Source organism: Microtus oregoni, unplaced genomic scaffold (genome assembly GCF_018167655.1).
Source record: "Microtus oregoni isolate MIOR12 unplaced genomic scaffold, Mior012 000054F_ref0000373, whole genome shotgun sequence".
In the NCBI taxonomy this organism is placed as follows: domain Eukaryota; kingdom Metazoa; phylum Chordata; class Mammalia; order Rodentia; family Cricetidae; genus Microtus; species Microtus oregoni.
In genome coordinates, this window is record NW_024543830.1 from 9910553 (window position 1) to 9982295 (window position 71743).

Here is a 71743-nt window from a genome sequence, read left to right on the forward strand (position 1 = left end):
TCTCTCAGAGTAAGTTACATGCTAAGAAGTGGACTGTGACATTTTCTCACATAGCCACCAAAAATTCAAGATGGAACTGGAGAGGATGCATGTCAACAGACCGTTCTGCAGCTGCTAAGAATGCAGAACCTACTGCGTTCAGGCATGCACTTACTGCATGCAGGAGTGCTGCTGGGATCATGGCTAGCATGCATAGGGAAGCTTTCTGGGGTTTGGAAAGAGAGAAAGAACAGAGGAAAGCACAGAGGACTTTATAATAGAGTCTGGAACACTGTGGAGGTCCCGTTGAAGGAATGTGCTCTAAGTTAGAGGACCCCTAACTTAGACCAAGGCAATTGGGCTACTTCTGGAGGTTGTGTCTGTCTAGGGGTGAGGGAGAGCTGAAGGAGGACCAGAAAATGGTGAGTGACCCAGGAATAGGGGGAGAACATGTACAGAGGCACAGGAGAGGCGGGGAGGGAGGGAGGGCTGGAGAGCAATTTTCAAATGTATACAGATTAATTTTAGCGTTCTATCCCTTAACTCTGAGATGCCCAAATAACTCCACTCAATTCACATCTTATGTCTCCCACCTTTCAAAGTTAGTTCTGACCCCACCCCGCCCTCTCACATTTCCCCTAAACTACGATGGCCCTGAAAAACCAACGGACAACCCAAGACGGTTTTCTGAGAGCAGCATCAGTTGCAACTCTGTGGTGCAGCATGGCTGAGTTTCCCTGGACCAAGGCAGCATCTGCCAGACTCAGAATCCGTCAGAAGGTGACGTTTTGTTTGAACCAGGGCTCCCGGTACCTGTAGGGATGCCAGGTGTTTGCCATCTGCAGTGCAGCAGGTAACCTGGCAGCTCTGCACCAAGGACACACACTGCCATGCCTTAGAGGAGCCCCCGAATGCCACAGGTCCCTTCCACAGTGCTGCATACTGAGAAGGGAGACAGCCTGGGCTAAGTGGAACTGACGGGCAAAACCTGATTTGAGACACCTGACCCTTGCGTGGTTCTGTAGGAATTTCCTCCACATTTTAGTAAGGGATAGTTATTGTCAAGAGTGAAATATGAGCTGTGGAGAACAATAGAATGGCCCTTGATGGCTGGCTGATGAGTTTTAAGCCACTTGGTCAATCCTGTGAGTATCGTTCATTCTTTCATAGACCGAGCACTTGCTGAAGATGTAGAGTATGCCGGTGTTATGAGGACTATAGGGGTCTGAAGTTCTTATGGGTTTTAGAGTTAGAGGAGAAAGTTCTCTGCTGCAGAGCATGGTGATTTGCCCTTGTGATCTCAGCACTCGGGAGGCTTAGGAAAGAGGACTGTTTGAGTTCAAAGCCACCCTGGGCTACAGTGGGAAAGCATGGCTCAAAAAGAAAAGGAGAGGGAGAGAGATTGAGATGAGAAAGGAGAAGGACAAGCGAGAAAGAAGAAAAGAATGAGAGGACAGAGAGAGACAGGGAGACAGAGAGAGAGATTCAGTCTGTTGCCTACTGTGTGCACATAGTGAGATGTATGTATACCTTCTTTTACTTTCCCTAGCGTGTGATCTGCCGTCTTTCTTCCAGAAACATGTGGTTTTCATAGACTGCTTTTAGGATTGCTACAGTTGGAACACAGAAAGAGCCAATATTCATCTTTCCACATCAAGAATAGAATTTCTGAGTCCGCAGCAAGACAATGCTTTTGAAAGCCAAGCATTCAGAAGCAAAAAGAAAAATGAGTTTTCTGAATTCCTTTAGCTCCCGTAAAGTATTAAGACTGAAGCTCGATGCCTGGTGGTGGCGCACGCCTTTAATCCCAAATCTCAGGAGGCAGAGGCAGGATGATCTCTGTGAGTTTGAGGCCAGCCTGCTCTACAGTGTGAGTTCCAGGACAGTCAGGCCTACATAGAGAAACCCTGTCTTGAAAAACCAAAAAAACAAAAACCAAAACCAAAAATCCAAACAAACAAAACCAAAAACAGCAACAACAAAAATGAAGCTTGGAGGATTTGATCATAGAGTCTTACCATAAACTTGGGGTAGAGAGAGCTCAAGATATGACTTAGGAGGGCTCTGGTTTACAGACCAGGAGAAAGAACTTCCTGTGAGCCCGGAGAGGAGTGTAAAATTGGAAGGGTGGGACAGGTGAGATGCTCACCTGTCAGAGTCCTAATTTTCCCTGTCTTTGGCATACACCCCTGCATCAGGTTGAGCATTACAGGAAAAACAGGTAGGAGGGAAGCAGAGAACACTCGAGCAAGTGATCTGTTTCCCCGAGCTCTGACCTCTGACCTCTGGGAGATGCCCCATAGTTGGTTTGGCATTAAAATGGTACGGGAGGGACAGTGTAGCTTTGTTGGGAGGTGAACCTTCAACGTAGATTTGGAGACAATGTTGGGGCTGTTTACTTCAGCCTGTGTGTGGTATTGAGAGGGTGCTAGCCTTGCCATTGCTCATAAATCTCCCACTTCTGTCCTACCCACACATTTAATGTCACAGATGCCACACAAAGCCCTAAAGACCTTTGATCCACAGACCACCACCACATGACCTCCCTTTGATGCCGCTTATCCATGGTTGGTACTGCCATCTACCTTGCCAGACAAACTAGGAATACAGGGGTATCCATGAGACCCTATCTTCTCGCTCACTGCCCCATAACCCTGCCATTTCCTATTGTGAAAACCAGTTTACACCTAAATGTATTTTGAATGAGTGACGGAGTGATCCTAGTGCCTGTTGATCTGAACCGTCACTACTGGACCCAGGTGGTTTGCCCATATGTGGTTTTATCACCACTTCCCAGGCCTCCCCAGACCTTACACTAGCACTCCAGATTCACCTGTAGCTACCTCATGCCCCATCAGTTCTAGGCTGGTTCTTACCCCCTTCTTCTTCCAAGACATTCTTTCTGTCTCACGTGGCGCCCTTCCCAGAATTCTTTTTGTTCTTACTCATGTATCCAAGCACAGACAGTATCTCATCTGCAAACATCTATTAAGTGTGTTCCCTTAGTCATACAGACTATTAGAGAGTCACCTAGAAAGGGTGTCAGTCTTGACTTGGGGGGATCAGAGAAACTTTACAATCGGAAATGTGAATGAAGGGTCTAAGAAATGCATCTCAGAAGAGGAGGAATGGGCTAGAAGAAGAGGCATCAGGGGAATGGTGTTTGAAGCCTTGTGAACATATTTAGATGTCAGAGGTAGTACCCTTACTTGTAAAATGAACTGGAAAAGAAAACTCCCAAGGCCAGAGTTAGAGCAAAGCAAGAAGCAAACAGGGGGATGGGGAAACAAACAGGTGATGCCGAGCCCCAGAATCTCTTTAAAGAATGTGGGATTTAGGTTAAGGACAACTAGGACAATAATGAAGGCTCACTGAAGTTCGAAGTTGGTCAAATTCTGTATCCTGAAAGAGTGCACATCTTTCCCTATTGTTTCCCATTCATTTATGGGTCTGTTTTGGCCCTGCACACTGTGTGCTTACATGGCAAGAACATTCCTTCCTGACCTCTGCTTCCTATTATCTAAGTCCTGCCCCAGAAAAAAAGACTTTGTGAAGTATATTGAGGTGGATTTCTAAGGCTGTAGATTAGGTTCTGTCCTAATGCACCTCTTAGGTGGTCCCACAGGACTTTCCCCACTCAGGACCTGCATAGAGGCATACTTATATGGTCCACAGGCTCCTAGGAGACACTGAGGACCCCCTAGAGATGCAGACACCTCTGAAGACAGTCCCAGGACACCTGATCTGGGTGGCTCTTGTGGTAGCCAGGAGTTACTAGGGATCTTCAAGGGAGCAGAGTCAATCAAGACCGAGAAAGGGGAAGCTCACAGTGCTCGCGGACAGGATTTGATCCCCAGAGACATAGATGGCTCTCCTTGTGCCTAAGGAGACTTTTGGGGGTCTGTGTAACCTGTCTCTCCATCTTCTCTTTGCAACTTTCTTCTCTGGCCAAATCTTCAGTGCCCAGAATGGGACTGGGCAGAACAGGTTCTCAAAAACTACTGATTTAATAATTTAATCAACATAATTATAATTTGATAGTGGTTATTAATCATTGCAAGCAGTGGTTTTCGACCAGTGAGTCGAGACCTCCACAGGGATCGCATATCAGATATTTACATTACAATGCATAACAGTAGCAAAATTACAGTTATGAAGTAGCAAAGAAATAATTTTATAGTTGAGGGTCACTACAGCATGAGGAACTGTATTAAAGGGTCGCAGCATTAGATAGGTTGAGAATGAACCATTGGATTATAACTATTATGGCCCTAACAAGTTAGATCTTTCTCCCAAGGTCACATCAATGAGTCAAAACTTAACTAGTCTAAAGGTGATGGTTTTCTGAGCCACAGTGCCCCTATAGGACAAAAGCGGAACTGCCCTATCTCCAGCCCAGGAGCATCTCATAATGAGACCCTGAAGGAATGCAGGACAAGAGACGCAGAGTGCTTGCCTAGCATGTATGAGGTCCTGGGTTTGGTCTCCAGCATTGCGAAAGTTAGGTGTGTGTGTGGGGGGGGGGACACACCTATAAGCCTAGCACCAGGGAAGATGGAGGCAGGAGAATAAGAAATTTAAAGTCATTCTCAGCTATCAGTGAATGGGCGACCAGCCTGGGTGACTTAAGACCCTAGCTTAAAAAAACAAAACAACAACAACAACAAAAACAGAAGAATGAAAGAAAATAACAAGAAGGACGGTGGATGGGGTTTGAGGGTCAGAGCTGAGATGAAAGTAGTCCTTGCCGGTGTCCCTGTGGGTGGCTAAGACAAAAAAAACTACTTAGCACTGTGCATATAGTAGACACTGGTGACGGAGAGAATGTGTCTGAGAGGGTGATGAAGCTATGACTGGGATCTAGAAATCAGGCTAGCACACTGGAAGAACAAGTGTGGTGTGGGGCAGAGGCAGAACAGGAGGTCTGGGCCGGGCTGTGCTGCTGTTGATGAGGCTCTCAATGGCTGCCGGCTTCTGCAGCCTCAGAAATAACAACAATTACTGTACACACCACAAGCTGTCCTCCAAGTCAGCAAATGCATCAGCTGCCGGTTATTTTGATACCCTGGATAAAAAGCTCTTTCGAGAAAAATCTAGTACATCAAAACATTCTTATTCTCTGCCTGTCGGCAACATGCCTTCTGGCCGCTGCCCTCTCGGCTGGTTTCCATTCCTATAAATGTAACTGGTTCAGACCTTAAGGTCCGCCTCTCGGTGACCCATGAGGAGACTTCTGTTGGAGTCCGTCAAAGTGGAAAAAGCAAAAAGAGAAGGCACCTGATGATGGTCGTTAGAATGAAGGCTGACCTATTATGAAAATTGCTGGCAACCAACACAGTGTGGTTGGATTTTCGACACCCACAAATGGATCTCAACATTTTTTTTTGATCCAACACACATAACAAGTCCCTATGCTGGGTCCTGGGGAGACTAACAGTGTGTTCAGGGTCTAATAATCAAGCCACCATGGGATCAACTGTGGCAGCAGGTGCCACAGCCATCTTCTGGTATGCAACACAGAGTAAGTCATTGCTTTTGTTGTTTACAGATTCTGGACCAAGACCCTTCAAATTCAGGGACACAAGCAGATCTAACCAGAGTTTGCCATGAGAATATATATGATCAACAATTTGAGGGCAGGACAGCTGGGCTTAGATTTTACTTTGTTTTAAAATTTCCCTCTTGAAAAAGAACAAGTACTTCAAATCCTTTTATGGTGTGTCAAGGGACACCACAAGGAAATATACAAAAGCCCCACATTTAATGACCAAACTGAGCAATTCTGTAATTTTTAATTTCACCCCTAAATTTCCAGGCAGTTGTTGTACGGAGCTGGTGCTTAAAAAGCAAAGTTATATGTGAAATGGTTGATGGATAAATGTATTGTATTGTTTGGAAGCTGTTGGTTGTTTGATCATCAATAGGAAGTTTCTAATAGACCACCATGACCACGACACCACTTCTGCTTTCTACCATTCTGGTGTCTCCTGGCTTCTCACCTTCACTCCTAAAATGTGCTGATCTCCTAGACCGTGTCTGGGCCACATAGAACATGCTTAGCAAAGTGAAAAAGCTCACTTCCAATGCCAGTCCTTTCTTCTTTCTTCATCTTTCCCAGAGTGTCTGCAAATGAAATGAAGGTGGATATGGGGACAAAGGCAAAGACAGAAAGGAGTCGAAATCCAGATGGTTGTAAATTCCTAGGCAGATCCTCTCCTCATCTAGGTATGCTCCAATGGGGATGAAGGAACCCTGTGCCTAACTACATCCCAGTTGCATGGAGCATGCTCCTTGCCTGGGCAGCACTGCCAAGGTGTCACCAGCAGTGGGGAGACTCAGTACTTCAGCCTCCCACTGTCATTCCCCTGCACCCATTCCCTCTTGTGGCATTCATGGAGCTGTAGGTGGGGTGGGGGCATGCAACATGCTTTTTTAAAGAAAGAAGAGCCTTTTCACAAGTTCAACCAGCAAAAGGTGTGTGTGTGTGTGTGTGTGTGTGTGTGTGTGTGTGTGTGTGTGTTAATTTCCAAAGACCTTTATTACAATTGCTCATGCGCATTTGGTGAAAAACCTGACTTTAGATATATTTCTGCCTTATTGATTTGGGGATGAGATGAGGTGGAAATATACCAGAAAAGGGGGAGGTTTAAGTCAGGCAGGACCCCCACCAGCTCTTGAATCTATCAGATCTAAGAAATTCTGGAGGGCCAGCTGGGAGACCCCCCCCCACCTTAAGTAAGTAGATAAAAGGGGTGAAAGGGAATTGGGTGGGGTCTGGGGTGGGACAGAGGGCTTGGTCTTCTCACTAACTCTTAAAATCTGATGAGAGCCACGAACCCCTGATCTAAATGAAATGTAGGCAGCACACACAGACACAATTCTCCCTACACTGTTGGAGGGCTTTGATCTTCCAGGAGGCTCCTGTAATCCCAGGTCTTAAGGCTGGCTGTGGAAGTGAGGTATCTAGACACCTAAGGCCCTCTTCACTTTGACCCCAGGCAGATACACCCCTGTCTGGGTATTCCAGTTAACTCTGCTTCTGCCTGGTTTCAGAGAACCCCCTCCCCATGCATTTGCCAACCCAGGGAACTTCCTGGGTGTTCCTTCAGCCCTCAAATTTGCAGGGAGAAGATTGCCTGGTCCTCTGGCCACCAAGGGAGGTCTTAAGTCAGCCCAGAAGGCTAGCAAGGCAGTGAGTGAGCCAGGGCAGAAGGTGAAGAGACTCTAAGTCGGTCAAGCAACTCATGCCCTGCTCAGCCTGCCTGCTCATTGGTGTGTGGGACCAACTACCCTGCCTGGTGCCCTAGAAACTCTCCCTCTGCCAAGGCGAACCCGATGTATTTTCATTTGACCTCAGAAGGTTTGAATCCTTCCCTGGCTGTCTTTTCTTGGCTAGGTCCCACCAGCCCTCCTGGAGCTATCCATCCCTTGTCACCAGGACCCCTGCAGTCTGGCACCTTGGGTACAGTCACAGCAGGTGCGGGGCTGGGGGTGGGGGTGGGGCCGGGAGGGAGGGGTGGGGTGGGTGGGGGGCAGGATTTGGAGAGGGTGTGACTCGAGCCAGGGAGGAGGGGCTAAATACATTCAAGAAGCCTGTTATAGCAGTTCTGTACTCCAGCACAGCAGAGAGCGCCGGGAGCCCGAGGGGAGCGCATCGGTGAGTCAGGCTGCACTGAGCCGAATCCAACAGGGGTGCAGCGCGGTGCGGCGGGCTGAGGTTGCTGGGCTCCTCGGGACGGTATGCGTGGATCTCTGTCTGGCGAGATCTTGTGGGTTGAAACGCAGCCCTGAAATAAGTGCCCGGAGTAGATGTAGGAACGCGAGTTCATGGGCAAGCAAGGGAGGCGAAGGGAGTGAGGGTCTTTCTAGTCGTGAAATTCGCTGTCCCAGGATATCTGGAAATCCCAAAGTCAACACTGGCGCCTGCAGAAATAGTACTGCCTTGCCTAAGCTCTCGGGCTAGAAGGGAACAGCGCTCAAGAGAGAGCCTGGAGAGAGGGATGCGCGTGCTGAGAGCGCGCTGGGGTGGCTGAGCAGTAGCCGGCGCAGCGGAGGGAGAGTGCTCAGCGCGCCGGCTGGGGAGTGCGCAGAGTCCCGAGAGTGCCACGCTGCCCCTGGGTAAGAGGACCTGCCGCCCAGGGCGCGCTAGACTCAATGCTTATCGCAGGGTTCAGAGTATAGGTTGTGGGTGCCAGGGGTTGATTCAGGGAGCTTGGGTTCCAAGTGCCGAGGTTCTGAGCACCAGAGCCCTCGGCGGGGCCTGCTGGGTATCTCAAGGCGTAGCCCCACTGCTTGGGTCACCCAGTACACTCAGCTGTCTGCTGCCAGGTGTGGCAGAGGCTGGCACCGGGCATGGGGAAGGGCAGCGGCCGCTCCTGGGTTCTGGCAGAGAAGCTGCAGCGGAGGGAGATAGAGGACTCTGGGGTCAGAGTGTTGCAACTTGAAGCCAACATAAACATGAGGTTTAGTTAGTTCGGTTGGATTACAATGTTCTTGTTTTCATAAAAACTTTCTGAGATTCTTAAGGAAGGTGTTTTTGGTTTGACCTTTTTCGTCAGGTTTACTTCAGAGATTTCAAGAAGCGCCTGCTTGCTAGGCTGGTTTTTCCAATTGTTCCAGGCTGAGAATTGTAGCAGTTTGAAGGATAATTTATGGGTGTTTCACGCATTCAAGTGTATTACAGCAAAGTCTTTTGGGTGCTGTGGGTATTAAGGGAAACTCAGTGCACGTTCTCAGCTGCAAACCAAGATACTGCTGTCCTGGGTGCTTCTGCCCCATCTGTCATGGGAGACCAGTGGAAACCTGGGGGGAGGGGGGGAGGCACTTGATGTATTGCCTGCTCTGCATCCATCCTCCTGACATACTCTCTCTGCCCATGCCAATTCACTGTCCCTGTAGTCGGGGCCAACTGAACCTTACCAGCTCATCTGGCATGGAGGGCCACGGTGAGCCCCCCCAACAACTTCTTCCCAGGGTCCCAAACTCCTGAAACTGTGTTATATCGGTCAGATAGGTCTGTACAGTTGGCCCCTGCCACCCTTCTGAAGTAACCGGTGTTACAGTCCCCAACCACATGAACCTTCTCTCTGCCGAGTCACGGGCCATATTAAGCCCAATGGGTTTCATCTGTTGATTAAGGCATGTGTCAGCCTGGTCATCTGAGTACTAATCATCATAGACAGTCTTCCCAGGGTTTGATAGGGGACAAGTATCTATAGGAGAGGATGGTCTGGGGGTTGAGGCCAGCACGGCTGGTACTGACATGCAGTAGACTTGAATGGCTCTTGTACTAGGCAGTTAAAGGAGGATGGTTTAATGATACATTCTCCTGTCCCTTCCCTATCATTTCCCCCAATATTTTAGGTAGGTGGAGAGAGAGAGGAGAGAGAGAGAGAGAGAGAGAGAGAGAGAAGCTTCCAAGGGAAGGTGATAAGAGGTAACACATATAGGAAGTCAGGGACTCTGGGGCATGGGGCACACGATTTGACAGAGCTATAGGAGTGACTCAGAGGGTTTTATAGCCAGCTGACATCACCATTATCCCTGGACAGCCATCCCAAGCAGCCCAGGCTCATCAGAAAGTCATTGGTTTAGGACAGTCACCCCTGCTGGTGACTCTCAATTGTTTACTTTGAACCTTTAGCAAGGAATGGGCTTTCACTTTCTCCTTTTATTCACCTCCCAACCCCCATGCCCTGAGGGCAGTGAGAGGAAGGGATGAGGCCTCATGCTCCATTCTCCTCCAGGGAGAACTCTGTGCCCAGACCAGAAAGGGGGCCCCAGCTGCCAACATCAGCAAGGAGACTAGGGCAGGGCAGGGCAGGGCTGGAGCCCCAGGGAAGTTTCTCATCGTTACTGAGATTCAGCTGATGAGAAAATCACACACTTCTAAAGGAGTACTGAGCCTGACAGCTGCTCACTTGTGGAGCACAGGGTCTCCGAGCTGCAGGGGAAACAGAGAATACAGCTACTGCTCTTCTTTGCTAGGAATGTAACCAAGCTGTGCCTAGACGCCACACAGCAGTAAGAGACTGAGCCAGAGTCCCGGCCATTTGCCTTCTCCTAATAAGAACACCCAGGCACCTCAGTATCCAGAGCAGGCCATCCACAGACAGGAAGTAGAAGGTTTGCTGAGAAGTCAGGTCATCTGAGAAGCATAAGACCCGTGTTTCCAGAAAGTGTCTCTTTTCTTTCTCTAACTGGCACTTTTCATATCTTATACACTGCTGCTCTCTCTAGTTCTCTCTCTCTCTCTCTCTCTCTCTCTCTCTCTCTCTCTCTCTCTCAAGCTTAGCCAGTTCTAAGATTAACCATGAGGGGCTTTGTGTTGTGTCATAGTGACGTCAGCCAGATAAATAAAGAGGAACCCAAACCCGTCCTAACCATTTCCTGCGATGTTTGCTTCTTGACAGTGGGGATATGGTTATGCTTATGATTCCTGATACCAAATTGTGAGATGTAGATAACTCTAAGACTAATGTTCAAAATAGAGAAATCGAGGCTTTGGAATCACTGGCCTTCCAACAGGGAGTGCATAACGTGGCAATGTTTCATTTTCAGCCAAGGGAATAGTCCTTCAGTCACAAGGTTTAGACAGTACTGGAAAAATGAGAATTCACTATAGAGGCTTGGGGCATAGTTGCTTGGGGCTATTGTGTTTTCTTTACTCTTCTGTGGACAATATAATGCTTTTTTGAGGAATTTATGTAGACTGTTGGCCTTAGACTGTAGGGAGAATCAAATTTAAAGATGGAGATCGGTTTCTTGGTTAATTTTTCCTGTATTTTGAGCAACCTTCCAATGGTAGTTTTTAAGTTGTAAGAAAGGGAAGGCAACAGTCTATGACTATGAGCAAGTCATTAACCTCATGAAATCTGAGTGATGTACTGCATGGTGCCACTTGTCAATGGAGCCATTGACACATCAGGGCCATTCTTGGTTAAGTGTAACCACTCTACACACACAGGAAGTTCAGTGTCCCTGCCTTACCTTCTAAATGTCAGAAGTCACGATGTCATCTGAGTTTGCCTCCATGTATAAATGGTGCTTACAGTTAAGAATGTAACTTGGGAATGGAAAAAAACCACGCCCTTCTGTTGAGGCTTCTATGATATCGTCATAGGATTGGGACTTCAGCAGCCCCAGTCATTGTCCTCTGAATAGCTGCGTATCAGACTTAGTGCCTCCATCAAAAGGAGCCTCAGTGTTATGACCCTGCCAGGTGTCACCCTCTGCTTTCTGTGACTGAAATTTCACTGAAAATGACCCAGAAGAAAAGCAGAAAGAGTGGAGGAAAGATAGGGATATCAGAACAGGGTATCTCCCCTGCCACCCATATGCTGTTGAAAGCACAGGCAGAGAGAGATCCCAACACTGAAGAAAATCTTTCCTTGTTAAAGAAGTTATACTTTGGCAGTAGGAGGTGCCCTTCCTAAAGCAGGAAGCCTTCTACTCTCAACCCTGACAACATGTAATTCAACGTGAGTACATGCTGATCACCTGCCCTGACAACTAGTAATACAATATGAGCACATGTTGATCGCCAATGAATAAAACTTGCCACGCTGTGAGGGCAAGGAGAATAAAAAATTGCCATCTGAAGAATAAGCTAGGGATGCTGCATGAAAGAGATGCTGCTAGAGGCACTGGTGACAATCTCAAATAGAACAGCTCACATTATCCTCACCTCTGCCCCAAGGTTTCAATTGGGGACAAAAACAAAGTAGAACCCCTTGTTTATTTATAGTTCAAATGGATAAGAAGAGCATTTCTGGGGGATATATTGGAACACAATTTTCCTACTTATCCAAAACTTAGTAGAAATAGAAGAGTAAATTAATGTGCTTAGATTTTTTAGTTGGTTCTTAATGAGATCAAATGGAAAAGAGAAGGACCGGTTGATGAAGCGCTTGCTGTGCGAGCATGAGGACCAAGCGTCAACTCTCCAGTGCCCATCTCAAAGCCAGGTGTGGTTACGTGAGCCTGAGTTCTAGCGCCACGGAGGCAGGACCAAGTGCATCCTTGGGACTTGCCGTGACTTAGTCTAGCCAGATGGGTGACCTCCAGGCTCGGTGAGACACCCTGTTTCAAAAAAGTAAGCTGTCCGTGAGGACTACCGAGAACTCAAGAACAACGGCAATAGGTTTTTCATCCTACTGCACGTACTGGCTTTGTGGGAGCCTAGGCAGTTTGGATGCTCACCTTACTAGACCTGGATGGAGGTGGGTGGTCCTTGGACTTCCCAGAGGGCAGGGAACCCTGATTGCTCTTTGGGCTGAGGAGGGAGCAGGACTTGATTGGGGGAGGGGGAGGGAAATGGGAAGCGGTGGCGGGGAAGAGACAGAAATCTTTAATAAATAAATAAATTTAAAAAAAAAGTAAGCTGAAGAGGGAAGAGGAAAACACTGCACATGCGTTTGCATGTGCGCGTGTGCTCACACGCTTGAACGCGCACACACACACACATACACACGGGGTGGTGGGGCATGGGCTATTTAAAGGACGACAAATGAGGCTAAGGCTAAGCTGATGATGACATCTGCCAGGTAGGACTAGCTACAATGCTTCCTGAGTTGCCCAAGAGTCTGGCAGACCTTTTGCACGTGCAGCAAGTCTTTTTATGGGTAGGGGTGTGAGTCAGAGGCAGACAGTCAGGACTTCCGTGAAAAGCGAGCAGCCTGAGAAGCTTTGGCACGGCCCGGGTGCCTTTTTGCAGGTGGAATCTGGATGAGTGGCTGAATCTGGCTATGAAGTCGACTGGAATGCTCAGCCCAGGTTTGGCTCCGAAGCTACCCCATGCTGGGCAGTTACAACCCACTGCTACTGGAATAGTTTCCCAGTAACCACAAGGTATTTTGCTATCTTGGAGGCTATTATAGAAGGCACATAGTCTCTGCTCACCCCTAAGCCGTCGAAAGGGGAGAGAGCATTCATGCAAGGCCACAGCCGAGTTTTCCTGTTTCCTTTGGCTGTTCCTTCAGTAGTGAGGGTTGTTGCTCTCCCGGCTGTTCCTAAGAAAGCTCAGAGACAACAGTCCCTCCTGGAAGAGGCGAGAACTCAGCCTGCCCATATTAGAGAAGGGGGAAGTGTCACATCAGACCTGTGGTTTACAGCCAACTCTGTGGCTTCAGCATCGTTACTCATGAAGTGACTTGCAGCTCTTTCCCTGCTCAGACTGGTGAAATGATACCCCATTTTTGGATCTGAGTCGACCTGGCTCAGACGCCAGCAGACGGAGGTACTGCCTCATCCTTATGAATAACCTTGAGTTAAATCCTCCATGGCACGTGGGAGATGCCAGGAAGGACAGGTTCCCTCTGCATTATGATCGTGAGTTTTAAAAAAATACAATTATACACACACACACACACACACACACACACACACACACACACTGAGAGAAGGAAGACATCATACTGTTTTCTCATTACCTGAAAGATGCTCAGCTAATTAATCAGAAAAGGAGGCATCCCTCTATGGAGAGCAGAGGACCAGTTTCCTCCCCTTCCTGTGTACAAAGTAGACATCACTGTGGTCTGGCTGCTATGCCCAGCTTGGTTTGTGTGGCTGGAACACCAAAGAGCCTGGCACAACAGGAGCTTCCCTGGCTAAAGCTCTTTCTCCACGTGGAGGGTGAGGAGAGTCTGGATTGTAGGGGCTAACCTCCCTCTGTGGTGCCTTCATCTGGAGTAGGTCAGCATCACGTGTGAGCTTCATGTGTCTCTGTCTATAGAACACTTTGCTGGGTTCGGGGACAAGAAATCGTTTGATGGCCTTGAAGTCTCCTCCAGGCATTTACTCGTTTGTGTGATTGGGTTTGAAAAGACCCGTGTGTAATTAACATTCTCACTTGGATGAGATTCCAGCCAAACATTTCATCTTCTGAGTTCTGTCTTCCTCATCGTATCTGAGCAAAAAGAGGCCAATAGATATTTGTCTGGAATTTTCTTTTGGAGCCAAACGCTCTTCAGACTTTACTGCCAGAAAACATTAGACTGTTCTCTTGAAATAAGGCCTCTCTTGAGAATCGCCATGTTTCCTGGTAGTTTTACGGGTGCTTTGGTTCCCTTCACTGCCTAACAACCCCTCTGCATGTCTAAGATTGTAAGTACCTCGTCACAGTTACAGGGAGAATAAGAAAAGATAAGGCATCTGAGTGCAAGCTCTCAGACGTAGGCAGCTGCTGCCTCCACGGTTAGCATTTGATTTCATTCTTTCAACTGGCCTTTTAAAAGACGATGCTCCTCTCAGTGGGGCACTGTGGGGGACATGTGACAAACACGTAATTGTGTAACACGGATCGAGTGAAAACTTGCTCCTGAGGCTCACCAGTTCATACACCAGCCCACAGTGGACTAGGAGCCACCGAAAACTAAAGCCGCACGCCCCATTGTGAGGGGATAGGCCTACTATCTTTCAGGATTGTAGGTCCAGTGCAGCCAAAATTTACAATTGTTTGAATAATCAAAACTAAGTTTGAATGTATCATTTTGTCAAAATGTCCCCATGAAGTGCCGTGCTCCTTACCTTTCTGTTGCTGTGATAGAACACCATCCAAGATAACGTAGAGAAGCGTTTGTGTGGTTTATGGTTCCAGGGGGTGGGAGTCTATTGCAATAGAGGCAGCAGGCGTGGCAGCTGCAGGTGAAAGCTTACAGCTCCACCAGCAAGCAGAAAACAGAGAGAACAAACCGGGATTGGCGTGTGGTTCTTAAACATCGAAACCCATCCCTAGTGACATATTCTTCCAGCAAGGCCAAATCTTCTAAACTGACCCAAACAGCATCATCACCAGGGGACCAAGTAAACAAACCTCTGAGCCTATGGGGACATTCTCCTTCAAGCTGCCACACTGGGCCTTCTGGCATAGGCCTGTCATTTCTGAACTACTAGAACCAAAGACTCAAGGCCTGCGTGGGTACAGAGTGAACTTAAGGCCAGCCTGGGCAACATAGTGAAACCTTTACTCAAAGTAAACTGTAAAGGCGGATCAGAGGTCAGCGGCAGGCCTGAGGCTCAGTCTCCAGTCCTAGGGGATAAAGTAAATCCTGGTGGCTCAAACAAAATCTGTGAGAAAGCTCTTAATCTTTTGTTCCAAACTCTCACTTTCGGAGTAGTTACCATCTCCCAAAGGAGTAAGAATTGAGTGGTCCTAAGCTCTAAATGGAGAGGAGGTAAAGGGCCAGGAGATCCTGGAAGTCTCGGGAAGGGGGGTTATGGGGTTTTATGGAAATCAAGAGTCAAAATCCATTAGAATGGGCTTTGTATTGTTCCAACTTCTCTGAGTTCTGCTCAGTGAGCCTCGGTTCTCTCATCTGTGAGAAGGGGGCAGAGTACTAGCTGCAGAGGGCAGACACCGGCTAGGAAGCCCTAGCAACAAAGCCTGTGACACCAACTCTTTCTGTTGATGCTTGTGTGGGGAAAGCTATTAGAAGCTGAGGTGGTAAGAAGGCAGGGCTGGATTGACTCCCATGGGTCCCTCTCAGAATCCAGCATTCAGCTAGCTGCTTTTCCGGGACCCAGGCTGCCCTACCTCGTCTGATCCCTAAAAGCACAAGAGCTAGGTATAGGCTCTCTGGTCCTTTCCTGCTTCTCTCTAGGGCCTGTGGCTGCTTGTCCAACACCCTCATCAGAATCCCACCCCTTAAAAGCCAAGCCATCGCAGGAAAAGAAAAATATATGTGTGTGTGTGTGTGTGTGTGTGTGTGTGTATGTGTGTAGTATACTAAGTTAAAAGTTGTGCCCAGGAGTCTGTACAGACATGCACAGAAAATATTCAAGGAATTCTTAGGAATAAAAAAAAATTCACAAATCTGGATTTTTGCATGAGGACATCACAGGAACATGTTTTCTCAATTACTGTGCACATTTCTTAGAGTGAAGTCACCAGTCCCCAGCTCATCGGGCTTGACTTGCGCACAGCCACACCTGACCTGGAGTTCACTTTCCATGACTTAATCTGATTTAGCCATCCCAGCCACTGCCCCTCAGCATCAGATAGAATCACCCCCAAATCCTAAAGCAGGGTGGCACACACCCCTAAAAACAACACAACGTCAGATGCTGAGAGTGGAGAGAGACGATTCTGCTCTTGCCATGAAAGGCCAGAGTCCCACAAGCCCTGTCCTTTTCTTGTCCCTTAGCATGTATTATTAGCTGGTGACTACACGTGGCCTCATGGAGCAGATGAATTCTTTAGTTTCTGAAAGCAGAGGAAATGGTCTCTTTTGTAGAAAAGCATGCATCAAACCGCCTAAAATATCACCCGCTGGAGCCTGCGATCAGCAATTGTGTCCTCTGGATGGTTTCCTGGGCTGACTCTTTGCCAACGCAGTGGCTTGGTCAGATAGTTCTAATTTCTGAGATAGCTTATCAATGATGTCCCCTTGGCAGAAGGATAATCAGAGTACACAATTAGGAGTGTGCTCAGTGCAAGACCCTGCTCGCGCCCACGGGGACCAGCAGAAGGCCGAGGAAGACTTCAGACCAGCTGTGTAGAGGAAGGAGAATGCTTTCCAAAATCCAGAGTGAGACCCGTTGGGAGACTTGGAGATGATTTTAATTGTACCATTCTCAGTAATGTGAAGGGAGATAGGGAGAGAAGAAAGGGGGAGAGGGAAAGAAAGGGAAAGAGAGAGAGAAGAAGGCAGGGAGGAAGGATGGATAGATAGATCTGGGTGAAAGATTTTAAAAGCAATACACATTGGGAGTAGCACTGAAATCTTGTTTGCAGTTGTCAGTTTCTGTACATGTGGAAGTGTTCCCATTGGCTAATAATGGGAAACGTTTTCTACTCAAACTATGAGCTATAGTTTTTTAAAAAAGAAAAGCATTGAAAGTCATTGGCACAGAAGACAGTGTTAGACTGTTATAGAAAAGAGAGGGGCGCTGAAGCAGACAGCTTTGGGGTTCAAATGGAGCTCATCGTGTGGTCTTGGGTAACCTTGCTTCTCTAAGTGCTGGTGTCTTCTGTAAGGTCGAATGATTGCGCTGTCACAGAGACGCTGCATAGGTTAGGACGAAAGCAAACGAAGCACTTGGTGCTGTGCTTGCCCCTGGCGAGGTGGGGGCTTCTGTGGCTCCGCTCTCATCTGCTTTCCCCTTCATCCTCTCCTTTGTCTCCTCTCCTCCTTCCCTCCATCTTCTTGCATCACCTCTTCTATCTTTTCCTTGGTCTTCTGCCTTGTGACCCCTCATCTTCATCAGAGCTGTGATGCCTTTCTACCTGAGGTTTGCATTTGCTCTGCAAACCCAGCAAAGAAGCAGCAAGGATGACCTCACTTCCTGCCCCGCTCCCCCATTTCACATGTGCAGAGCCATCTTACTTGGACGCTGTTCCCCTAAATGTGACCGTGATAGTGACCATGCGAGAGATGCCAGGCACCTGTCTCGGTCACTGGTAAGGGTCAGAGGGATGCTATGGCCTTTCCTAGTCCTGTCACTTTGGTCCTGGTGGGGGAGCAGTGACTTTGGAGAGAGCTTCTCTTCTTACAAAGATCATCCTTCACTTCAGTATATATATTTAAAAGATAACAGGGCTGAAACACCATTGCAATTTTGGCAGTTGTCAAATTTCTAAAGAAATCCCTGACTAGGCCAGAGGGCTGAAGATTTTCTCATGACTCTCTTGGAGCGTTTAAGTTTCTTTCCTAATAAAAGCAGCTGGAAGGTCAATGTGGACACTGGAGGTGACAGCTTCAGGTAAGACAAACCTAACTTTGCCCTCAGCACAACCAGCAGTTGATCCTTGACCCTGGCTGCTTGGGTCCTCAGCAGAGGGCACTGGAGAAAGTGACCCCAATGGTTATTGGACTCTTGAGCCAGGAAGGTGACTGTCCCAATTTCCTTGAGAGCCTGGTAGCTATGGCCCTGAGGGCAGATCAGTGATGACAGCCTGCCTGGCTCTTTGTTTGTTGAAGCCTTGCTCCCCTCATTTGGCTCCCTCTCTTTGCTCCCCCGGGGCTCATTCCAGCTCTTCTAGTGAAATGCTCTTCCTCTAGGCAGTTTTCACCACGAAGACTCAAGGGGAATTATTTGTGACATCTCCTCAAAGACAGCATTCCTGTCCAGACCAGACACCGACTCCTTCCAAACAGTTTGAGTTTGCAGGACAGTCAGGCAGGAAGGAAACTGATCTGGTCCTCAGGGTAATTTGGGGTTCCATCAGGGTACCCAACTCCTTTCTTCCCATCAGTCCCTGCAGAACTAATGACTCTAGCAGGTACATTTTCAGTGAGAGTCAGAGCGAAAGACAGACAGACACTTGTCCCATCAGACCCAGGCCCACCCCCAGCAGGTGGATAATACGGAGCTGAGCTTCCAGGAGTTGGAGTGGAGTGGGGCAGGCTGGAGAGAAGAGTTTCAACTCTTTGCTGCTACACAAGGGGAAGCAAATGCCAGCTGACTTCTGAGCCACAAGGAGGAAAGAAAAGGTGTCTAAAACTCGCCATGACAAATGGAATCACTTGTCCCAGAAATGATATGCAGCCGAGAATGAAACAAATTACCTTTCTTTTTGATCTGGATTCAAGGGTGTTGTTTCTGAGCCATCCACAGCAAAAGTGAAAACACTTGGCAACGCTTTCCATGGCCCCTTTGAAGACGTCAGATGCCAAAGCCCAACTCTGGATTTTATGCCCATGCGTCAGCATCCCTGGATCTTGGAAATGAAAGAAAAATATGCTAGGAGTGGGTTATTTTCTTTTCATTTTCACTTTTTTTAAATGTCCTTGATTTTGAATTTTTCCAAAAAAGAGCAAGATGTGTCAGGAAGCATGGATCCAACAAAGAAGCAAATATGTCTCAAAAATTTCTTTATCTAGTGTCTTTGTTATGGGGAAAAAAGTAATTTTAAGTCACCATGGTATACAGAATGCTCACTTACTGGTCCTTCCAACTCTGTTGATGATTTCCAATTGTAGAATTACGTACAATGGTAGAGTTTTGACCTGCATCGTGGGTGCTAGGGGAAAGTCAGCAAGCCTGCCCACAGCATCTTCTTTATGAGTTTGGAAAGATTTTACATGAGGAAGAAAATTTCCAATATAATTTGAGTTTGGTGACACATTTAAGAGATTAGAGGTTAACGCACATTCATTTTTGTAAACAATCTGTTCTTATAATATACCATCTAAACTGGGCAAACCTCTGAACTCTCTGAGCCTGTTTCTTAATCCATGGGATGAAGATAGTATTCACTAGCAGTCCCAGGGCTTATGGATTTACAAAACACCCAAGTTACAGCCACAGAGGCCAGAGGTGAAGGCCTGGATGGGGCAAGTGGGAATCCAGGGGACAATTGCCTCTGTTCGTGGTTGGGTGTCACTAACCACACATGAGCCACTGTCTACCTCAACAGCAGGAGCAGGTGCGGAAGCACCCCCAGAAACTTGGGAAGTAGTGGGGTGTTCTGGCAATGGTTGCGCTGGGAATTAAGCAGGCCCTGGGAAACAGTTCGAGAGCCCTAAGGAAAAGGCCAAAAGAAGGAACCAGAGTTTTCAGGTTCTAGTTCCAGGGGTGGGGCTTGACATGCCCGTGATGGACATACATGGCTGTAGCTGCCTGCTCGTCAGTGTTCCCACATATCAGTGAGGCTACTAGCACACCCTCCTTCATGTAAGGGTCAAGAGAGACAGCTGTCAGTCACCTGCTGTCCCGCAGCACGGGTCCTGTGCCTCCAGTGGTGTCACACGGATGCAGAACAAAGATGAGTCTGAGGAATTCCCTGAGGACCTGGTGGCCTGGCTGAGGACATCTTGAGGCAGATGTGACCATGGTTCCAGGATGACCTGGAGACACTGTTGTTCCTCATCCTTCATGGGTCTCCGCCTGTGTCTCCTTTCTGCCTTCTCTGTCTCTTTCTGACCTCTAAATGTAAGTCCCTGGAGCTTGCTTCAAAATCCTCTTTATTTTCCAGATCATTCTCTTCCAGGATGATGTCATTCCTGCCCATCATTAAACACGACCTAAGATCCTGGATGTCTGTTTCCGCTCTGGACCTCTCCCCTGGGCCCTAGGCTCTTCTACTCTACAGGCACAACCAGTTGGCTAGCCAATGGACATCTCAAACTTAACATTTTTGACTCCTCCCAAACCACTTCCCTAATCTTATTCTCTTCCCACAGAATAATGTAGAAATTGTCCCCAATTCTATTTTGTTCTTCGCTGCTGTTCCTATCCTAGTCTCGCTGGGTCACCCTCACGGTCCAGCCACTTCCTGCCACTGCTGCTGCCAATTTAGCCTGAGCCGCCACTGCCGCTCAGCCCCAGTAGCTCCCCTGTTGCTCTTGCTCCCCTGAATACAGCATTTTTACCCAGAAACAGCCAGCACAGCGCCTTGCAGGTGGAAATCCTGCTGCGGTCTTTTTTCAGCCTCCAATTGCTCTCCATATACACAGACTAAAATCCGCACGCTTGGTGCACACCTGCAATTCCCGAATTTGGGAGGTGAGGTGGAGGCAGGAGAGTCAGGGGTTCAAGGTCATCCTTGCACCTGGGCTACGTGACCTTGTCATCTTCGCCAGGAACTTATCACAGCGCTCCTTCTCCAGAGCTCATCTTCCTCCTGCGGGAACATTTGAGAATACTTGGAAACGGTCTGGGTTTTCACAAAATAGGGAAAATACTGCATCCAGTGGGTAAAGACCAGAGGCAGAGCTAAATACTCACGGGACCAGTGCACAGGACAGTCCCCCAAAATAAAGGAGGGTCTGGCTCCAAATGCCTGTGATGCTTGTGGGAAGAATGGTGTCTTAAATGAGCCGGACTGACTAACCCCAGCAGCTCCTGTCTCTCCTGCCTTTACGTGCCACGCCACGATGATCATGCTGTGACCTAATGTACCGTGCACAGCCATCTCAGGAGCCTGGCAGGTGCTGTTTCTCCCAGTCAGATCATTCATACCCACTCGTCTGTGTTGTACGAGTTCTAATTGGTCTTAATAATAAAAACCCAAAACCAGATATTGGGGTAAATGCTGAAAGATCAGAAAGACAAAGAAGCAAGCCACAGCCAACTCTCACCTTGCTAACTCCTCCGCCAAAAAAGGGCCAAACTCCTGTCTCCTGCTTTATACGTCTCTCGCTGTCCAGCCATACCACTTCCTGTCTGTCTGCACAGACCTCCAGCTCTCTGTGGTTAACTAGTGGCTAGCTCTGCCCTCTGGTCTTCCCAGAAGCTTTATTTCTTAGAGAACAAATAGGATAGCACCCCGTCTCTGTGTATGGCTAACTTCGCTCATCACTCTGGTTTGCCTAGACGGCACCTGCTAACTACTCTAATCTGAGTCTCCACCCCACCAAATGCGGCCACTTCCATCTGCCATCTGCTTTGTTTATTTCACGGCGCTCTTAGGATGTATTTCCTTCTTTTACTGCTTCTTCCAAAGGAGTAGAGAATGAGGTCTGGCATTGGCTGTGTTCGTCAAAGTGTTCATCACATGGTAGGACCTCAAAAAGTATTTGCCAGATGAGTTTAGCAAATAATTGATAAGCATGACACAGCTGTGGCTTACTGTAGGTCAGAAAAGGAGGCAATTAGTGACCTCCAGCTGTTTGAAGAGGTGGCCATAATCTACAATGCAAGTTCTTGGGTCATCTTTCCTTCAGATGCAATGTCCTAAAATGGAAAGGACTTGACAGCCATTTCCCTCTCAGATACCTATGTGCCTGTGGGCAGCTCTCTTATGGAAACAGCTGTGGACTTGAATCTTCCAAAGGCTACAGAGCTAATCTGGAGGCGGAGGGCACCTGACATTCTTGGAGAGAGGTCTCTGGAAATGGGTGGGGGCAAATCAGAACCAACAGGAACAATATCACCTCTGGGTGATTAGGAGAGAGGGAAGGGAGGGCCCTGAAAGAGCCTCTGCTCCATTGTTCCAAGATCACAGAAAGGATGGAGGTGTTTCTGGTACCCGAGGTGCAGGGGGTCAAACAAAGGAGATGGGTTGGAGCTGAGACACTAAGAAGATAGAGGAGGAGAGGGTGTCCAGGCAGAGAACTGGGCTGTACGGTCACACTGTGACTAGGGAATCGGTAACACATGGTATCATATGGAAAGCAGTTCCAAATGCTTAGACCCCCTGTCCGACACTTGTGCTTGAGTGTGGCAGTTGTTATAGTTACACCACGTGGGGTGGTAGTAGACCTTGTCAGTGGTGGATAGAGTGCCCCCCCCCGTCTAGGTCAACTTCCTGACCTATTTCCCAGTGATGACACTTGACGAAGATGAAGTTAAAAGTGAATTGATCAAGCTTGCATATCCAAGGCCCCAAATTCCAGGGAATGCAAATTCCAGGATTGGCAGTTAGTCCAGTCCCCATTGAAGAGGGATGCTAACCTTGGGCACATGGCACCAGCCATCCCAAAATCTTATCCAAGAGATTGTGTGGTCTATGCTTGCAGGGCCACCTCAGGACACATACTCATGACTGGTTCACTTTCCTGCCCGGATACTTCTGAGCAGATGACTGTGTGGGATTAGCTGGCCAACACCTCATTTTATTGGTCTATTAATGCAGATTTAAAGTAACACACCTCAGATGGAGACTGCTTACTCCAACTTACCCAAAATATTATTATGAAAATTTACAAGGTCTAAAGAGTGATATAATGGTGATGAAATTCAGATGTGTTGGAAGACTCATGTCTAATTTAGCCCTGACTCAGTCCATAGAAATATGGATTTTTCCCGCAGACATGGTCTCATAGTTGCCTGGGCCTTGTGAGCCTTGCAGGGCTGGACAATGAGGTTGTCTGTCACTCTCAGGCTCAAAGGTACAGTTCCCTCCCAACCCCCGCTTAGGAGAACTATCCATCTCTGCTTCCCCAAAGCCTGATGCATTACTGTGGCTTCTCATTCATGAGAACCCATCTGCCAGCTTGTCGCTTGGCCATCTCCTTCTTGGCGCACGCAGGATTGAGGCTCTCAAACTTCTCCATCCACTACAACCTCTGAGCCTCCATTCATCCTAGGAACGAATGTAGCTAACAAAGGCTCAGAGTGACACCGCATACCCCAGGGGTACACGCCGTGAACAACTGCCACATTCTCACCATTGGGAAAGGCAGCAAGCCATTCCCTGACAGGGCAGCCAGCAGGCCCATATTAGTTTCCTTTCTCCCTGCGTAACCTTAAATGAATTATATAAACTCCTCGAATCTCATTTCCTGAGCTGTGGAAGTGCATTAATCACAAGACTTCCCGTATAAGATGATTAAAGGAGAGAGGGCATGCAACACACAACCTGGTACTTGGCTCCTAAAAGTTGTTCAACAAATGGCTGCCTTCCTCATTACATTTGTTAACTCTCAGGAAGTGAAAGGCAGACGTCAGTCAGCCACTCCTGAAAAGACTTTGGAGCTGGAAGTGTTTTTAAAGCAAAGGAGATGAACGGGATGGGAAGACATCCCCAAACGAGGGTTGTAGGCTTGTGCCCGTGTTTCAACACGCGACTTGATGGTCCTTTGTGGGGTAAGCCTCAGTTACGCCATCTGTAAGATGGGCATCATGATATCTCCGTGATGAATAAGGACGCGATGTTTATAAAATGGTTGACACAGTATACTAGCCTCAACGAGCAGCCTCTCTCATCCTTGCCACTGTTAGTACGCCCAAGCCCTCAGCCACCGCTTTACCCAGACCCAGCGTGTAGGTAGACGATGCAGCCTGTACTCCATGAGTCTCTTCTTTCACAGTGTTTTAGTCACCTAAATCCTCATAGAGTTACAGAGTCACCTATAACTATAAACCACCTGTCTCAGGTGACTTTGTCCCATGGAACAACAATGTCATGCCCTAAAGCGTTTTCCCTTTCTTTTGAAGTTGACCTCCTAGCCCTCAACCCCCATTCCTCGGTGGGCACAAAAGCATGGTAGCTATACCCTCTGAAGAAAGTTTAATTCAGCAACCAGGCTATATCTTTTGTCCCTGGCCCTGCCAGGGAGTGCTAGACCAGGACAGAGAAGGAATTCTGGTCGTCCACCTTCCTGGGACATAGAAATAAATCATGGAGATTCTCATTTCATAAGAAAGCTACCAAAACAAATGTGAGGGCATTTTTGCCTATGTTCTGAAAGCAAATATTAAAATATAGGCAGAGGCAGGCGGATCTCTGTGAGTTCGAGGCCAGCCTGGTCTACAAGAGCTAGTTCCAGGACAGGATCCAAAGCTACAGAGAAGCCCTGTCTGGAAAAACCAAAGGGGGGCTGGAGGGAGAGGAGAAAGGAAATGCTCTCTCAGGGTTGCTGTCCAGGGACTTTGCTTTCCTTCCATTTTTTGATAACCGGCAGAAGAAGTGAGTGGCGCCCCCTAGTGTTGCAGTTCCTTAGCGCCTGGGGTATCAGGAAGCAGTCAGTAGACTCTGGGTCTTGAAGACTAGTCAGGTCCCTCAAGAAGTTGCTTGACTTCCACAACTCAGCTGTGGCTGGCACAGTCTGGGATACTGCTGGGGCCAATTAGGAGCCAGGAGCCTCGCAGGTCACTCCAAAGTCGGACACCAAAGTGCCCACCATATTGCCCAGGAGTTAAGATGCTTGAGAGCAAGGGAAGTCAACCGAGCGCTGCCACCTCCGGAACCACTGAAAGACAGCTTTTGCTGCCAAGCAGTCATCTGCCTTGCTGCTTTGACAGTGTGGCCCGCGCCACCGAACAGCTGTGACCATTCTGCTGTCATTGCTACTTCTCTATGCTGTCTCTGCTGCTTCTTATATTGTCAGTTCACCAGTACTACTGAACATAGATAAGAGAAGACACTTGAGAGAAGCTTAGTTATGCCTAATGCGGCCATGCCACAAGTTCAGAGGAGTGTTCCAACCTACTTCTATAACCTAATGATGGATGGATGTTTAGACCAATCACAGCCATTTACTGGACCAATCATAGCCTTTAAGCGCCCTATAGCAGGCTCTGTTAGGCCATTAGGAGAAGTGCTCTCTCCTTTGATCAAGGCGGAAATAGTTACAGAGACATCTACAGTGAAGGCTCGTCCTAACCAAAAGTCTGATACAAAGTGTTGCAAACAGCCCTTGTTGGGGTTTTGCCATCAGAAGCCTGGGCCACCAGGCCATCTGTGCAAAGTTGCCTCAAGATGACCATGGAGTGTTCTAGATTGCCACCGTTAACAATCAGACTGGTAGTTCTTTTGCAGCAATAGGGCAGCAAGGGCAAGTTCAACGGTTATGAATAAGGAACCGTCCCATCCTAAGTACCTCTGCTCATTTACAGAAAAATGAATGGCAGAAAAAAAATGCTTGCAATAAGAACCTGCCTTTAACACGAATATCAATTTTGACAGTGTTTAATACCTACCCAGTAATCTTGAGAGTGGTAGGTCCTCCTTATCTGTCTCAAAGGGGGGGGGGTAAACCAAAGTGAGTGGGGGTAAAAATGCCTGGCCTAAAGCCAGTGTGACTAGCGGAGCCCTTCTAGGTCCCAACATCTTTCAGCCTTTTACTAACTACTTTGTGTGGAGAGCTGAGCACCCATGCCATTGGTGGACAAAGTCATGCAGTTCCTGCACTCCTGATTGGGTTTGGAGACCAGTCTAGAAGGCAATCCATCATCAATGCCACACAGAAACCCAAAGTGTTCCTTCTGACGGCAGCAGACTTCCTGGAAGAAGGCGCGATTCATCTAAGATCAAAAGGTGGGCAGAAGGAGGAGGAAGACGGCTGCTCCGAGGATGAAGGGAAATCCTCCTTCCTCACCCAGGAAATATTCTGTCATGGAGTGCTGTCACGAGGCTCACATACGGGCTCACAGCAGCTCCACCGTGAATGAACTGCTCCCCCATCTCCAGGCTCTGGGAGATCGCATGGTAACCTGCAATTGGCTGCAGCGGATGTGCTTACACCACAGAAAGCTGCAGATTCAAGCCCCTCCTCCTCTGAGCTCAGAAAGGGGCATTACCAGTACTCCACAGGCCTCATAGGCACCTGCTTCCTGCCTATAGGCAGCACAAACACTGCGCTTTATGCCAAAGGCCTGAGCTCCCTCCCGCTGAAACCACCAAGTGCTTGTTCTTATCAACAAGTGCCTTTGGCCTTGGTACTAGCGTTCAGGACACCCTAACATGTTCGCAGCAAGCTGCTAAGAAAGGGCCTGTTCTTGTGGTCTTGTCACCCAGGCCATCTAATGATATTTATCAACCACCCACGCCTACCCAGCACAGCGTGAGACACTCAGCCAGGCAGATCCCGAGTCTGGCTGTGACCCCTGAGGAATTTGGGCCTGGATACGGCTGCGCGGCTGACATTGTTCTTCTTTAATATAACATGGGCTTTTGAGGCACGCGAGTCAGGGCTGGGAGCCCCCTAAGGACAAAGGACAGGAGACGGCCCAGCTCGTGCTTGCCATGTTGTCCCTCGAGTGAGTGGGTGCTGCAGGTTAGCGCACGTGTGATAACAAAGTTTGAAATCAACAGAATCTGCCACCTGTGCACACCCACTATCATCACGGTGTTGTGGAGGGAGTTCCCCCAAAGAAAAAGCAGATTTTGAGTTCTAAATGAAGACTATCAGGAAATAAGGATGGGCAGTCACCTTGGAGGTACAAGTTTCGCAGCTGCAATGCCTTTGTTTCAAAGGGATGCTGTACCTATGAGATGTGTGTGCGTGTGCATGCATGCATGTGTGTGCCTATATGTACACGTATGTGTGCGTACAAGTGTGTATGCATGTGCATATGTTAGAACTTGGTTGTTGCCTTGTGCGTCTCCAGTAGGCTTCTACTCAAGCAAATTCAGAGAGTGATCAGGGCAGTGCTCCCCAGCTCCTAACACCTGGTCTTGAAGGTCATCTCTTCAGGTCATGAACCGTGAGCCTTTATGCTTGAGGGTAGAGAGGGGAGAAAGTCTCCCCAACACAGGAACTGTTGGGTGAGCAAGGGGCGGCAGGTGATCCGCGAGGGTGACTTGGGGATTAGATGTGATGATGGATGCTCTTCGAGGGTTCTGTGCTCTTGAAGGAGACAAGGAAGAGGGCATGGCCAGAGAGCATGGAGTCTATAGGAAAAGAGATGGCACAGGGTGGGCAGTGAGCCAGGCACCCAGGCCAATGATCAGTGAACTGTCCCAGGCTCCCTCTCTGCTGCACTGCAATGCTGGTCCACCACAGTGCCCTGAAGCATCCTTTTGTGACCCTACCCTGAGATCCACAGGCATCCCTGCCTCTTAGAGCAGAGTGCACTCATTTGAGGTTCCTGATCCAGACACAAGAAGCCAGCAAGATGGATTGGAGGGAAAGTGCTGTCCAATTAATAATAATGGAGAGACAGAATCCCATCACAGATCATGGTTGTGCGAACTGTCAAGGCATGGAGTCAAGGGGACAAGAGAGGTTCTGCTCTCCAAACTGTGGCCCTGGCATGGACTGCACCTGCCTGAGGAAAGGGCCTCTCTAATCCACACAAAGATTCTGTGTGATTCTGACCTTAGGAGCTCCTGCTGGCCAGAGAAAAAGAACTTGAGTTGGCACTAGTATCAGGGGGAGGCAGCCCTTGGGGGAGAAAAAGACACTCTTGTTACCAACTTTACAATATTGCCTAGGGACAGCTGAAGCGTTCGTGGTCTGAAGATGAAGGGGTGCTTCCCTTATTGACATTGAAATAATTAGCTTGTTTAGTTTACCGTCTTCGTTGTCCAAATATTGTTCAATAAAACATCTTATTGCTGATAATTATCCAAACATTACAGAAAATGGGGGCCGCCTGCCATTGCCAGGGATGCATCTCTGGTTACACTGAGCGCCAGAATGTTTTCCTCCTTGCCGCATAGCCACCTGGCTGGCATCCCTGGGCTGGGGCTTAGCGATGACTCCTTATCACTTCCAGGTGAGGATCACGCTGATAAAGAGCAAATTATTCTCTGTGGTCAGATCCCAAAATGTGAAACGCGTGGGTGACAAACACAAGTGGCATTGTTTCCTTGACTGGGTCTTGTTTTCCATGTGTGGGAGGAATTCCAGACTTGAGAATTCGGTGTCCAGACTTTCTTTTCTTTCTTTCTTTTTTTTTTTTTTCTGATCAAGACAACACGACTAACGATAAAGCACAATGCTAGCCTGGCTTCCATGCTCCCAAAGGCTCAGGGTCAAAATGTGACCTCCAGGGGGATTGGAGAGGATCCAACAGCAACTACTGTCTTCTGTTGTCAAGTTGGACCACAGGCTCCACAAGCCCAGCTTTCTCTTGGCTTCTGCAGCATGAGACAGAGCAGATGTGTGTCCCGCTAATGCGCCGGAGGATGGAACTATTCTTCTAGCTTATTGAAGTCAGATGTACAACACTCAGAACTGCCCTACAAACAGATGGTGGCTCCGTGCAAGCACCATCAGAAAATGTCAGGAGCTTGGCCTCCACCTTCAAATGCTCTGACCAACCATGTTTTGTTTTGTTTTTTAACCAAGGAAGCACACGGAAGAAAGACCTTCTTCCCTTCTCTGTGCGCAGTCTGGGGGGCAAGGCCTCTGTCAAATAGAACACTTGTAGATAGCTAAAGTGGCACCTTTGCCCCTTGATCTAGTTTCACTTTCCACGGTCTCAGTTATCTGTGGTCAACCACAGTCTGAAAGTATTCAATGGAAAATTCCAGAAATAAACAGCTTGGTTGTAAATTGCACGCTGTTCTGAGTAGCTCGACAAAAATCCTGCTCCATCCTGCTAGGATATTAGTCATCTCTTCTGTCCAGCGTATTCCCACTGTATGGACTACCCCTACCTGTTTGTTACCTGCTAACTGAATTGATTGTCGATTGCTTCTGAGGTGCTGCTGGGAGTGTGTTAAGTACAGAGACATTTGATGTGATGTCACAACACCTAGGTCACTCACTTCATCTTTCATCTTATCGTGCGGGCCTTGTGCCATAGCATCACAAGAAGCATGAATGCAGGAGAGACAGAGAGAGAGGGAGAGACAAAGAGGGAAAGAGGGAGAGAGGGAGAGAGAGACAGAGAGACAGAGAGAGAGAGAGAGAGAGAGAGAGAATGTCATTTATCACAGTATATTGTTATAGCTTTCTATTGTATTTTTGGCTATTGTTAGTCTCCTACCGACTTAATTTATAAGTTAAACGTTTTTATAGTTATGAAAAAGCGGAGAGAATAGTATGTAGAAGATTCAGCATTAGCAATGTTTCAGGTTATGAGGCAGAAGGTGGGTGTCTTAAAACCAATAAAGGGTGATTACTGAATAAAAACTTGAATATGATAGGTAATTCTGAAAGAATGTGCCATAAATGCTAATATTAATTATCTCTGTATCAAGCAGGTATTGGAAGAAAAATCAATATGGCATTGGAATGAACAATAAGACTAATGGAAGAATTTATATTTAACCATCAAATATGTAATTTATCCATAAAACATTCTGAGGTTGTGCAGGAATATATAAGGTATTTTATTCTAGTTCTTCAATTTAATTACAAGAACATTTTATCTTAAAATGTTCGAGAAGTAACAAATTAGTTCAGTAGCTCCAAATTTTACATTTTAATCTAGATTGTCTTGATTTTCTTTTCTTTTCCTAAATTAAAAGTACAGTATCTGGGTAAAAGGTTGTTAGAGTAAGTTTACTAATTGATTGGAATTGGAGATTTACATAAGGAAATTTATTAGTTTCCCTTTTTTTTTTCATGAAAAATAACTCAGGCCTATTGCGAGCACCAATCCAGATAATGCATTTAAAATATTTACCATAGCAACTAAAATATATTAGATACTGGAAAAACAGCTATCATTTCAGCTTTTTCTGTCTTTCTCTGTAGATATATTTATATATGTGTGTGTATTCAGTACATTTCATTTTTAATATTTAATATCTCTTTCAACGATAACACCAAGATCTAATTTTTTAAAATATGGGTATATGATGTGTTGTACGGTGTGTGTGTGTGTGTGTGTGTGTGTGTGTGTGTGTGTCTACCGCTCTGTGAGTTGAGTACCGGCATGCACATACCACAGCTTGCTTGTGGAGGTCTGAGGATAACCATGGGTATTGATCACCTTATTTATACCTTGTTTGAGACAGGCTCTCTTGCTGGTCACTGCTGTGCTTGCCAGGAGTCTACTGGAGAGTCTCCTGTCTCCAACTCTCATCTTGTTGTAGGAGCAGTGGACTAGAGATACCCGCTACCTCATCCAGCCTTCCCTTGTGTTCTGAAGATCCGAACTTAGGTCCTCACGCTTGCATGGTCAACATTTACCCCCTAAGCAATGTTTGAAAGAAGGTGCCAGGGTAGAGGGCTTCAATTGTCTTCTTTTCTGAGTGTATGAGGTAGATGTGAATGCAAAATAAACAAAAGCATCCGGGGCCCAGCCAAGGTCCTCTAGCTTCTGCCAGCTGTTAGCTCTCTTCTCAGCTATCCTCCAAATTGTACTCAAGATGGCATGGCAGGAAGTAAGAACTGGAAAGAACCTTAATAATCACCCCAGGTCATTTTACAGACACATCGCCCAATGTCACAGGGAAGCAAAGACATGGCTGGCCTCAGCCGTTGAGGCTTCTCCCTCTTTCCACTCTGACAGATGGCCTTGCTCCTGGCTAATCTATAATGGCATTGATTTCCGAGATGATCTCATGATCACGCAGGCAGTAGCCCACCCTGGGCCTATGGAAGGGACTTGATAATGGCTTTATCAGTCCCCTGATGTGCCAAGTAGATCCTGAGAGGTGTAGATTAGAAACGAAATAACAGAGTCCTTGCCCTCAAAACATTTCCAGAGACTTACCAGGGAGGGTACAGCAGGGGTGTGGGAATTTTCCAGAGGGGAGATTTGTGTACTTTAATTTACAGATGAAAACATAAGAAAGGAATTGCCCAGTGAGCCCCAGTGGACTAGTCCTTCAGGCTTCTTACCCCAGATAAAATTAATAGTGTGCATTTATTTCTCTCGCTTATATTTACAGCCCTTGACTTCTTCTTTAATTCCAAATTTCTGCATTGGCCACCTCCTCACACTCGTATATCCAACACGAACTATCTCAAATGCAGGTGTGTGAGTGTGTAAGCTTTTGAATTTAGCATGCCCAACCCTAGCTCTGGATTCTGCCTCTCCACCCTGCTCCTTCCCCGGTGATTTCCGCCTCGATGAATATGCCCTCCATCTAGCAAGACGCTGGAACACTTGAGTCTCTCAGTCCCCTCAGTTTCTCATGGCTGCACATCACAGTCCATCAGAACCTCCCACTGACCTTCTTCCTCCAGCATCTCCCATGCGCAATGCGCTCTTCTTCACCTACGGTGGCGTTACCGCAGCACAGACTGCAGTCACTGCCCGCTCCGATGACTGCAGGAGCTGCTTCAGTCACCCTTCGTTCCCCTTTCCACGTGCTCAGCTGGAGCGCTCCCTTTCAAACACTCCAGGCTGTGCCCCGTTCTTGCTCAATACCTTCTCAGAGCTTCCTTACCTCTTTCATAATGAAGTCCAGACTCACACAGGACTACAGCACCCTGTCAGAGCCAGTTACACTTGCCCATCACATCTGACGTCTGATGACGGTGCCTGGGCCATAGAACGCCGTGGTTCTCAACCACTGCCTTCGTTCCTTCTCAGATGTCCACTCAGGCCCTCCTTGCAACCATTACTGCACAGAAAGACCAAACTGGCACTTTTTCAACTTGTAATTCTAAAATGATTCCTATACTTGGCCTTTTCTAAACATATCACCGGCTGACATTTTGCTGTCTACTGCTTTGCTTTGTTTGCTAGTATTTGAGAGCAGAGAACTCTTTGTTCTGTTCACACCTGTATCTCATCTCTAGGAAAATGCCTTGGCACATAGTAGGTGCTTAGTATGGAAATGCTGTGAACATGAGTCAGCAATGTACTTTCCTGCCATAATTCACTTGGGTGGTTGTGCTTAGCAAATGCCCTGCTTAGGTGGGTGTCATTAACCCCTTCAATCCCTGCAGCATCAAGCTTGGTGCACCTGCAGAACAACAGGTGCTCCTTACATGAGTGTTGGATTATATCAAATGGTTGTCCAGTACCAGTCACAAATTATGTGGTTTCAGTCTGGTGTGCTTTGGGTTACTATGGCTACAAAGAAACACTAACCAAAGCAGCATGGGGGAGAAAAGGGTGTCTTTCGCTTACACTTCTACATCGTAGTTAGTCAATGAAGGAAGTCAGGACAGTCAAACAGGGCAGGAATCTGCAAGCAGGAGCTGATGCAGAGGCCATGGAGGGGTGCTGCTTACTGACTTTCTCTCCATGGCTTGCTCAGCCTGCTTTGTTATAGAACCCAGGACCAGAAGTCCAGGGATGACACCACCCAAAATGAGCTGGGCCTTCCTCCATCAATCACTAATTAATAAAATGTCCTACAACTGGATTTTATGAACATATTTTCTCAAATGAGGTCCGCTTCTTTCAGATGACTCTAGCTTGTGTCAAGTTGACATAAAACCAGTCAGGACACACGCCATCTGGAAGAAGAATTGTACCCAAGGGTGAATTTTTTTTAAAGATTTTACCTGGGTTCCATTAGAACCTGGGGCACAGCTCTTCAGAAAAGGAACAGCACAAATAGCCATCATGTGACTGAAAATATGGGGGGCAGCTGTGTTGCACCAATAGTCGCGGCTGTCTGCAGTGACCTTTAGCTGGGCCTGAGCACACATGGCCAATCTCTGGGGAAAGAAACAGAATCCAATGTGACCCAAGAGTTGACTGGGTCTGAGCAGCCAAGGTCAAAGGGTCTGTCACAGAGGGAAGTTTATGTTGTTTGTCTGCCTCAGAGCCACGTAGACAAACCACAGTGAGTGAGATACACGAAAAGTTCTGTTCCTGTCCACTTCTGCACTTCACAAGAGTGGGACTGCTGGGTCCCTTGACTTTGGGGTCATGCCCATCTGTTTGTGTGATGGGTAGGGGCTCCCACAGTGCCATCCTTGGGACCCACGCCTGGTATTGGGGAGATTGTGATATAATGAGGTCTTTCCAATTAATTGATTCCTTTATGAGGAGCAGAGTTACACAGAACGCAAGGTTGTGTGTGGAGATCAAACACAACACAATGCACTCGGATCATTTGACAAATTTATCTTAAAATCACAGCTTCTTGTAAAGAAAAATATGACTTAGCTCTGTATTCAACTCTTTCCTCAGGCTCAAATACTTAAAGAGAAATCACTCACAAAATGTGTCACTGTCTGTTTATATCTTCTCCTGATGACAATAAAATGTCTTTAACTCCCCAGGTCACTATCACTTATTTGGGGACATATTTGTCTTTTAATAAAAACTCTTTGGCATCTGGAAGACTTGTTTCAAAAACTGATTTTTAAAGAAGGAAAGAAAAAAAGAACCATACACTTGAAAGATACGTGAAACTAAAAGACAGAGACAGAGAAACAGAGAGAGAGAGGGGAGAGAGAGGGGAGAGAGAGGGAGAGAGAGGGGGGGAGTGGGAGGGAGAAAGAGGGAAAGAGAGGTTGAGTAAGGTAAAGAAGCTTGCTATGATGGGGTGTTTTGCTTTTGCTAAGTGGGTCGCTGCCCACTCCTGACTCTGACCACTGGAAACTGCCAAGAAGCCCACCAGAATCAAAACAAGTGCAGAACCACAGAGTGACAAACTGCAGTTGTCTGGGATCACCTGAGGGGTCAGCAGCCAGTGGTCTGCTGAGAACTCATCAAGTCCAATTGAGTGGTTTAGGGCAAACGATGTTTAAAAGACAAAAATACAAGCCCAGTGAGAATATTAAGAAAAGACTTGTCCAGAGTTTTTAAAAATATGCACCAAGGACTTAAATAGTTCCAACAGGCCAAAGCAGAGCTCCCTAAACCACAAAGAAGGCACGTAACGAAGCTACTTAAGTGAGCCAGGAAAAGCACCCGGGTCCGTTCTTCATTCTGACCTGCTGAGAGGGATAGGCAGTCTCCCTCTCGCCAGAAAATCCCAGATTGCAATTTAGTGTACACGTCTCTTTTTCTCCAGCTCTGGTCAATGCAAGGAGCCATTTTCTTGGATGATTTAGATTACTGTCAAAGCGAATTTCTTGGGGTATTGGTTCAAGCATGCACTTCCAAGTTTTCATCAATAAAAAAGTTGATCCCCTAATGAAATAAGTCTGATTCCAAGTAAATGAAATGTTGGAGAAGCCAGTGCCAGCTGGTGTATGAGAGGCACTGAGCAATGAAAGCCGTCCCTAACCCAGGAGCTTCTAAATGTATTTAACTTCGGAGCCAGTGTTAGCGATCTTTTTATTTCCGTGACAGAATACCCAGCATGAACAGCTTGCAGGGAAGCATGATTTCACGATTTCAAGAATGAATTCCAAGGTCAGTTAGAGTCATTGCCTTGGGCCCGAGGCAAAGATGTCATGGAGGTGGCAGTATGAGGAGGATGTGGTAGCCAGGAAGCCGAGAAGGGATCAGAAACAAGCCTTAACCTTCAAGACCATGCCTCCGGTGACCTACTGCTTCCAACTAGGTTCTGTCTCCAGAACTTTCTATAGCTTCCTAACAGTCTCATCAAGCTATGATTCTGTTTTGGGGTTCATGCCTTCATGGAGGCGGAGCTCTCAGAGTTCAGTCTCCTCGCAGTGACTGAGCCTGCCCATTAGGAAGCAAATCTTCAACGTGAGCCTGTGTGGGAGTCACTTCAGATAAAAACCTTAGCAGAACCTCTGCTTCACCAAAACTCTTCTTAATATTTCTAGCATGGGCAAGACCTTCCTGTAGTGCCCACTTGCTGTTGTTCATCCATTGGCATATTACATGGACATTTCTTTGCCTCTACAGACCAGATCCTACCAAGACACCAAGACAAATAAGAGGGAAATGCCAAAGTCCTGGTTTGCTGGTCCTGGTTTGCTGGTAGCTGTTAGTGTAAGGGAAGAGAGGACCATTTAGACAGTAGCCATGCTAGCATATGGTGCAGGCTTTTCTGATCCCTTCATTTACAACCTAAGGGGTTTGCTAACGATTCCTATGCCTTTCTCTTACCCATCTCCGTTTTGTTTACTCCTAAGGGCAAGGCTCATACCTGTACTTGCTCTTCATTCCCTCAGGTTCTTAGCATGGGATAGCTACCTAATAGGATGGCTAATGGATACCTGTTGATTGATTCAAGATTAAAATACTGAACAGAATGTTCTACTTTAAGTTTTGAAATGATAGGAGTCTTTTTCAATTATTGGTATAGTCCCGCGCCTGCAATACTATGGTGGACCACAGAATTATTGAGTAACTCATCGGCTGTGCTTTTCCAGAGTCATCTTAATGTCATAGAAGTAACAAAGTAAGTGTGCCACTGCCCCTCCTAAGGAGAAGTCGCAGCAAACAGAAGCAGAATTGCTCTCTGCCCCCGACACAGCTAAAGGGTTCCAACTTAGAGCACATAGTCAATTTGGAAGCAGAGAATAGCCAAGCTTCTGATTTTACATATGAGCATCCTGGAATCAAGTGAACATTTAGTTACTCGTGGTAGAATTTGGTACAGATTAGGGTTAGCCACAATTGGGAACACTTGGGGACTTGTTAATTTCTTACTGGCAATTTCACTGTAAACTCTCTACATAAATTTCAGATTTGAACTTGGCATTGTTGTCCAGATTTTATGCACATTTATTTGATTTATATATGTCGGGTGGTTACTAATTGTATAGCCATTAAGTACCTCAGATGCTTTAATGACTTGAGAATTCTTCACAGCCACAAAAGCTTCATTTCCTAAGTGAATGAGAATGTGAATTAAGAGGGGGATCGTTCCCATTGGGTTCCCTTATGAAATGGCAGAATGGCATTCATATTGTCTGTGCTACTGACTTGTGGGGTCAGATGGTTCTCTATAGTAAAAGACTCTCTGGGTGTTAGAGGAAGTCTGTAGGATCCCTAGCCCCTACCCACTAGACGCCTCCAGCTCCCTGGCTACCTGCTTGCTGGTCTGAAAGAAAGTCTTCAGACACTGAAAAATGTTCCCTGGGGTGGGAAGAGGTGAGAGAAAACTCTCTTGACTGAGAATCACAAAAGAAATCCAAGTAATTAAAGTTTGTTCTAGACCAATGGTGTGAAGTCTACATTCCACGGATGAGCCAGTGGTTTGTGCTGAGAGAATGGATGCTTTAGAACAAGGCCAATCTCTCTTTCTAGTCTTTGTGGCTCAGGACAAGTTATCTGTCTTCCCAATCTGTATGAAAGGTGCCTGCTCCACAGCCGTGGCAAGCAGTAGTGAGCCAGGCCCTAAAAGAAATGTCCTAGACTGATGTCTGGGGAGTAGAAGGCAAAATTAAGTACCCAGGCTCCCTTCCTCCTCTCTTTTCCTCCTCCTCCTCTTCCAGCTACCCTTCTCTCCCTCCAGCCTTTGCCCTGATGTCTGGAATGAACACAGCCAAATTCTATGCTCCACAAATGTCTTGGTGGTTTATTTTCAATATCCCCTTCTATAGAACAGATCTGTAGGAGCTAATATTATATCCAAACCTTACGCTTTGTAGAACAGAACAGTATAAGCCAGCAATGGGTGAATGAGAGCCTGAACCCCCAACCTTCTCCCCTCATGCACTCAAGAACAGTTTAATATAAGGGATGAATACGCACGTTGCAACCATTCTTTAATGACTCATTCTGCGATAAGATTGTAACTTGCCTAAACAGAGGCACAAGTACCGTCTGCCACCCAAACCCATCTTAAGTCCTCCAATAGACCTGGTTACTTCCTCAGCAATACTGTCTGAGCCTTTGCAGAATGAAGCAGCCCCAGCTAGGCACCACAGGGAGAAGGCTAAAGGTGGAAACAGTTTTGGGGTAGTCCGGAGCCTGGGGACCCAGAGAGAAGACATATGGAAAGGCTTACGGACCTTATTTTCATTATGAAGGCATTATAACCACATTACTAGCCACTTGGAGAAAGAGGCAGGGGTGGAGGGTGGTGGAGGGTGGGGCTCATGCCGAGCTCCCACACTCAGTACAACTGTTTTCGTTTACACACCGCCTTCCAGGCCCGACTCCTATGTGTGTGTGTGATTTCCATGGCTGCCATGGTTTCACACACATTCTCCTCTACGCTCTTGACTCTTTGCTAGATTGCCAGTGCCCCTCTGTGCTTGCTGGCCTCACAGGTTTCATGTCTAATGACTGCACAGACGCTTGTGAAAAAGATTCTCCACGAAGTAACTAACTGTCCTGTGAAGAGTTAGTGTCTGGTTCCTGCGATTGAAATTTTCTAGTGGGGAAAGAAAGAAAAAGGAGTGAAACTTTTCCCAATGAAGGAAAACATCTCAGAGATGACTAGCAGGTAAAAAGCCATGCGCGTTCTACAGCTTAATATGAAATTAGGAAGTTATTTTTAAAGATATCGCTTGGATTATAAAAGCTAATTATGGAATATTGCAATAACATATTTATGAAATATAGAAAAGCATAAGCAATGAAAATTTGCTCATGGTCCTTTAATTAAACTATTAGCTTTATTCCCTTCCAGATTTTTAATTAACTATTAACTTTTTCCTCCAAGTCCATCTTTTCCATATGCATCTATCTAAATTTAGTTTTATTATAACATTTTCACAACGAGGGTCACTAATTGTTAGGCTATAGAGCTTACTAGTCTACAAGGCAGTCAGTGAGCAGATCTACTTAGCAAAATATTCTTCCTAGAGTGCAGAGGTGGCTGTCTGTAGGCTATTGGATTTCTCCCCCATCCACACTCCCACACACAGCAGTCCATCCAGGTGTTGCTTCTGTCCATCCTCCCTGGCAGCAGACATCTCTAGTAGCCCCATCCAACAGAGTGTGGCAGGGCTGCATTCAAAGCCAGACCGTAAGAGATCTGTGAAATGCAGTCACAGTTCCCTTGCACGCCCTTCAGAGGGTCCAGGCCTGGGGCACAGCATTGTAAGTCCAACCTGTTCACTTTATCTCCATTACGGAAAAGGATTGTATTCTTCAGCTGAGCACCATTTGGCTTCAAAAGAGACCATGTTGTCTAAAACTGGCAAATCATCAATTGCAATATCAGGCAGGATGAAGGGCTAATGGGAACCAACTGCTACGGAAGACTGTATTGTATGAATAATGTGTATTTGTGTATACAAGTTTCTATCTTCAGCATTTGATAGAATGATATTCATTTTCTTTCCCTTTTCCTCTCTCCCTCCTTTTTTGCCCATCCCTCCCTCCTCTTTCTTTCCTCTTCCCCTCTCCATGTTTATTCTTTATGATTGCATGTAGGTTATGGGCACAGATGTTTGATTCTATAAGCAGAGCTATTACCTTTATCCATCTCACATAGGCATTCGCTACTCAGAACTGGAAGTCCCTAATCTATGGACCAATCTTTTAGCTGAATGTCAGTGGGGCTGAGGTAGCACCTGCCTCTCTTTTAGTTCTGCCCATTCATCCCAGATGTGTCCCCTGCAATACTCGAGAAAAGCTCTTCCCCCTTGCCTTGTGGACAGCTTTGCTAAATATATAACATCCCCAATTCCAGCCATGTTTGTCCCAAGGTGCCTTCCAGTGGTCTCAATTTCCTGGTTGGCCATTAACATTCATCGCTCTGGGAAGGAAGGAGAAGGGGTCTTGAGAAGATCCTGTGCTTCTCTCAGCCCTGAGCAGGAGCGACAAGGACCTGGAAATGGCAGTGGCTAGGAGAAACGGCGGAAGGTTCCCGAGATGGCCTCTCTGCAGCCCCAGCTCCGGCAGGCTGCATCCCAGATTTATGGATGGCACCTGGCGAAACAGTGATGCAAACCCAATGTGAAATCCAAGTACATCCTCATCTATCTCTGTTTGGATTTGGTTTTGAGTTTTATTAATGACAGTGGATTTGATTAAACAAAGTTTACACTGTAACCAGCTCCAGCTGGACCGGAGCATCAGTGGGAAACCCCAGTTCCCCTGATGTCCTTTTGTCCTTTCCGCTCTTGATTTCTTTCCAAAGCATTCTCTCTGAAGCTGATAATGGTGAGGTCATACAATCTCATTTATTTCCAGGGCCAGTCTGGCTCATCCAGCCTGGAGGCCTTGGGATGAAAGGCTTTTATGTTGGATTCACTGTGTGTCCGCAGTGTGGCCTTGCCCCTAACCTGTGTGATGAAATCAGTCTGTGAAGGCAATGCTATCACTGGGTTTGGGCTCAGATTTAGGGTTTTCTCAGCAGAACACACACTGTGATAGACTGGTCATTAAAACATCACCAAGACTATCTTGTAAGGTTACCAGAAGCTGATTCAGTGAGACTTGGTGTTATTGGCAGAGTTGTTACTTGTTATGAATGACTGTGATTACCTACTCTTTGGGTCTTTTCTCTAGGGACATTTAGAAATTCCATCTCCCCAACACAGGCTAAGGAGCATGGATCTGCTTATAGTTTGTGTGGTTGTTTCTCCCCCTCATCTTCAAAACCTTCTCTCAGCCTGCACCGTACTTTGGATTTGCCATTTCCCTGGTGACTTTTCCCGGACAATCTTCTTTCTTCTTGCCCAGCCACTTCATCTTTGGATCTTGCTCTCCATCCTTCTTTTGAGTTAGCCACTCTCTTCCGCCTCTCCTCACTGCCCTTGATGCTGCTCTCCCATATTTTCCTTTCTTAATTGCTCCGTGAGTGTGTGCGTGTGCGTGTGCGTGTGCGTGTGCGTGTGTGTGTGTGTGTGTGTGTGTGTGTAGATGTACATGTATCTTTATGTACAAATGTGTAGAGTCCAGAGATTGCTGTCAGAGGTCTTCCTCAATTGTTTTCTACCTTATATTTTGAGACAGGCTCTCTCACTGACCGTGGAGTTAGCTGGTTGGCTAGCCTGACTCTCTCACTGATCGTGGAGTTCACTGGTTGGCTAGCCTGGCTCTCTCTCTCTCTCTCTCTCTCTCTCTCTCTCTCTCTCTCTGACTGTGGAGTTCAGTGGTTGGCTAGCCTGGCTCTCTCACTGACCGTGGAGTTCACTGATTGGCTAGCCTGGCTCTCTCACTGACCCTGGAGTTCACTGGTTGGCTAGCCTGGCTCTCTCACTGACTGTGGAGTTCGCTGGTTGGTTTGCCTGGCTCTCTCACTGACTGTGGAGTTCACTGGTTGGCTTGCCTGGCTCTCTCACTGACTGTGGAGTTCGCTGGTTGGCTAGCCTGACTGGCCAGCAAATCCCAGAGGCCTTCCTGTCTGTATTTCCACAGCACTAGGACTTTAGGCACATGCAATCACGCACCCAGATTTTTACATGGTGCTGTAGATCCAAACTCATGTTCACAGGTGTGTGCTCACACTTCCCTGAAGGAGTATCTTTCCAGAACTCTTGATTGCCTCTTACTGTAGCTTTGTCCTGCTCTTCCTGATTTTTCAGTTTCCTTCTATGATGACTTCATCTTTCCTAAGGGTAGGCCAAATACCGAGTGCCAGGTTGATCTGATTCCGTCTGATCCGGACTCATCCATTCTCACCACTACACTCGCCAGGCTCCAAGCTGATGGGAAATGAGATGGGCAACTCACTCTCTCTCTATCCCCGATCTGGGATCAGCCCCAATTTGACCACTAATTAAAATCAGCAGATCCAGTACCAGGGGCAGGGTCCCTTCCACTGCCAGCATTAGTCAGATTTCCCATGGCGCTTGTGAGGCAGGGCCAAGCGGTATGATTAACGACCAGCGTGTGTCCTTCTGAAGTGACTGCCAAAATGGCATTGTTACTCTGTAGGTGATAGCCACGTCTCACTGCTAAAGAGCCTTCTGCTTGTCGCCTTGGTATTTACTGTTCATGAGACTCCGAAAGAAGACCATTACCACATCTCCTTTAGTGGGTTTCTAGAGGCAGCAAGCTGGTGGGCTAGCTGAACTTCCAGACTTTACAAGGCGAATGCTTACAATGAACACCAGCGATTTGCTGTGTGCTTAGCAATGGGATCTCTAATATAAAGCCACCCACTCAATCCAATAGGGCAAATCACAAGGAAGCACTCCCTTCCAATAGGCGGCCTATTGCTTTTCAAGGTATGAGACTCTTAGTCTTTTTGGAAAAGAGTATTTCACCTGCTAAGAATCAAAGCGTCTACATCTTCCTTGAAAAACAATCTTGCTGTTCACTGAACGTTTCTTTTGTGGGATTTACTTCTCTTAAAGGTGGTCTCAGCTGTGGAGAGCACGAAGCCTGGACAGTTGACTCCTAACTGAGTGTTTCCCACGAACCGAGGGAGTAAATGCAGCATCTGGATTGACCCCTCTTCTGCTCTGCCATTTGCTATCCGATTTCTCCATGTTTCTCTCTGCTTGGTGATTTCTTGTTTTAGAAAGTGACAAACAGAGTGGGGAAAACTGTATGTTTTGGACTAAAAATGAAATCATTAGGATGGATTTCTATTCTTGTCGCCTGGAATTCTACTCTGGTTCTGATTAAGCACAACAAAGATATTGTATTTGATGCTTTCCTGCAAATGTATGAAATGGTTTGCTATTGCATGTCCATGAATGGAAATATTAGCAGACCATGCTTGGCTCCGGCCTCTGGCTTCGTCTTCACACCCAAAAAGTCAATCAACAGAGAGTTGCATCCCCAGCACAGGGCAAGTAGCTCCCATCTTGCCTGTGGTTTTTCTTGATGAACACAGAGAAGGAATTGTGTTTAAAAAATTGTAGGAGTAATTTTTAGCTACGTTCTAATTTCTATAGCATTCTCAGTAAAGAGCAATGGAACATTTCTAAGTCACCAGTCTTCCACGGCTATTCCATTCCTCTCGGAATACTGGGTCCCCCCAAGCCCCATTTCTGGTGGCTGGAGCATTTTGGTGAGAAGGGAGGGCATTTGTTCTCTGGCTCCTTCAAGGAAAGACTCGTGACAGAGAAGTGGAGCTATCACAGTGTTCTAGACACCTGTCCTACCTATTTTTGTTTGTTTAGAAACGGGGTAAGTTTAAGAAAAGAAAAATCTATAAAATACAAGGTATCCATTACCCATATCATAGAAACAGAAGTCAACACTCTGCAGCAACCTGTGCACCTTTGCATTGATGGGAGCAGGGTGTGGCGTGGCTGCAAGCGGCTGTCACTGACTGACAGCATGAGCTTCTACTTCCGTAAAATGGGGGAACGCTGACCTCAGAAGAGCTGTAGCATTTTTACGTAGGAAGCCCCTCTATGTTGTCTATCACTCGTAGTGTTAGATGGACCTGCTCGCAACCCACAGTTTATGCCAGGGAAGCACCTAACATGCTAACACACAGCACTATTTAACCTTGACTCTCATACCTGTATAATGAAACTGTGGACCTTCAGTGACTCTCAGTGGGACCTGTCCCCTCCCTGTCCTATCTTCCCACAAGTCCCAATTCACACCCAACTTTGATGTGCTCTTCATAGTGACCAGAAGGAACAAATGACAAGAACGGAGAGCCCAGGGCCTCCTCTCGGGGCACCTGGCTAGCCACTTCACACATGGAACCGAAAGGGCCTGACCTTTACTCTCAAGGAGTTAGCTCCCCTATCTCAAGTGGGAGCCAATTATTTCCATGGAACTTTTATACTCTGGAGGAGGAGGGGATTCACAGAGAGATTTCCTCTCTGCAGGATCCTAAGTGCTAGTTCTACCTGTCTTCAGCTAGAAAAAGCCTCATACTGGCCTGTAAAAACTGCACACATATTTAACAATTGCATCAGGAAAGGGCAAAGCCCTGCCTCATTTTTGAGAAACCAGGAATATAGTTCCTCATTTGTTTTTTGCAGTATTTTTGCTTTTATTTTATAGATATATTGTAACTTTCTTGTAGAAATTATGCCTACTTTTTAAGATAATTCTGAAGTTTATTAAGGTCTAAACTGAAAATTGACATAAAATATGTATTTTCTTGAAAGGAAAGAAGGGAGTAGAGATAGGGAGGGAAGGAGATGGGAAGGGAGAGGAGGAGATGTAGAAAAAAACAACTTCTAGAAAGAAGCTGGAAAATAATCTAATGGAATGTACAGGAAATAAGAAAGTTTATTTCTTATACCTTGCTTGATTCACCACTCGATCTGTATATGGACCTGACCAATACACTGAAGCATTCTGGGAATAGCTAACTGAGCGCAGGAGTTGACTATATGGACCTGACCAATACACTGAAGCACTCTGGGAATAGCTAACTGAGCGCAGGAGTTGACTCTCTCCTAGGACTCTAACTGGTTTAACAATAGGCCATGGGGAACCCTTTATCAGACTTTGATGCCTCCAAAGGCTTCTTAACTTTGGGGGAGATAATGATGCTGATAATAATGATGGCAGTGGTTACAGCAGTGATGGTGTTCTTGATGGTGACATTAGAAATAGTGATGGCAAAGTGGCTAAAGTGGTAATGTTGGTTGGGTGGTGGTTGTCTTGGCTACATTTCTCATTGTAACAAAACAGCAGGCAATAGCAGCTTAAGGTGGGAAGGGTTGACTTTGCCTTACAGTCTCAGGATATGGTACCTCAGGGCAGAGAAGTCCTGGTGGCAGGCGCATGAGGCAGCTGGTCCCCTTGTCTCATTAGTCAGAAAGAAGAGGGAGATGAATGCTTATGCTCAGATCGTCTTCTCTTTGTGTGACCTGGGATCCTATCTAGTGGAAAGATGCCACCCACAGTAGGTAGATTTACTCACCTCAACTAACCTAATCTTGATAATCCCCAAAGGCAATTTAAAGACTTGTGTTCTAGGTGATTCTATGTGTCCTGGTGTGTTGTAACTGGTATTAGATAACACAGTGGTGGTGAATGGACGATGATGGTCAAGAAGTGTTGGAGTTGGTGGTGGCGATGCTGGGATGATCATGGTGGTGATGCTGGGATGATCATGGTGGTCTTTCTGGGATGATCATGGTGGTCTTGATGGGATGATCATGATGGTGATGCTGGGATGATCATGGTGGTGATGTTGAGATGATCATGGTGGTGATGTTGGGATGATCATGGTGGTGATACTGGGATGATCATGGTGGTGATGTTGGGATGATCATGGTGGTGATGTTGGGATGATCATGGTGGTGATGCTGGGATGATCATGGTGGTGATGTTGGGATGATCATGGTGGTGATGTTGGGATGATCATGGTGGTGATACTGGGATGATCATGGTGGTGATGTTGGGATGATCATGGTGGTGATACTGGGATGATCATGGTGGTGATGTTGGGATGATCATGGTGGGGGTGCTGGGATGATCGTGGTGGTCATGCTGGGATGATCATGGTGTTCATGCTGGGATGATCATGGTGTTCATGCTGGGATGATCATGGTGGTGATACTGGGGTGATCGTGGTGGTGATACTGGGGTGATCGTGGTGGTGATCCTGGTGGTCACAATGGCTGAGCCACTGAAAATAGTGCTGCTATGCTCTGTGAATCTGAAAAAGGGACTTGTTTTACATAAATGCTGTGATAGGTTTGAGAAGTGAATAGAGAAAGGTGAAATCTTTTGGGTCTTAGAATTTGACAGACACAAGGGCACCAAAAATCTTCAACACAGTTCTCTGTGTGAAGCCACCTCATGTGTCTGTTGAAGTAATTCTTCTCGGAGACAATGTAGGCAAAATAAACAGACTTAGGCATGCATCGTTCATCCAGTTGGAAGACTATAACTTTGTTGAGATTTTGTTTGACTTTTCATTTTTTCGGCATCTTTGTTCTTATTCCCTATGCCCAAAGGAACCCTAAAGCTTTATTTTGGAAGTGCAGAAATCAGTTCTGTGAGAAGAAAGGGTTGAAACAAAAGTCATTCAAGCACCTACCTTCCTGGGGACCTGGGTGACAACCTTAGACTGGGCACGGGGGGCATGAGTAGAAGGCCCTCAGGGTGCGGCTCTCTTAGCAGAAAGGCCTGCTGCCAGGAATTTGGCTGAGCCACAAAGAAAGGAGTGAAATTCTCGCAAACAGCTTCCATTATCACTGTACAACCCCCACCAGCACACATCTGTGTGTGCTCAACTTTCTCTCTTCCCTTCTTCTCCTGGGTTAGAACTAAACAATGAGGTGATTCCCCATCCCACTGGATTGCATAACAACCTGTGGTCAAACTGGACACAGCCTTCGCTAATGAAACGCTGGGCAAGAAGAATGGAGCACACTGCACAGCACCTGTGCACACTTCTGCAGCGAAGGCAGAGGCGGCCCTTATCCTAGGTCCCCAGTGGCACACCTGCCGGCCCACAAACAGGGCGTGCTCCCAAGTGCATCTCACCGGAGCACACAGTATCCAGAAATTGTGGGTTGGTACCGTATTCTATTTCTTGACAGAATGTGAAATAATGATTCACTTTGGCTAAAGAAACTAGAGCCGCTGTGTGAAGAGTTTTTCCATTCTGTTCAATAAACATTCACTAAATGCCTACTCCGGGATGTGCCTGCAGATAAAAATACACCTAACCCCTCAAGAAGTTGGTCATTCAGCAGGAGCCTAAATTTGTCCCAAGCCTCTCATGACTGTGACTCTGGCCATGACTCTCTGGTGCTTTCTCCTGTGACTCACTTTCCCTCTAAGGCAGCAATTACCACAAGCGAAGATGTTCCTAACTTTACAGCGTCAGGCAAGTTCCGGCAGTCGCTCCAGGTCACCTTGTTTGCCTAACTGCAGCGGTGACTGAAGCAGCTTTCTCCCTTTGACTGGGCCAGAGCTGAGACAAGACATCATTTCGAGAGCAAGTCTTTCTGGATTTTACTAAGTGTCCTGTTGGCAGAAGACTGACTGTCACTCACTGCCACGCGGTTGCAAATACTGCTCTGAGGTCTCTCTGTGCCACTGGGCATGCACTTGGCCAGCCACCCCAGTCACAACTAGGACACAAAGCCACAGGTCCCTCACCACTGTCGCCCTCAGGAGAGGGCCAGATGGGGGCATAGAACGGACACTGCATCTCTTCTCCTCTATTCCCAGACCTGCCAATACTTCATTGGCCTATTTTGGCCAAATGTCATTAATAATGTTAGAAAGAAGACTAAGTAATGTTTATAACATACTAACTGGGTGTTGTGCACTGGGCTAGCTGTTTATTCTGTTAATCCTCTCCACTCCCGGTGGAAGTGGAATTTATTCTGATTTTTTTTCTGGTAGCTGAGGAAACCAGCTTCAGGTCTCTTAAGAAAACTGAACTTTGGGGGTTCTAGCCTCCCCTTTCAGCTAAGGCTACAGACTTAGGTAGAGGCTAAAGCAAGTTAGCTGGTATTTCTCTGCATCTTAATCACACAAACTAGCTCTTAAGGAGCAATAAGATGAGTGTGTGTGTGTGTGTGTGTGTGTGTGTGTGTGTTTCGATGGAGTGTGGAAAATTGCCCTTCTCTCTGGAATTTCTAATTACCCACAATTCTGGGTCTCTGAGACAGATGCTCTCTGTGGCTCTCTTGTTAGTTCTGGAGTGAATTTCCTTAGTGGAGTTTTCCTTTTGCCCATGTTGTCATGGCCAAATAAACCCTAAAAAGAGAAACACTAGAAGATGGGAACTATTCTAAAAGTCAATGAGGTGAGAGGTCAAAGTGACTTCAGCAGGCAGCAGGTTTGCGTGGCCCCTGACCTCCCTCCTGAGACCTGAGTTAGATGAATCTCCTTAACATAGCCCAAGGATGCCTTTCTCTAGTGTAAACCATTCACAGCATGGGACTGGAGTGTTGAAACCAGACACAGGAAGTGGCTGAAACAGCACCCCGTCCCCCACCCCCCATCCCCAACACCAACAAACACACCCGGGAATCAATTCTTCATTTCGAGTCTTAGCCTCCGGTAACTGAGGATCTTCATGTGTGGCATGCCCGGGCAAAGCGAGCGGTTATCTATTTGTTGCCTCAAGTGGGATTTTTCTGGGTGTGAAGTCAGCAGACAAGCCAGGAAATGTCAGTGCAGAAGAGTGAGGGGGTTCAAGACGGTGACAGCTGACACTCCGGAGTTGCGAGGAGGTGTCCACATGTGACATTTATGATCCCTGTTTTCTTGAACACAGAGTGACACGTTATAATAATTCTTACAGGGAACCCGCAGTCCAGCTTCTTAAACAAAAATGCCCTCAGAACAGATGCTTTACCCATTAAGGTGGCATCTTGCTAGAGTCCTTACGTCTAAGTCTCCTGGCTCTCTGCTATCCTTCCCTGATCGAAGGGTAGGGCTGTCTGGCCTTTTAAAAGCCTCAGAATCCTCCCCATGTATCTCTTAAGCCCAGATCTTTCCAGAGCTATGGATATTTAGCTTAATTCCTGGAGTTACATCTGCCTTGCATTAGAGAGTCATGTGTTGTAACATTTCTCGTCCTACTGCTTGGAAAACATGCCACACACTGAGAGGAAAGGCTAGCTCCAGGAGAACTGAGGACGTGGGCTCCTAAAAAGCAAATCGAATAAATGGCCCCAGTCTGAGTTTCAATTCTCTGAACAAAAATCCTGTTTGTTTTCATTCATATCTTCCGTCCCAGGTTGTCATCTGTGATCTGCCTGACCTAGAGACTGTTATTATTGAATGTGAACTTCAAGCCCAAGCAACCAGAGTCCCCTTTATCGAAGTACTGCTGTCTGTGCATAGTTAGAAGCATGGAACAGGCCAGGAAAAGACCAAAAGCATAGTTGAAATAGATCTTTTTCTTGTGGTTTAAGGATCAGCCAGTTGGAACCAAAGAGATGTTTTCTTAAGGTTGCAGAGAAGTTTGCAAAACTATTGGATTGTTTTTGGCATTCAAACATAGATTATAGATATATTATTAATATTACCAAGTCAATGGCCTAGGCTATATGGACTGTATTTAGCAGTACATTCTCGTTGGCTCTCAGCTCTTGGTCCTGGAAGGCTGCTTTGTGTTTAGCTAGCTTATCTACTGCACTAATGTCCTTGTAATTAGCTGTACTTTGAAAGCCTCTCTGTGGCATTGTGCACTACAGAGGTCGGCAGAGTTACTGTAGTCAGATAAACACGATGCAGGCGCTGGGCCACTGCCCACCAAAGAAGACCACTCACAGTCGCAGCAAATGCTCTTTCATGCCAAAGCAGAAGGGCAGCCAACCACAGTGGCTTCTTCTTTGATCTGCTTGGCTCTGGGGAAATGCCGAGATGGCTTTTGTAATTTACCTCAGCATCTCCCAATGAGCCACAGGGCCAGACCGCCTTAAGCAATGCGACAAGGCACTTGAGAATTGTTAGCATCAGGTCATTTGCTGGAGAAGAGTGCCAGTTTTGCTGAATCTTTATGTCTTCTAAGTTCTCGATGCCAGACGCACTATTTTCCTACTGGATCTGCCAAAACCACTAAACAGTTAAAAGATATCAAGTCGTCTCAAAGTGGCCCAAACTGAAAAGAAGAGAAGGAGGAGGAGGAGGAGGAGGAGGAGGAGGAGGAGGAGGAAGAGGAGGAGAAGAAGAGGAAGAAGAAGAAGAAGAAGAAGAAGAAGAAGAAGAAGAAGAAGAAGAAGAAGAAATGAATTCCCAGTCAGCAAATCTTATAATCATATTCCTCCCTAGGAAATGTCTAATAAGGCTAAGAATTAAGAAAACAGAGTAACAGTACAAAACGCCTCCCGCTCTCTTCCCTTTGTATGTGAACCCAGCAGAAGACGATGGACAGAAGATAAAATTAAGCAGAATGGTTATAGCATGAAAAAAATCATAACAGCGACACCAAAATGAACTACACCCTGACAACATGTTCTTAACGCTAGACCTTACAGAAGATTTCCTTACTCAGAATTCAGCCAGGTGGAAGCTGCTCCCTGGTACTTTCGATCTGTGTAAGCTGCTCCAGGGACTGGCCATTACTTCGTTGGAGCATGGGAGATGCACAGTCCTTTGGGTTAACCGTCCCCAAATCTTTGGAAATAAAAAATATCAGCAAAGAGTCCTCGAACTTTTTAGTACTAAGCCACCAGAGCTCCAACACTGAAGAATGTCTTTCTTAAGAAGCTCCCAAGAAGTCAAAAAGAAAACCCCCAGTTCACAGCTGTTGCTTGTACCTAGACAACGAAGGCTTGCAAAGACAACCTTCTCCTATCGGCATGGTATATTCGCATGTCTCCTTGTTGTGTATAGTGATTGCACCTGTACGGTGCATTTTCTAAGATACATCAGCTTCTTGATATTGAATTGTTCATAGTTGTTCATCAAAGTCACTGCCAAGTTTCTTTGTACTCCTGTGTGTCAGTGGCTTTGGTTCTGGTCTTACATCTGGATCTTCTAGGGAGCAGACAGCACTACAAGCCAGTGAAAAGAGGCTCCCTGCAGACAGGACGCAGGCAGCATGGTGGGTGTTATGAAGCTGGCCTGGTGAGACAGCTACAGGGCCAGGGTTGAGTGAGAATCATCCCTGCAGAGAAGGCGGCGGAAAGTAGAAACCAGGGAGCTAGATAGAGTCTGGCATAAAATTTAAATATGGACAACTTAGGGGGATGTCTACCACTCCCCATGAATTATCAACAGAAGCAAAGTTACCCTTGATTACATTTTGATTGATTTTAACAGTTTTCCATTGATCTAAACTTCTTAGTGGGAATTGACAGAAATCCTTTTGAGACTTAAAGAGAATGAAAGGGGTGTTGGTGGGAGGGATGGGGAAACAACGGTCCGAAAGCCAGATGAACAACCTTGTTTCTAGGGATCTTCAGAAAAGTCTTGCCACCCCCTCTCTAGAAAACTCTGGGCTGGTTGTTGATGGGCTCTAAGGTGAGGGGTCCCATGGAAAGGTACAGTTGGGTAGGCAGTCCGCAGCAGCAGACAGTCTCTGAGTCTGTCTTCTTTGGCTTGGATCTCTCACTCCACAGGAAGTACATTAGGCAGGGTTCTCTAGTGGCACAGGATATGAATAGTAAATTGCTACTATAAACAGTTAGATTGGCTCACTCAATAAATGTTGAGTAGCCCAACAATGTCTGTCTGCTTGCTGCAGAGATAAAGAACCCAGGAGCTGTTCAGTCCATGAAGCTTGGCCTTCAAACCAGTCCCAAACCAGAAAGTATGGAAGCTTCATGAAGAGCCACTGTTAGAGATTCCACGTTAGAGGCCAATGTCTGAAGTCAGCAGAGGGTCGCATGGCTGTGTTAGACACGCTTAGCCGGAAAGAGGGAAGGAAGGCAGATCCTCCCAACTGCTCCTTCCTTGGACCTCTCTATATCTGGACTCATGCTTGATAAGGGCCCCCACATTAAGAACATATCTTCTACTTCATTCAATCCTCTCTAGAAAACTTCTCGTAGATGCGCCCAGAGGAACATCTCAATCGCCCAGGTGATTTCATCCAGTCAAGTAGAGATGGAAAAAGACCGATGTGGAACCTAATTATTCTTAAAATTCAGTGATAAACAATAATATAATACACAGGGCTATTAATCCACAAGCTGGCACTCAGGACATCTGCCCAGTACTTTGCATTTTTAACAAGTTTTAAGAGACTGAGGTACCAAGCTTTAATGCATTAGACCAGGTCAGGGTCTAGCAGAGGCATCCCTGATTTCAGCCGTTTTCATTGTGTTCTATCGGAAGGAGCATAAGGTGGTATGGAAATGAGCTGTCTTCTATTTCCATACATTTCTCAAGAGTGTGAGAGCCAGCTGATGTCTTCTTAAGTAATTATTAGAACAGTTAGGGATGTAAAAATAGACATCCATTTACTTTGTTTGCCCCTGGTGTATTCACATTAGAAATTGGCAATATTTAAGTTGGATTTAATTTTAGAGCTCCAGCCTTCCCTAGAATGAGACTATAGCAATAACACCTGTGAAAAATCAGTCTGCGTTCTTGGCAGGAAGTTCTCTTTCCAGCAGCAAACTGCTATGCTGTACCAGCACTGTATGAGAAAAAACCAAGGGCATGGAAGATGCTGGAAGGATCCAGCTGTTAGGACCAGTGTGGAATGGGCAGGAAACTGGTGTGCACCAAGGTTACCTGGGCAAGTGACTGTGGATATACGGCTGGAAACTTAACTGTGGTTGTGTGCACTCCATTCTGCAAGATGGCAAGGGTGAGAAGCTGTGGAATATGTAATTTAGATGGGCAGTCATTTAAATTTCCTTCCAAGCACTTAGATTAGAAGACGTCCATAGACAAATATCTAGAATAATTACAGGGAGTTACTTTTCCTTCCCTGGTTGTTCCGTGGCTTCAATGTAAAAGTTTGTTGTGTGTTGTGGGAGGAAGTGGGCAGGCACAGCAATGGGATGACATCCAGGCATGGCGCACACTCTTGTCACTCTCCCCAACACTCTAACCCTTGCTAGACCTCCAGCTAGCTCTTGAGCTCAAAGACTGTGTGTGGCTTTTCTCTCCATTCTTCTGCATCCTGCTCAGATGCTCTATTCTCTTTAAGAGTCCTACTCCTGTATGAGTGTGTGACCCAGGCTAGCCTGAATAGACAAAGGAGGTTCCTAGGTGACTGTGCTTCCCCATCGCGAGTAATATACACCCTGAACGTCACACTGATTTAAATACTTACTTAGCTTGTGCTAACCCTTCCTCCCCTCTAGCTGATTTGCTATAGGAAATATTGTGTCTTCTTTCTCTTCATAACCTAACACCTAGCACAGCGTCTGCCAGAGGGTCTGAAATGTCAGTGTTGAATTGATGAAATTAAAGAACTTCAGTGTAAGGGGAGAAAAAAAGCATTGTTTACTCATACCGTCTTAGAATTCCAGAGGACTGAAGTCGGAAAGATCTGAGTTATCATCTGTTATAGGAACTTTTCATTTTGGTGAAAAACAAAGACAGTCAGAGTGATGTCCTGCCCAAGAATTGGCTGGAATTGGGTCAGGACACGGGTCTGTGGCTTCCAACCTTGCAACCTGTACAGTTGAGCCAAGCCCCCAGCAAAAGGGCTTGTGGAATAGATGAGCTCCCCTGCTTGGGTGAGGAGGCCCCTAAGATGCACCTCCTAACCCCAGAGCACATGTCAATCTCCCTACCCCCAGACTAAGCTCAACCCTGGAGTGCATGGAGATGTCACTTGTCCTAGAATCTCACGTTTGAAGAGCGTTAGAGTCAGGTTTTCTCCATGCCTGAATTCTCAGTTGTGTATCAGAAGGTTTCTCTGTTAGTTTCTGAAAGGCAAAAGGGGTGTGTTGAGCAGAGTGGGGAAGCAAGAGGAATGGAAACATCCCAGAAAGATGCTTTCCAGCAACACAGAAGCCACTCCAGGGCCCCTCCCACCTCAGCTGCTCTCCAGCCCCCTCTTCCCTATCAGGTGTATGGCTTTGAGGAGGCTTCCATGACATCTGTCGCCACTGTAAAAAGGGAGAGGTGTGGTGGGAGTCACGGTGGAGCAAGGCATGGCAAAAGAAAGGTCTGTGGGACTTGAAAAAGCACAGACAATAGGGCAAGCGTGCAACTCCTGAGCTTTCTTTACAAACTGTCTTTGTAGACTTAGTCATTTATCTGTTCAGCCTTCAAAATCACCATGGCACCGTCCTGCTTAAAGCCCCATTCCCTTCCTGTCGGCCCCAGGGATGCCACTGTAGCTCTTGGCTTCATCTCTAATGGCTCAGGTTGTTGGAGCTCTCCAGCTCGCCTCCCAGATCTGTTCCTTCAGGCTCGGTTTTCGACTAATCCCCAAGGCTTTGGCATCTGCTGTCACTTCCACCTGGAATGTTCTGCCCTCCATTCCTTGTCATAAGCTTGAGGGCGGCTTCCTCAAGGAACTCTTCACGAGCACGTTGCCTGCATGGCTTCTCGCACTCCTCTCTCCCCCGTCACACCGTGCTTGCTTTCTGCACGGGATGAACAGAGTCTGACGCTATCTATTTATACTAAATTGTAAAGTCCACAAGAGAGGTCAAGAACTTGCTTGTTTTATTTACTGCTGTGTCTCCAGCAACAAGAATAGTGTTTGGTATATAGTAGATGCTCAGGAAATAATGAATGAATGAATGAATGAATGATACACCATATATTAGGTAGACAGAAGTGAGAGGAAAACAGTGGCTCTAGAAGCTACAAGTTAAAACATAATATTTTTCTCTTAATGTGTTATTGCCATAGCTTCGATTTTTGAAATTTGACTTTTAGCACAGTGCCCCAAGACCGTTGATGTGTCTCAGTGGGAGATCCAAGTGGTGTGTCAAGCAGCCAGTTTGTCCCATTCCCATTGCTTATCTTGTATTTTCATCCCTGAATTGGCTGGTTTGAACTGTCAGGACTTCTGCGTTTCTAATATTGCATCACCAATATTGGACGGAGCTGGATTTACTACATCTGGGCTTGGGCAGTGTGCAAAATAATTTTCATTTTAGTTAGTTTAGGCGTCCCTGGAGCAGAACTCCAGTATAGACCTGGAAGCCACTACACTAGGTGCAGTGCCACTGTGGACTGTGTCCAGGTTGAGACTAGTATAGGCAAGGGTCATTGCAGGGCCATGCAAGACCAGAGCTATGTAAGCCCAGGGCCCTGGAAACCTTGGCAACTGAACTCTTGCTCCTCCCTGAGCTCCAATGTTGCTAAAGTGGTAGAATTGTGGAAATAGGGTTCAAGGCCTATTGGCACTCCTTTCCCCTCTGTCATGGGCTCTGGTGTCTACCAATGTGTTAGGGAATATGGTAACCCTTGTCTAATGTCAGCTCTCCCCCGCAGAGTTCTGGCCTGTGGTCGTGCAGTCCAGGGGGCTGGATGGCATGCTGGACCCAAGCTCACCTCAGTGTCTGGGCCCAATAAAGGCTTTGCCAAGGACGCAGCTTTCTATCCTGGCCACTCAGAGGTAAGTGCCCATGGAAGAGATGCTTTCCTGCGGCTTCTAGCTCTGCAGTTCCCAGGGAAACATGGCTGGAAAGACTCTGCAGGTTGTGGAAGGAGAGACAGACCTGATGGGTCAGTAAGAGCCAAGGCTCTTAGTGACGCTGCTGCAAATGGGGCTTGTTTAAAGAAATCTTTTTGCTCTGTAGCTTCTAAGAGAAGAGTTCCGTTATCTGGACACTGGTGGCCTGGCTCTAAGTTCTACTTTACCGGGAGTCCAGGACCAAATGATGTATCCCCATGTCTTCTGTTCCCTCAGCCATAATGGGATGAACACAACCCAACATCCAGATGGTTGTGATGACTGGTGAGACATAAGATGACCCTGGAACTCAGACCAGCACATTCTCTTTCCATACCCATGGCTCACATGCCTGTCCTGAAGAATGCCAGCTAACCAAAGGTCTAGGACCTTCTGGAACTCTCTGGCCACATGTAACCATCATGGCCATCTTATGTACTTTTTGATAAAGACAGACTTGGATCAGGATCATAGATGTCTGTGTGACACTCAGAAACCTGAGACACCAGGCACAAAAGCAATCCGACATCAGTGTCTTCTCTGGTGTCCAGATTTGTGGTACCTTGGAGTCAGAACTCAGAATCTGAGAATTTCATTTGGATGTTGGAGAGAATATGTACATCTCAGGATCACTATCAATCACTGAGTTTAGGCTCCCTCAAGTCTCCATCCTCAAAAAGATGCAGAGGCTGAGCAACAGGGCACATACTAGCCACATTACCCCAGATCATTCAGCCTCCCCAAGGTTAGCCTAGGAACTCAGAATGCATCCTCTAGATCAGCAACATCAGTGTCGTCTGTCACTTGTCTGATGTCTCTCCCACCCTTGAGCCTAGAGAATCAACAATTCTACGAGTAGATGAAGCCGCCTAGATTAACGGACCTCCAGGTACTGATGCCTCCAGGCTGGTGCCTGGAAGTTTGAGAGCCTGGACTCAGTCTCTGATGTCACTTCCATGCTGTGCCTCCTCCTCAGAAGTGCTATGTGGGACATGCCAGCAGAGGTGCTGGACTCTGTCCTGTCCCCGCTCATCTGTGTTCATCCCAGGACACCTTGGGGAACCCTCCTTAGGGAGTTAAGGGGCCACAGGATTCCTTTTATGCTCCATGCAGGCTCCAACAGCCGAGAGTTCCTAAGTCTTAAAATGGAAGGCAGCAGCCAACTTACATTTAGAGTGGAGGCCAAGGATAAAACAAGGAGCGATCCCTTGACCCCCTGTCAGATTGTAGCCAGTGAGATGAAAGAGTCTGGATTTCCTTGGTCACAAGAATTTCCTCTCTGGCCTTCAACTGGTGACCCAGGTTCACACATCTGGTCTCTAGCCCAGGAGCTGTGAGTAGCTCTCGACACCTCTCTCTAAGACAGAGATTTACCTTCCTCTCCCCATTACACATCTCTGGCAGGCCTGGCTGGCAGGTCTCCCAGCAACTGGAGGCAAGGACTGGTTAGGATCAACTTTCTAACTCTGTCTGGTAGCTTCATCACCTAGTCAGGTAGGGCCAGGCCTGTGTAAAGATTACTCATCTGGTATAGAAACATCTCCTACTACAGGTGTGGATGCTGGTAGTCACCGAACATCCTGCTAGCCAGGGAGAGGGTCCTGTTGGAGGCTGCGTCAAAACCACCCCAAGGACAGTCTCCTCTTTCCCAGCCACTTGCCCTTCAATGTTGATGGGAGCATAGCAAAATGAAGAACATTTGCAGCAGAAATGGACTGTGTTCTCTCATGTAAACCCTAGCTGCTCTCCCCAGCTAAATGTCCCACTCAGACATGTACCATGAAGCTACATGGAAGTTTATCACTGCTCAAGACACAGGTTTTGAAGGCTGAATATAAATAAACCAACTCCTCCTTAGCTCACTGTGTTTCCTACACCATGCATTGTGTCGCTAGAATGGGAAACAGCATGGATTATTTCTCTCTTGTTCTGTATTCTCTGATGACTCTAAGACTTGTCTAATAATTTTTAAAGATTATAGGAACACACCATTATGAGTAGATCAATAAGGTTTTCCCCAAATTACATCTTAATCAAAAACTGAAAAGATCTGTTTGAGACATTTTTAACTCTTAATGAACTGCCTACCCATGATGCAAATCTCTGTTGCCATTGAAGGACGGTGGGTACCATGTGGTGACCCAATGGCAAATGCACAGATATCATTAGACTTTCAAAACATGACGGAGTTGTTGTGTAGAATGAGCACGTGCTATGCACAGTAGAAAACTTGATAGTTCCTTAAATTATAAAAGTCAGAGTGAATAGACACCTTAAATGTCAACACTCAGGTGGAGAAGTCAAGGAACTCAGAAGGAAAGAGGCACCTCCACACACAATGGTTTCTGGAGGTGGGGGTGCCACAGACAACAGCAATAAGCAGGTAGTTTTCTGTCTATGAGAGCTCTTCCTCTGTCAGAGAGGCTAATAATAACACACCTGCCATAAGATGGGTATACCAGAGAGGGTTTTGCTGCCAAGAGTCAGGTGCTGTTGGAGCGATGCCCTTGAAATTGAATATTGGGAGACAACAGGATGGATTCTAACAGGAGATAGAGAGAGCATAAAGCAACCAGGAGTTCAGGAGGAGCAGACCTGGAGGGAAGAGCCCAAAGCAAGAGCAAGGGTGGCTAAGCACGGGGCAGGAGCTAGGCCAGGAGCTCTTGTGCCTGGAATAAAGAAATATGAGGTCATTGATGAAGGAGGGGCTGTCACCAGGCTCAGCAATCATTCATAAACTCACCACTGGCTCCTTGATCAAAGTCACAAGGTCAGAGCAATGCCTTAAGAAGCTTAATGTGGAAGCCAGGGAGGGATGACACTGGAATAAGAGAGATGAAGGTACAATGGTCCTCGTAATAAGAAAGCTAAAAGTGAAGATGCAATTTAGAAGACCAAGAACACCAGGGCAAGAGAGATGGTGACTGTGGGACTAATTTGGAAGGCACCGAGTGGTCCAAGCTATCACTGATACAGAAGACAAAGATGGGATGACGGTGGGATTGATCAGGAAGAGTCCACTCAGTGATGTCTTGCACTGAGACTGTCAATATCCATGGAGACGTGCTTCTGGGAAGTTGGGGGTCCAGAGAGTGCTCCAGGAAGCAACTGGGCTAGGAATGTAGCTACGGGCATCAACAGTCCCTCAGGAGAGGATGAGCACCCCCAGAAGACCCTGCGGAAGGAGACCATGGGGACCACAGAGCAAGGCAGGCTTTATTTCTATTGAAACCCTAAACCCCGGTCAACTTTTCTTCAGTTTCCGATCCAGTTCTAACAGGTGTTACCAATTTGGCCATAAAAGTATGGATTTCAGTTCCGTGTCTTCTGCCTTAATTCACCTGATGAAAGATAATGTGTACCGAGAAGAAAGAACCAAAACAAGAAAAGGAGCTGGATTCGCTGCCAAAAGAATGCTCGCTCCTCTGAGGGCTGGCAAGACAATTATCAGCCAGACCTTTAGCCATCGGATCTGGGAGAGGAATCAAAACCTCAGGTGTAGCGCCTCATCCTCTGCACGGACGGCGAGAGAAGTGAAGTGACAAAAATGTCCTTCAAAGGAACCCAAGAGAAAAGAATGTGACTGTTTCCTTCTTGGATCCCATCATGAAGCACAGTATTGTATGGAATTTCACTGGCTGAATGCTGATTGGAAGGCAGCGTGTAGCTTGGGCATGGTTGAAAGGACCCGCGTCTATACGGAAAGTGAACCAAGAGTGGGCTTCTCCGACACCTCCATAGTTTCCTTATTGTCCTAGTATTTGCTGAGAAACTGCAGCACTTCAGACATTGCACATGGCAGTGCAATGATCAAAATGGAAGTCACATGACTTCTAAAACCCAACCAGGGAGACAGACAGACATGGAAATGAGTACCGTGTGCCCAGGTAAAGGTAACACAGTCCGCTGTGAAAGACAAGAAAGATGCTCACAAAGTGATGGAGGAGCCCGCCACCCAGGTGGGTGAGCCCTCTAAGACCACACAGCCAGGAAGTGAACAAGCCCAAAAGCATGCTTTAAAGACGTCTGAGAGAGGAAGAACAATAAACTATGAAAACCCCCTCATGGAAGGGGCTCAGAGAGTGACCAGCCAGAGGCAGAACTAAAGAAGATGAAGTCCTTGTCTTAAGAGAGACCCAATCATTCAGAATCAACACACACTTAATCCAAACAGTCACCCTGGAAAATACTGTTCCCTGTCCATAAAGAAAGAAAAGGTGCAGTAGATTAAAAGGCATTTTCTTCTGCTGACAAGTATTTGGGCTGGATATCCAACGTTTTCTCAGATCTAGTGCTAAGGCTCTTTTTTCATTATGTAGATTTATCAGGAAGAACACACACGCACGCACACACACACACACACACATGCATGCAGACACAAGCATATACTCACACACCCACAGAGACAGACAGACAGACAGAAAAACAGACAGAGGGAACATTTATGCTAGAGTTATCAGAGAAAGCTTCCAGGAGTAGAAAAGAATCAAACGGGGCTGAAAACACAGGGGAGGAGGCAAAATGATCCATCAGAGCAGGAAGATGAGAGAAAGGACAGAATCCGGGGCTTGGAAAATGCTCTAGAGGAGATCCTCTGAGCTGACCACCAGCTGGAGATGCTTCACATAGGAGGTGACCTTTGATCCACCTCTACAGATGTGAATTGGTGCTCACTCTGAGGAAGGGCAATAGTCCCCAGAGCAAAGTTGACTCTAGTGTTACTCAGGGTGATCCGGGTTAGAGCCTGGCATTTGGTCTCTACTCACCTACAAGCAAGCAATAAAAAGAATGGACTTGTTCAAAAAAACGGAAGACCTGAAGGAGGGAGGGTGGAAGAAACGCAGATTGGTAAGGGATCTTTTGGATTCTCCTTCTGGTCTAGCTTCTGGCGTAACTTTGTAAACATGTTAGTCGATTCCTTGTGGAAGGCTTCCTGATATGTGAAAGAAAGATGGCAGGCCCTAACCAGAATCCTCCCCCCCCCCCAAGTCTTCAAGGCGGTGGGTCATGTAAGCACTAGTCTCTAGGCTCAGAGCTGCTGTGCTTCCAGAACTTTCCCACCACCCTCCCAGCCTGCAGTCAGAGAGCCAAAGTTCCTAGGCAGGATTTAAAGGGCCGGGTTGCTTCCCCGAATAGAACCACCACACAGGCTGCTCTGGTTAATGCCAGGGTGATTGCTGCCAGCACTCCTTCTCACTCTCCCAAGTACCATACTTTGCGTTGTGAGTTCAGCATCTCCTCATCCGTAGCCCACCATCAGAACCTCCTGGCGTCCTCCTGAGAGGCCCCTGAGAGGAGCACAACACTGCCTTGACGATGCTCAGTGCCACTCCCCTGAGTAACCTGTCTGTCTTTGTCCTTCCAGGTGCATAGCGTAATGTCCATGTTGTTCTACACTCTGATCACAGCGTTTTTGATCGGCGTACAGGCAGAACCCTACACAGATAGCGATGTCCCAGAAGGAGACTCCGTCCCCCAAGCCCACTGGACTAAACTTCAGCATTCCCTTGACACAGCCCTCCGCAGAGCCCGCAGCGCCCCTGCTACCCCAATAGCTGCCCGCGTGACAGGACAGACCCGCAACATCACTGTGGACCCCAGACTGTTTAAGAAACGGAGACTCCGTTCACCCCGCGTGCTGTTTAGCACTCAGCCCCCACCCACCTCTTCGGACTCTCTGGAGCTGGACTTCCAGGCCCATGGTACAATCTCCTTCAACAGGACTCACAGGAGCAAGCGCTCGTCCACCCACCCCGTCTTCCACATGGGGGAGTTCTCAGTGTGTGACAGTGTCAGTGTGTGGGTTGGGGATAAGACCACAGCCACGGACATCAAAGGCAAGGAGGTGACAGTGCTGGGCGAGGTGAACATCAACAACAGTGTGTTCAAACAGTACTTTTTCGAGACCAAGTGCCGAGCCCCCAATCCCGTGGAGAGTGGATGCCGGGGCATTGACTCCAAGCACTGGAACTCTTACTGCACGACAACCCACACTTTTGTCAAGGCATTGACAACAGACGACAAGCAGGCTGCCTGGAGGTTCATCCGGATAGACACAGCCTGTGTGTGTGTGCTCAGCAGGAAGGCTGCAAGAAGAGGCTGACCTGCCTGCAGGACCCTTCCCCACCCGCCCCCTCCACACCCTCCTCGGCCCCTCCCTACCTCAGCCTGTAAATTATTTTAAATTATAAGGACTGCATGGTAATTTATCGTTTATACAATTTTAAAAAGCCATTATTTATTAAATTTTCAAAGCATCCTGTGTACCCGCACTAGAGTCCTTTTTCTCGTAAGAACACCTACCAGTTGGGGAAGAGAGCAGGATCAACTGTCCCCCCAGCCTCTCCTGGCTCCAAAGCCCATTTGTAACCCTCATTCCCAGCCAGCACAGCCCTGGGGCAGGCTAACTGGTTTCAGACGCTACCCTACTACCCTGTGCATAGCATGATTAGCAAGGGAAGTCAGCTTGCAGGCTCCGGTCTACATTCCAGAGCCAAATCTATCAAATCCTTGGATTATCTGCTGCACAGCATGGATCCATGAGCCTTGATTGCCTCACTGGAGGAGGGAGGGTAGCTGAGACTAGTAAGAAAGCAGGTTGCTGTGTGCAGAGGCGGCCTCCCTCCTCTGAGAGACCCGGGCTGGTCTTTGGAGGATACTGGGAACGCTCTGTGTGGAAAAGTGGAGGCGGCGCGGAAGGCCTTCTGGCTGCTTACTGTCAGGGGGCCAGTCTAAAGGAGCTGTAATGAAACCATCTCCTGAGGCCTGTCATGGCGGATCTGATTTCATGTTAAGATTACCTTGGCATGATGGCTGCTTCTCCGCAATTCCCCTGTGGCTTTCTCCAGAAAGGCATCCCTACCCCAGGAAAACAGTAGGACTTCCAAACTTCTCACCACCCACAAACAGCTCTAGCAGCAACTGTTGGTGGCCCTAGCACCCCAGCATCTGCTTCCAAGTAGAAAGCCAGTGACCAGTGAGAAACAAACTTTTGAAAACCTTTTATTCTTACTGAGATGTTTTCCATGGGTGACCAGAGCTAGTTGGGACCACAGACTTGTAGAGATGAGAGTTGGGGTAGAACAGATAAAGACAAACATAGAAGACTAACACAGAGAAGCCCAGAAAGATGGAGGGGAGAAAGGCCAAATCAAGTGGGTGCAGCTGCTTTCTGCTCCTCCCAACAGGAAAGGAAACAGAAAGACAGAAAAAGATGCAATGGATTTGGAGTGTGTGTGTGTGTGTGTGTGTGTGTGTGTGTGTATGTGTGTGTGTATGTGTGTGTGTATGTGTGTGTGTATGTGTGTGTATGTGTGTGTATGTGTGTGTGTATGTGTGTGTATGTATGTGTGTGTGTGTATATGTGTGTGTGTGTATGTATGTGTGTGTGTGTATATGTGTGTGTGTTGTCTATTCTTTATCAAAGCCCTTGCCTTCAAGACAGTCAAGTGTAGCACGAATTCTAATTGGTCTTAATAATAAAAACCCGGAGTCAGATATTAAGGGGGTGAAAGTTGAAAGATCAGAGAAGCAAAGCAGCCAGCCACTAGTTCTTACCTCTCTGAAATCCTCAGACCGAATGGGGTATCCATGTCTCTGTAAGTCCTCAAACTGAAAGCCTTGAGCTCTTGCCTCCTCCCTCCTTATGTTCCTCTCTCCACCCAGCCTTATCCCTTCCTGTCTCCACCTCCCTAGTGCTGGGATTAAAGGTGCGAGCCACCACCACCTGGCTCTGTTTCTCTTGAGACCTTGAACTCACAGAGATCCGTCTGCCTCTGCCTCCCGAGTGCTGGAATTAAAGGTGTGTGCCACCACAGCCTGTTCTCTATGGCTAACTAGTGGCTAGCTCCATACTCTGATCATCAGGCAAGCTTTTATTTGTTATAGTACAAACAAAATACTGCCACAGCCAAGTGCCCTGGGTAGTTTTGGGGAAGGTAACTTTCTTTTTAATGTGCACTTAACCACTGTCTCAAGAGCAGTCAGGGTAACAGAGAGACTGCAGAATCCTCCATGGAGCAGGACATGACCCAGCTCTAAGTAGTCCCCATCCCTTTCATCTTGTTTTTCTTCTTGGTTTTTTTTTTGATTGTTTGTTGTTGTTGTTTCTCTCAGGCCACAATTTTGTCCCTAGAATAGGAAACATCACACCAATACTTTTTTTTTTTTTGCCATACCTCTTCTCCAAAGATGACAATGCCCACTCTGGTTTTTAAGAGAGAAAACAAACCAGCCCCAAATTGTTCACTGGCTAAAACAGGAGCTGGTTGCATTCATTTCCTCTGCAGCTATCACCACTGCCCCACCCCACCCTCATTCAGCTAGGGCAAACTGGAAACTCGGAGTTTTGGAGTTTTGATTCAGGTGAAAGCATGGTAAAATATGCTGGCTTTTCCTATCACAGCTACTGCAATTGGAATTAAGATTTATGTTCAAGAAACACTAACCAGAACATTCCGTGCTGAGATGCTCTGTCAGATAAAGGGAGTCCTCCCACTGGCCTGTTGTCTGTGGGTTTTGCCGGGTTCCAGTTCCATGGCCTCAGAAGTCCCAGGCCCCTCTCAGGAACAGATAGATTATAAAGGCCTTTCTCTTAGGGTCGGGTAGACCTGCTAAGTGGGTGAGGAGATGCAATGTGAGGAGAGAGAGAGAGGGACATTCTGGAAGCTTCTAGGCAGAGCAGTTGAGCCTCTGGGTGGCTACACCAGCAAAGCCATCTCTGGAGAGCCATGCCCAGTGCTGCCAGACTCTTCAGAATATCTGAAAAATTCCATTGGCGCCCCTGGCCTGCTTACAGGATAACTTGGCATCCAGATCTCTAATGAAAACCGGTGGAGGGCACCCCATTTCCACGAAAGAAGTCCTACAGTCACTGGAAAGAATAGACCTCCTGCCCCCACGGTGCTACTATGCCCCCAAAGGCAAACTGTGCTTTAGGTAAACACTGGAGTTACAATGTGGAAGCCAGTGTTTTCACACAGCACAAGGGACTATCAATTTGGCTGAACAGCATGTAAGCAGTCCAAACCCACCAGGCCCAGGCCTTTCCACAGCTTGAACTCTTCCCCTCTATGTGTGTGTTGAGGGGGAGGCTCAGTTAGCGGTCTATCTTGGCTTTACCCGAGAGGTCACTGCATGGCCAGGGTCCCAACCACTTGAGCATGACGAAAAGGCAGCTCCAACTCCTCCGTTGTGTTTATAGAGAAACAGCGGCCACCCCATGCTTTTCCCCCTGCATCTTCCTATGGCTTTTCTACCTTGGTTTCTCTCTTCTCTTTGGCAGCTTCTTCCACCTGAAGGCATCCTCTGACCAGCCACAGAAAACTGGCACAAGCCCACTGTCCTCTCTGCTGGCCCAGCCTCTCTCCAGGATCATTTTCCCCCGCCTCTCCAGGTTCCAGGGGCAGACAGACAGCACTGGGGGGTCTGATTCTGGTTAGAGTCCCCATTTGTCCTTTGGACTTCCCCAACTCTAGTCAGACCCCGAGCCTCTCCCCAAGGTAGCTGCACTCCTAATGGAAGGCTGAGATAACCCAGGTTTCACCACCACCAAATGGCTAGGCTTGTTCCTGTGGGCCACAGGAGTGTGCACTGTGGGGTAGGCCTGCCTCAGACCTGGAGTAGAGGAGAGAGGGCAGCTTCTCCTATATCTGGAATGCCTGGCCTGTATTCTGGGGAGAAAGAAATAGACAAGAAAAGCAGAACCAAGGGGAAGCACAGGTTATCTGGAATGCAGAGGTCTACCCCAGCATGACTTGATAGTCTTCCTACCAAAGGTAGGAACAGAACAGCGGGAGGCACTGGACCACACAGAGTCAAAGTAAGTCCTCAGCTGCCCATGGTGGAGAGGAAGCAGCCTCCTGAAAGTTCTGGGGTGAAGGCAGCAGAGCGGAGTCTGGAGGCTGGCTCGCTCAGTCCTGTCTGTAAATGCTGGCAAGGCACAGATCCTCGTGAGTCGGGCAGCTGAGAAATGAAAACAATCGCAGGGCTGGGAGCATGAAGCAAAGCCATGAAACCAGTTAAGTCCTAGGCAGGGGTCAGAAACCATAGCTGTGAGCAACACTGTGCTGACTTAGGAGAGGAACAGCCATGCTAGGGTTCAGTGGATGTTTGTTTACTGAAGGGTGTACAGATGGGATAAGGTAGCCCTCTTCTCAGTTGGCATCATGGAATACAGATGTGCACAGCTGGGCTCAGAAGGGGAGGAGCAGAATGGCCGTTCCCTCAGCAGAGCAGGTTCTGCCTGAATCGGGGTTCGTGGAGATCTTGTAGGTTCTAGAAGTTCCAGAGTAGTGGTGAGGAACCAGGCTTTGATGTCACATGGGAAATTTGTACTGGGCTACCTTAAGCAAGGTTCTTTATTTAAATGTACTCTCTGTGTGTATATGGTGTGGTGTATTTTAGCATACGTGCTATGGAACATGTATGGCGGGCAGAAGAAACTTCATGGGACTCAAACTCAGGTTGCCAGGCTTGCACAGCTGAGCCATCTTGCCAGCCTCTAAACACAGTTCTTAACAACTGTCTATGAGACAACCATCTCAGAAAGTCTAGAAATAACTAAGATTACGTATGTATGTTTGTATGTATGTATGTTTGCATGCACCTAGCATTTAAGAAATGTGTAACAAATTCTAGTTTTGAAAACTAGAGTCATCTGAACACTAGAAGGCCCTTAGAATGTGGTGGAATGGTTTTCCATGAGGCAGGTGAGTTCACCAGCCGCCAGTGTTGTTATATGATCATTTCCTTCCGACTAGTGATAGCGAGTGGTACCAATCATGCCTCCTGGCACCTCCTGAGAGCTTGCTCGCTGTGCACCAGGCACAGGACTCCTTGTCTGGATTAGTTATGAGCTAGCCTCCAGGCTCTGAAGCTAATATCACCTCCTGATGAAGCCAGGAAGGCTTGCATGCAGCTCTGTCTTCTCTGGGATGTTTACTCCTCAAGGTTGGCACGTTTATCAGCCGCTGGCTCTGAGAGTCTCCACGTGTCAAGCATGTGGAGCGTGTTTTGCTGTATCTCACTTGGATTGGTGAACAAAAAGCTCTGACCTCCCCAGAGTCCTTCTGGGCTTGCGGAGGAGGCTCAGGGGGCCCAGAGGCCAAAATTAGGCAGACTTAACCACAGCAGTGACCTGAGGAGCTTCCTCTAACCCAGACCTGCTACCTGGTGTTAGTCGTGTGATCCAGCTGCGCCTCTTCCACGCCAGGATCCAGTCTTGCAGGCAGCAGGCGACTGTCTGCTTTTAAGCAGTGTCGCAGGGCAGCTGGGGCATAACTTAGTTTTTGCCTTTTTATTCACAGACCAGTCCTGCTGTGTCCCCTCTCCCCCTGTACCCCCTATGTCAGCAATAACTGGAAAAATAGTCAGGGTGAGATTTCCTGGGTACACAGCGTGGGAGACATCTGAGCGGCTTTCAGAGGGAGATGCTATGAGGATTGTGACCAGATTGTCAGAGCCCAAGCCTGGCCTTACCACTAGTTTGGTTGAATGGTGTTACCAAGCTCCTTATAGCTCTAGATGTCACTTCTCTTCCATGCAAACAGGGGTGGTAATGGAAACTCTGTGGTTATCTTATAAAGTACTTAATCCAGCATCAGTTATTGTATATAAACAGGTAAATACACACAACTGCAGGTGCATATGTGTACAGATGTAAATATAATATGTAAAGATATATCCATACACAAAGCTGTATATGTGTATATATGTGAGTATGCATGTGTGTGAAATAATTCTTGGGAGCTAGAAGAAGCCAGAACGTATACATTCTGCCCGACCCCGCCATGCCTCTGCAAACACGATCAGTCAAATAGCCATTCCAAACGATGAGTACGGCCCTAAGAGGCAATGGTGTGGAAGAGGTAAGCCCGGGGAACTTGGAGGAAAATCTCTTGGATTGTGTTTGGAAAACAAAGTTGAGAGCAATGGCTTCCTGGACTAGGTCTTGCTTCAGAAGGAGAAAGAAGGAGAAGCCCAGCCTAGGAATGGCCAGCCCTGGAGCGGAGAGAAGGAGCTGTCTGTTCTCCTGCCTTTTTCTGATTTACATCAAGCAAAGGAACCAACTCCTCGTGGAAATACAAACCTGGGAAAAATTAAAAATAGTAACCCGATACCCTATGGCTAGACCCAGTGGCTGTCCCTGTGAGATTTACCCAGAATCTTATCTATGGTCAGACCCAATACCAAAGAGATGGCCAAGTTTCCTAGGACAGAACCTCCTGTGGCTATGTCAGTTGGGTCTCCTCTGTCCTCAGAATAAAAGAAAACAAAGGCTCTCGGAGTAGGTGCCACACACTTCCGTCTCCCGGACAGACTTACGCTGGAGGCTCACTCTGTGCCCGGGGTAACATTTGGTGCCACGGGGAAGCCGTCTCCAGGCTGGCGGCCTCTCCCTCGCCTTATCTCACCCTCACCGTTCCTTTCACTTTGACATAATGAAAGTGCAGCCTGCACACTGCCTCGAGATGGCATATGATAATTGGAAACATGTGTCCGAGCTGGCATCCCTTCAAAGGGCTTTGGAGCTCTGACTCGGGCTGTCCTCTGATTGCAATAGCAATTCCCTGAGCTAGCTCTCCAGCTTCGCATTCCTGCAGCTGCACCTTAGCATTAACTCTTGCCAGTGGGAGGCTGCCTTGCACAGAGCCCTCTCCTGAAGCCTGGAGGTGGCTGGCCATTCCGTCTCTCCAAGCACAAAGCGGGCCTCCAGGCACTGGCTCTTCAGACAGCCGTCATGGGAGCCAGCAGGTTCATTGGCCTTTTTACAGAAAATGCACGTTGGCAGGTCAACTCTCACGAGTTCTTTTGGGACACTGCCTGAACTCTTGGGGATGTGGTGCTGGGTCTGCTGAGGCCCAGCAGGGTATTCTGTTTGCTTTGACTTGTGTTAGAGAAGACACCCAAGCATTGGTATTTCACGAGTTCATTCCTGAGAGAGACGCAACATCAAAGGTGACTCTCGATGACAATAAACTCAAGATGTGTGACTGGAATGGGGTTCCTGGGGGACCCTATTCTGTCCAACAAAGAATGAGTACATGTCTTGGAGCTATGAGATGTCATGGCAGGACTGGGGCAGATGAAGGAGTGAGATGGGCCCCTGTCTCTTACAGTCTCAGAGAAGGCTGACAGGAGGATTCGAACCCTTTTTAGCGTCTAGATATACCAGCATACCACATAACCACATATCTACAGTTGCTGGTGGAGACAGCTTCAGAGATCCCGGTGTTGGCAGGCATCAGCCCTGCCCCCTCCTCCCATGTCTCTCCCTGCTTCCTTCTGACTTGCTCTCATTCCCAGCCCTACTAAGGTTCAGTTCCTCAACCAACCCTGACTAGGTCCTTGGCCTTGCCTCAGGTTCTCTGAGATTCACTTCTCAAGATTGTATGCTCACCCAAAGCACCCAGAGGTCTAAGTGGGGACTGAGAGCTGAGCTTCTACGATCTAAACACTTCCAATGATGCCAGGGCTGTTGCTCCGGGGCCCACACTTTGAAGAACTAGGCCTGGGACCCTACCTCATCTCTCAGTGGGGGCTGGTCATCAATTCTCATCTAGGAACTTGGATGGGGTTCATTTTCCTTGCATCTTAAGAGTCTAAATTGGACTTATGTAGCCGTCCTGGGAATTTAATCTTAAATCTCCTGGCCTGTTTCCCCCAAGGTCAGCTCTGTTGTCATTCCTGGAAAGGTAGAAGTCAGAAAGGGGCCAGTCTGACCAACAACAGACCAGAAAGAATGTGTTGGTGAGGTCCCCCAAAGCAGAACCATAACAGAGGGAAGCTGGGGGCAGAATCGGGCTGTAGGGAACCGTGTGGGTCAGGAGAAACAACTCACCACATAGCATGGTCATACTTGGAGGGAACAAAAGGCTTGGCCACAAACAGAATGCCATCGTGGAACCGTGGCGCAGGCTCTCCATCTTTACATGATTCTGAACAAGTCCCTCTCTTCAGATTATCTTCTTGATAATGGGGGATGAAATGTCACCCTTTTCAGATGAGGTTTGGACCATCCTACAGCTTCCCAGAGGGATTGTTTGCCCTCAGCCCAGGGTGGTTTACATAACTCTTTCTACAGACATCAATAATCGCTGTAAAAAGGGAAATGCCACATTTCAATGCGTGAAGCAAGCAGTTCCCAGTGCTCCGAGAGAGCCCGTCCTCCGAGGCTTTATGCTGGGGAGTTCTGTAGCCAGACCATATCTAGAGTCACTCGGAACATTCAGAAGCCCCACAGCAGACCTCCTGATGGCCATATGTGGTGTTTCCACTGCAGGCTCTCACCCTCAAAGGGCAACATACAGTTTATTTACAGTCGGTCATATTTGAAGAATGCCATTTAAAAATAACCCACTGTATCCCTTCTCTCTTTAGTTGGCTCCTTTCTGGTTTCATAATAGTCCCTGCTATAATCACAATCTTTCTTTGATCCAGGACATAAAAATATCACTATTTTGGGTAAGAGATCATGTACACAATAAAAATGAGTCTTATGACTGCCCTAAGAGGAGATTTGCTGAAAAAAAAAATATTGCAAAGAATTCAAACTACCCAAAGTTTATCAGACCAGATGGCCAGCGAGCACTCTGCATTAATGGTTTCTCATAGCATTAGATCAACGTAAACACGTTTGTGTGTGCCAAAAGTCAAGGATTAACATCATCACCCAGAATCTCTGTGACTTGCATGCAGGTAAAGGGTGCCATGGACCGTAAGCCTCGCTTCTGGGAAAATACGTTGTTTCGGAGACTGGAGTTTCGCTGTTGTTGCTGCTGCTGTTGTTTTAAATTTTACAACGTGGTTCTACCCAGAGTATGATCCAGAAGACAAAAATGTGGGTAAGTGTCCCACCCGGTCGGCATTGATCACTTTACTCCAGCAGCCTTGGAGGCAGCCCCAGCGAGCTGTCCAGCTGGAAGCGCATGCGCTTACTGCTAATCTTCTGGGCTCACCTTCACTTGGGTCATTTCCTGACTTTGCTCCACGTGTCCCGGGAAGCTCCATCGCCTGTTAGCCAGGACTGTGCTGAGCCATCGCAGGCATGAGATTCATGGAAGGAAAGAGTGATGAAAGCGCAGAGAGCCTTGAGCAAGAGGGCCCAACATACATCAAAGGACTTGGGTGGCTCGTGAAAACAGAAAGCGAAACCCCATTCATTGAGAGATTTAGTCGACATCCACTTTAATCGCGGCTTTATTGGGTTGCGGTTTATATTGGGTGAGTCACAAAAGTCTTTTTTTGTTCTTTTTTTTTTTTACAAGTGGAAGAAGTTTTTCAGTTACTTTACTCATAGTGTAAGGCTTAGTCCTTCTTGAAGCAATAAAGACGAGATTAAAACGGAATAACCAGACCCCAGCGAAATGAGAAAGCTAGAAACAACAACCAAGCGACCTACTGTATGTAGGAACTGCGGGATGAAGCTGGGCATTGCTCTCTTTTCGCCCAGACACCCTGCACAGTCCACTATGCGCCATGGCAGGTGGTGCCAGGCCCTAGGGATACACACAACCCAATAACACCCATGCTGACTTCCTCCTCCCTCAGTTACTAGGAAAATACCCTACGCCTTCAGACTACCAATCCGCATGCTTTTTTTTTTTTTTTGATGGATGTGTATTTTAGTGATGGAAGGACACATGAGGTAGAGTGATCAGGACAATAGAGTACAGAAGCAGAATTCCAGAGGACCAGTCCAGACGCCTCTGCCTGGTTATCTGCGTTTGATTTCTTCACCTGTCATGTCGGAGGATCCTTTGATTAAGACTGAAGTGTCAGTTCTGGAAAGTCTTCATCCTAGAGCTATTTATCAATATTACCTGTCACATACATAGGAGACTCTACAGTTTTGTTCTATTACGGTGGCATGGAAGGGGCAGAGGTAGGAGGATATTAGAGAAAAAAGTTCTTGCCCCTAGGAGGGGAAGCAAAAGGGATGGAAGAGTATAAAGTACTGTGCAAAAGGACCATTCCTGGTCCCCTGTTAGATTGTATATATAAGTGAATTTTGGCTCATTTTGAACAAAAGAGTCTCTCTAACCTCTCCACCCATTTGTTCACTGCTGACCCAGGAGTATTCTCTGGACAGTGCAAGAGTAGATTTATGCTCATGTCAATACAACAAGTCTTTGAAAATAGCTGTACCTCTTCCATCTAAGGCTTTATTTCCTTGACTAAACAGGTCCTTCAGTCCCCTGTATGATGGTTTCCAGACCTCCCAACCCTCTCTGGACACACTCTAATTTGTTCCTTTCAAATGTGGTAAATGTGGTGTCCAGAAGGAAACACAATGGTCTAAGTGCAGACTGACCAGCCCTAACTATAACCAGACTATTAACTCATTTGAACCACACAGTATACCTATTTCCACCAACACAGACTGATAATACGCAGACTTTCCAAGTTGCAACATCACACTAGATTTCCACTCTGAGTTGACGGTATATTATGATGCCCTTGACTTTGGTTTTGGTTCCTACTATTATAACCAGGACTCTCCCATCTTGCATTTTTTTTCCATGATTGTTTGACCTTCACAAAGTCATCTGGCTTACTAAATGGTGAAATAGAAGATCTATGTGGCCAGGAACTCTAGCTGACTCATTGTGATATCCAGAGTCTAGCACTATGCCTCGTCTGCTGGCACATTGCTGTATTTTCTGCTAGGTGCAAGCTTTCAGAATGAAGACACCGAGAAAGGGCCAAGCAAATGCTCTATTTTAAACCCAAAGTACAGTATAAGGCACCAAGCCTTACAGTGGCAACCCTGGAGGAGAACAGTTCAGTAGAACTATTAGGAACTCATCCAGACAAGCCCACCCGATGGCCAACTCAGTAGGGAAGAAACAAAAATGAAATAAAAGGTGCTGTTCAAATCAAGGGGTCGAGAAAGAACGCTGGCCCAGCCCAGCCCAGGTTTTGGTTGTTTGCTTCTTTCTGACACAAGTTTTTTCCCTTCTGGTTGTCCTGAAGGAGAGGAGGAACCTCTGGCTCTAAAAGTGAAAGCCTAGGATAAGTAAGGGGTGTTCAACAACCTGTGTGGTCACTGACCTGGTATCTTTCTGAATCTTGATCTGGTAATCCAACACGTTGATTGCTTTCCTCGACTACCAGAGAGGTAGGCAAAATGAGGCTGACCTGAATAGACATAACAGTGGAGTATGTGACCATGGCCCAAGGCAGCCACTGCGGGTTCATTGTGACTGTGCACCAAGCCCCTTACCTTGTTGTCTTTCCTGCCACTGTGTGAGCCAGGGTTTCCTTTAATAGACTTCTGAACTTTGTGTTTGCTGGTCACACTTCAGATCTTTTGTTCATTCCTTTGTTCACTAAAGAACACATTTGTAGGTTAAAATATCAAATATGGAACGTATGATCTAGTGATGGATAAAAATAATCCAGAAATGGTGAAAGTTTGGCCGTAATGGATACTAGAAAGGGAAATTCTTGAGATCCTGAGCACTGAAATGATGGATTATGACCTCACTGGGGAAGAAAAATGGATGTGAAATGAGAGACAAGTGCAATCAGTTGTGTAAGGATGGAGTGAGGGGGCTTCCAAGCAAACACCATGGTTTTACATCAAGGGCCTGATGGAGAGGGAGTTCAGCAAGTACCAGAAGCAGTAAAGGGGCTGGTCTAATAGACCATCACACAGTGGAAGCCTGAGGGAACATGAGGCAGTGAAAGACGGTCATTAAGAATAATTCTGATCTATAGCAGTGTTCTTTGAGTCTAACTATCCAATCATTTTTAATGCAGATATCCTACCCTGCTTGCAAGCATTTTATAGACTCAATTCCTTGAGAAGACAAAATACTCCACGTGTAGATCATGGACCCGATAGAACAATTGCAGACTTGAGGATAGTCTTTCAAAGGAAAGGAAAGGAGAGGGTCTTTGATTGATTTCTTTTGTTTAACAATAATTGCATAAGCACCCCTGAAAGCACAAGGAAGAAGACAGGAGAAGCTTTAAGTGCTAGAGAAGATTTTTTTTTTAAGATTTATTTATTTATTTATACAGTATCCTGCCTGTAGGCCAGAAGAGGGCATCAGATCTCATTACAGATGGTTATGAGCCACCATGTGGTTGCTGGGAATTGAACTCAGGACCTTTGGAAGAGCAGGCAATGCTCTTAAC

At 47.0% G+C, this 71743-nt stretch overlaps 1 protein-coding gene across 2 annotated transcripts; it reads left to right on the plus strand.

Annotated features, from left to right (window-relative positions):
• The first annotated feature begins 7526 nt into the window (after nucleotides 1–7526).
• Nucleotides 7527–59857, plus strand: Ngf (nerve growth factor). Of its 2 annotated transcripts, none has more exons than XM_041638198.1 (3): nucleotides 7527–7636; nucleotides 53419–53542; nucleotides 58965–59857. In XM_041638198.1, exon 3 carries the CDS (start codon nucleotides 58977–58979, stop codon nucleotides 59700–59702), a length of 726 nt encoding a protein of 241 aa, XP_041494132.1. In that variant the 5' UTR covers nucleotides 7527–7636; nucleotides 53419–53542; nucleotides 58965–58976; the 3' UTR covers nucleotides 59703–59857. The 2 variants fall into 2 exon arrangements, with proteins under 2 accessions (XP_041494132.1, XP_041494133.1); XM_041638199.1 differs by lacking the exon at nucleotides 7527–7636 and adding an exon at nucleotides 8021–8097.
• The last annotated feature ends 11886 nt before the right edge of the window (nucleotides 59858–71743 follow it).

Coding starts and splice junctions, on each gene's coding strand:
- Ngf (XM_041638198.1), top strand. CDS start 58,977: ATGTCCATGTTGTTCTACACTCTGATCACAGCGTTTTTGATCGGCGTA.